This window comes from Ceratosolen solmsi, unplaced genomic scaffold (genome assembly GCF_000503995.2).
Source record: "Ceratosolen solmsi marchali unplaced genomic scaffold, CerSol_1.0 scaffold10, whole genome shotgun sequence".
Lineage (NCBI taxonomy): Eukaryota > Metazoa > Arthropoda > Insecta > Hymenoptera > Agaonidae > Ceratosolen > Ceratosolen solmsi.
The window spans coordinates 15,286,439-15,347,386 of NW_011948412.1; the positions used below are offsets into that span (position 1 = coordinate 15,286,439).

The following is a 60,948-nucleotide window of genomic DNA, read 5'->3' on the forward strand; positions in this document are numbered from 1 at the left end:
TAAAAACTAATTATATATAGAAAGTAATTATAGTTCAATGTCTAAAATACAAGACAGAATAATTTTCATTTTATATTGACATAAAATGATTATAAATTTATCTTATTGAAAAAAATTATACTTTTTATAAGATATATTTTATTATTTCGTTGCAATTAAATACTTGAATTTTTGATAATTAAAACAATTGTCTCTAAAATATATTATTTCTGTAATACATTATTCATATGATTTATACGCTTTAATTTTTATGAATCTTTTCTTACCCTTAACTAATGAAATTTACTGAAAAATTTTTTATAAACTTTAAAAAATATATTGAAGATTCTTTGATTTCATATAAATCTTCCATAACTATACAATATTATAATATGAAGAGTCAGAGTATTATATTGAAGTGAAAAACAAGTACAAAAATTTTATAAATATAAAACCATTTAAATTTATTATACTTTATTATTCTTCACTATTAAATTATACAATGAACGTCTAATTTCTTTTGCTAATATTATCTCATATTATTATAATCTAATAATATTATAATATTAACTAACTAATATTATTATAATCTTCTTCTAATAAATTTGTAATGAATCACAATTCAAAGAATTAATTAAGAATACACACAATAATATAGAAAAATTTTAAACACATTGCTACTAAATGTAATATATAAATATATTTTGTATATTATATCAGTTTAATTTTCTAACAAATTTAAATAAAATATTGAGTTATCTTATTGAGAAACACAATCATGAAATTTTTATAAATGGATAATTCTGTATTATTCAACTGAATTAAATATGCTACATAAATATTTAATATTCTACACGTATTCATATATAATATATATCAATTATTTTTTATTGATCACAATTTTTCTATTTTTAGCAATTAAAATATTAATGATTAATTCTTTTAGTTTTTTTTTAAATTTTATATTTCATAAAACTATGTTCATATATATATATATATATATATATATATATATATATATATATATGATAGCAATAAAATATATATTTTTCCAAAATAGGAAATTCATATAATAAAAAAAGTAAAAATGTATTTTACACGATGTATGTATATGCAAAAGCATACAATTGCACAAATACATACTATTTGATATTTAACAATGTTTCACATTTTGTTGATAATTTAACGTTGTATAAATATATTATTTAAATTTTTTATTATTTTAGTATTTATTTTAAGCATTTGTAAACAAATATTCACTTTCAATATTCAATCGGATTATACAATTTCATATAAATTGAAAAAGTCATTTCTTTCAACAGGAAATTAAAGTGGCTCCGTAATTTCTTATCTATATATATATATGTGTGTAATTTTCCCTCGAATGAGATTCAAAATGTATAGATGATATTAACTTGAAAAATAGAAAATTAAGTTCTTCAAAATTAATAATAAATTAAAAATATATCGATACACAGATGGAATTTCAGTTAAAAGTAAAAACAGATTTCCTTTTTCGTTGTCTTATTATACTTTTCCTTCATATTGTTACAACAAACATAACCAAAAACCATTTCATAATCAGTATGATATTGTTGAAATAAAAATACTTTTCTTGGCGCCTATAGAAACTATTATAATACAGTTCCCGATTTTCTTACTACTCCCTTTCCAATTGGCTATGTTATTACTTTTCATATAGATATAGAATAAAACAATATTAAACAATAATTTATTTTTCATTAATCAATAGTATATACCTTGATTTATTATATTTAGCAAATTATTTATGATTGATATTCCTTATTTGAATACTAATAATATAAATATAGAAAATATATTAATATTAATTTTTGTTTCCAATAATCACTAATTCAAGAAGAAATTGAATTAAATTTATATAGTTTATTTTTAATAGGTAATAGGTAATACAATATGTCTGTTCTAATATTTTATTTCCTAATTAGTGTAATAAAAACTAATATAATAATTTGATCAATAAAGAATTTTCAACTATATTTTGCAAAATATACTTCAAATGTTGAATTATTTCAATCGAATGTATTAATTTTAAAGTATTAGGTATAATCAATTTTTTACTTAGTACATTATTTATTATAGAAAATTAGATTAGATTATTATAGATTTATTAGATAAAAATTGAATTTATAACTAAGGAGAACGTCGAATATCAGAAAAATAAATTATACTTCACATAGAGACACAATTAAAATAGCAAAAGCACAAATTAATTTTGGATGTCTTGTAAAAGATTGCGTTTATATGCTTATGAAATATGTGATATTAGAAGAAAGTGTATTTGTTTCAAGTAAGTATGGATAAATATAATATTTTCTTAAAAACTTTTCAAATACCATTGCTCTATGGACATGAATCTATTCTATATTCACATTCGTATTACTGCAAAATAATTGATTTATGAAGCAATGATTTGATAAATTATGTATCATAACATAAATTTACATAAAATTATGTAAAGTTAAAGGACTTTCATTATTGTAATTAATTACCATGAATCATTGATAAAATGATATATTTATATATCCATAAGAAAAATATAAAATATTTGAGAATTGATTTATATAAATCTACAAAAACAGAGCGAGAGAGAGAGAGAGAGAGAGAAAAATTAAAACGATAGACAGGTAGGTTGGAAGGTAGGTAGGGAGAGAGGGAGAGACAGACAGACAGACAGACACAGAGAGAGAGAGAGAGAGAGAGAGAGAGAGAGAGAGAGAGAGAGAGTGGAGATAGTTGGAGGGCATGCGAAGTCAACAAAGCGTCGGCGCCGAGACGTCGTTCTCAAGAGAATCAAGCATTAGTCGTGAGAAAGACACAGTCAAGAAAAGATATTCCTATAGCTATCTCTTTTAAGCTTTAACAAATGTGTAATTTAATGGAAAATATTATTTGTCTATTCAAACAATAATATTTATGTCTTTTTAATTCAAGCTTAATTAGTTTTGCATTGCAAGTGTTTATGATTTGAATAGTAAAGTGATTATATACACGTGTCAGTATTTATTATTTGGCACAGATTTGTTATTCAATTCGTGTATTTCTTTGCATTTCAAAGACTTAATTTATCCCAAGTGCATTAATTATATTCTACGGGACATTTCAATAGATAATATTTGAAAATATTAAAAATATTTTATTTTTAAAAATTAATAAATAGTATTGTATCTTAATTTGATAATTCTCCAAGTTATTACTAAAAGTGCGAAATAGAAATAAAAAATTTGAAAATACAAATATTAGTTATAATATTATACATATTCATATTTACAAAGTTAGCGTTTGTCTCGTGTTGCGTAAAATATTTTTAATTTAAGTTTTTGTAAATCAACTACTATTATCTAATATATAAAATGTAAAAAAAAGTTTATATATTTTATTTTATAATAAATTATTACAACTATTTTGAATAAAATTGTCTGTAAATATTTGTACATTTATGATTAATTAAAAATGTTTATTATCTGATTAGATTTAATCATAGACGTTTATATCTGAATATATATTTAATTATTTATCTTAATAGGTTCCAACTAATTAGATCGTCAATATTTATTTAAATAGTTTTAGCTTCTTAGTTTTGAAAATAAACATAATACATTGTAATAACAATGTAATAATGTGAATTTATATCTAGTACAAAAATGAATTTATAGTGAAAAATTAATTACAAAATTTTTCGCTATAAAATTTTAGTATTTTATAAATCCTTTTATATCACGATATTAAAAGTTATATTGTAAAATTGTAAATATACGATAAGGACTGTCGGATACATGGAAGAATATCAAGAAGAGCATGAAAGTAGGTTGAAAACAATGTAAGTCATAATAAACGGCAAACTGTTAGTAAGAAACCCCACTATCGTGAGCCGAGCTTAAAATGGTGGACAAGCTGCATGAGTATCAGGGCCTGACCGGACGGGTTCATGAAATCAGAGACAACGCACGTGAAAAATGGAAATACTGGAAAGAATGGAAGGAGCTTATACCGACAGACCGTGGACTAGAGGGTGTCCTTGGCTACTTGCATGGACCCCCAAAAACAGAGCGCACTCTCGAAGATTATGCCCATATCTATAAGTATGCTTGTCGTTTATTTAATGCTTTATATTTTGTTGACAAATGTAGCTAACTTCGTCATTCATTTTCATCTCAGAATAAGCTCCATAAGAATGCAGTTACTTATTTCATTTATTTATTGAAAAATTATAAATCATAAGAGATATTGGATAAAAGGGTAAAATCCAGTCTTTGTATTTTTTATTATAAAACACAATTTTTTTAAATAAACGTATTTAAAAATATGTTAATAATTTAATTATTTACAAAAATAGTTATAAATTAGAAAAATATATGTAATCATAAAATTGAAATACTAAGAGAAATTTTTTGAATTTGTACGCATAAAGCATATGCATTGTTAACTAATACAAGACGTTGACTGAAGTATAAAAAATGTGATTGCGACTTAATGTAATATAAAATTGTAAGTAAACAAGTTACTTTTGTTTTTAGTATTAAAGTTTAAAATTCTATATTGTTCTCAAAAACTGCTTTTAAAAAAAGAAATAATTATAATTACTCACATTCAATTCTATTAAACTAATATTTTTCGTTTCGGCAAAAATTTAACTTTCATTTTCTTTACATAATCTAGTACTTAAATAATGAATATTATACTTTCAATTATATTTTATCTTTTAACGAAAATATAAGTATATTTTAAAATATGCTATTACCTCCTTCTGCCTACACATTAATCATTAATCATTTTTACTATGTAATTCACTTTCTTTAAAATACGTTTTTATAAAAGAATATATTTAATTACGATTCATTGAATATCGATTACCGTCTCGTATACAGTTTATGCGGTCATAAAATGAAGGATAGATACGGCTATAAAAATGAACTATCGTTGACAATCAATGGATTTCGATTTAATTAATATGAGTAGAAAGTTTAACAATTTGAATAATAAAGATACCTTGAAAAGAAAATCAATGGTGTAGGATAGTATATTATAGATATATTTATCTGCATTATATTTCGTAAATAATTATTCATTCTTTATTTAATAATCATAAGGGCATAAAAATATTATGTTACTCATAAGATAAATTCATAATTTATTTAATGTCGATACATTTCTAAATATCATAAATATGTTATAGAAAAATATAATATTGGAATTTTAGAAAAATCAGGTAATTAGAATCAGAAACATTGAATTTGAAAAAACAAAATTCCAATTATGAGTTACAATTATTAATTTTTATTAGTAAACCATTTATTATTATGAATATAAAGTAATGTAATTACATTCTTTGTATACATTAATGCAACTTAAAAAATTAATAAAATATAAAAATAGACAACACATGATTCATATAATATAATTCAATTATATTAATTATATGTAATTAAAAAAAAAAAATTTATAGCAAAAAGTGTTGAATATTAAGAATATAGATACTAATGAATCAAAACAGTACTTCTTTAAATTATAATAGAGTCAGTATATTGAAAATGAAAATTCGATTTTAAGAATAATAAAGTAGTATTAGTTATTAATTCAAAAGGTAAAAGTTCTTAAAACAAGATACTAAAGTATCATTACATTTTTATAACTTAAAAAAATCATATTGTTTCAGTTATGAAGAAAGGAAAATTGAAATTTTATTAAAATATAAATGATTTTATTTAGTAAATTTCTTGAATTTATTTCCGATTCGAAAAAGAAGTAACATTAAAACTAAGTAGTTAAAAAGAAGAAAATAAGTAATAATAATAAAATATTTGGGATCTTGAGAATTTACAAAAGAGTAGAAAAAATAATAGACATAGAAGATTAATTTTAACATTAAAATTGCATAATATAAAATCGAAAAAATAGCAATAAAATACAACAAGGAAAAATAAAAAATATAAATCCTTTCCATCTAAAATGTGTACATGTCATCTTTCAAAAGCTTCATTAAAGTAGTTTCAAATTGAAGCTTTACATCATTTTTAAGATTGTCCCTCCATCCCTTGTACTTTCTATTCCGCTTCCTCATTTCCTTATCACTATAAATTGCGATTCAGAAAGAATTCGTTGTATACTTAAAGCTTCACTCATTATTTACCATTAAATATTGATTGAAAAGATAATTTAAAAAAATCTAATTAAGTTAGTTTTTAAGAAGAACAATAGACATTTTCTAACGGTTTAAAAATTAATTAAATATATTATTTTCAAAATCATAATAATTATGCACTTTAGAAATAACCAACTAATGAAAATTTGTTTATATACCTAATTTATTTTATTAATGATGAAATTATAATGTTGTAAAATTGCCAGCACTCAACATTTTTCAAGATTTGGCTATTAAACTCTCACAATATTTATAGATTTTTTCAAAAAAATATTTTTAAAATAGCTACGTTTAATTAAATTACAGAAAAATAAAGCGATACCTTTTATTTCCAATTATTTTATTATATTTTTATTAAATTTTATAAAGCATTTATATGATATAAATATTCGCAAATGATACTAATAAATAAACGGTTTAATAAAGAATTACAATATGAATTTAGATCATATTTAAAATAATAGATGTACTACAGCATGGAAATTATGAATCAATATATTAATATATTATACACATAACATATAGAACATATAAAATCGATTCATATAAAAAATGTAAAAAAATTTAAACTTCAATAAAATTGGCTTTGCTACTTTGTTCTTTCATCCACGTCACTTACTGCACAACAATCACTCTCAATTTGTATTAAAATATTAATTTTGGTTAACATATTGTCTATTACAAAGTATAATTCAAATTAAAATAATATATATCGAAAAATAATATTAATAATATTAATGCATGAATTACGCTATATAATCAGTATATTGGCAATGAAATCTTTTAATTTCTATTGTCAACAATTAATACAAAATTAAATGCGAAAGCTTATAAATGCAGTTATGCCAATGCAAATATTTTATGTTTTTACTTCTTTGTTCACAATAATATTGTTCACAAAGATATATAATTTGCTTGACAGTCGAGTGCACATTCTTAAAAGATTAATGTAGCAATTAAATGGCTCTTTTAGTTAATTGAATTTTATTTTGTGTCCTTGCTCTCTCCATTTTCAAAACTATTATTACACTGTCATCTGTATTAAAAAATTTATCTTCAATTGTCATTGTCTTTTGGCTTATAAGCGATATATCTTTTATTATAAAATTATTATAACTGTATTGCCCTTTAATGTATAGACATACGTTTGTCAATTTTTTCTGAAATTTACTGAAAGGCTGCAATGAAATACTCGGCTATATAATGACCTATAAACATTATATTAAGTTCGATATACATTGATAAGATTCGATGATTGCAAGTAATAAAACTTAAATTTATATTTTATTTTATATTTAGAATAAAGTTTTTATCATAGAACGTCTAATTTATAATGGGATAAAACATCTCAGACTAATAAAATACTTTACGGATACCAAATTTGTTATATACTAATAGAATGAATATTTAAAATACATATTTATTACGATAATATTTTCTTTTTATATGTTAATTAAAATAATATTGGCAATGGTAATTAATTATTATGGTTAATGTGCTTACATATTGTAAATTAAATATTGCGTCGTATTAAATATAACAAGATTCTATTCTATTACATTCTATGTAATATTGAAATGAGCTTAAGTCGAATCAATATTAGCCTGTGTTAATTAATTATAATAACAAATTTTTAATTAATAAAGAGATTTTATAAAGAGAAATGAGAAAATATATATTTATTAAATATATTGTGTTAGAAAATGATTATAATGTATACAATTCTGAATGTGATAGTACTGTTTTTTAATTGCTCGAATACATATTCATATCCCCCAATTATTCATAGTATATGTATGAAAACAATAAGCCCCAACAAAACGGCTTCCCCTTACACATAATTATTGAAAAGAATTGAGTAATCGAGCCGTTAAAAAACGTTCACACCAAATAAACATACGTGCGATAAAGAAAAATTTGAATATGCCCAAAATTCAAAATAGGCCCAAGTCGCGGCTGGAGCTGGTGCGCATCTCGGCCGCAGTAATGGGTATCGAGTTCTCCTATGCGGCAGAGACAGCCTTCGTTTCGCCGACGTTGTTGAAGATCGGCGTTGACCATCAGCATATGACGCTTGTCTGGGCGCTGAGCCCTCTGGTAGGCTTCTTCGTGACCCCGATCCTGGGCAGCGTGAGTGACCGGTGTCGACTGAAGCAAGGCCGTCGTCGGCCCTTTATTCTTCTCCTCGCCATTGGCGTCCTCGTGGGTAAGCCCTCAGACGAGATTAATCGGCCATTAATTTTGCAGTATATATATATATATATATATATATATATATATATATATATATATCTCCAATGTTTAATAGTGGATGACGGCATTAAAATTCTTTAATTTACACGCAATCTATTAGAGTTTATCATATTATTTTATGGTAATAACCTATTTTTTGGAAACTAATATATTTATTTTATTGATTCTTGATTCTATGAAAGTGCATTATATCTGTTAATTTATATTCTCTTAAGTATTTAATTTTTTTTATTATTTATTTAATCAATTTAATATTACTTTATTGTATTTATTATATTTAATATTTAATATTTATTATATTATAATTATCATAATATTGTTTAATTTAATTTAATTATATTTGAATATGTTAAACTAAAAATACAATATAAAGTAATGTGAATAGTGAAAATTTAATTTTATATCAAGAATCTAAAAATATCTTTTAAAAGAATAATCCATCTAAAGGTTTGATTCTTGTACCTAATGGCGAGAGTATTGGCTATGCATTTGGTGATACCTCATCGAATTTCACGATGGGAATGCTGCATCGAACGACCGCGAAAACAATGGGAAATGACTCTCTTCCACCGATTCCACCATCCTCCCACTCATGGGGTATAATCTTCACTATTCTCGGTACCGTCCTTTTAGATTTTGATGCTGACGCTTGTCAAAGCCCAGCCAGGGCTTATCTTCTCGACGTGACTTTACCAGGTACTTTACATAATTTGATTTTTCATAATAAGATATTGTTTAAAAAATTAATATAATAGATAATTGAAAAAGTGATAGAAATACTTGGTTTTCTGAAACATAAAATTTTCAAATTTATTCATCGCAGAAATTTATCAATTATTTAATTTAAAAAAAAAAATGTATTGTAAAGACTTGTAATGTGAATTTTTCAATTCGCATTATTTATTTGTTTTATGTATATGATTTTTTCTAAAACAAAAGTACTATCTACTACGTACGTGACAATATTTAATCAGCTAATGCTTTGTTAATATTTGGTAAACGAATAAAAAATATGTGTTTCAACTCAACAATTAAGTTTTTATCTTATCTATTAAAAAAAATTGCTTTTCTCAATATGATTTTTAAATTGATGAAATATAAGAATGTCCTAGAGGATAATATTATTGATTATGGTGTTAACAAGCATTTGTTCAGATACAAGATGCTTATTTTGTAAAAATTTGTAACTCTAAATATTCCTAGCACTTCTGATGTATTATAAAATTAATAAAAAGCTTTTTTCTTATGGAATTAAATTAATATTTATTTTTAAGCTTTTAATTGATTATTTAAATATTAGAGTTCTTTATTAATAAATATATATGTTTTTAACACAAATGAATTTAGTGAGTTAATATTTTACATTTTTCAAGAATTATTGAAATGCTGTAGTAATATTTGTATTAATATTTCCTATCTGCTTATCAAATACACAATTTAAAAACTCTCGCTGCTTTTTGATTAATTTTTAGTATATGTTTTAATAGATTTATAGAAGATATTTTATTATATACTGAAAATTTTTATTTTATCAGATTCTAAAATAGAAATACAGTAATTGTTACATTACTTAAAATCATTAAATTTCCATTAATGGCATAAGAATGTATTAATAATGTTTATAGATCGATGAATCAATGGAATTTTAAAGCATATTGTTTAAATTGTTATAAATTGATATTTATTAGAGGATCACGCAAGAGGATTAAGTACCTTCACCATAATGGCGGGATTAGGAGGTTTTATGGGTTATGGCCTCGGTGGCATAAATTGGGACGCAACAAGTATTGGCATTGCACTTGGTGGCCATCTTCATGCCACTTTTACACTTATCACTTTTATCTTTATTATTTGCGTGGCAAGTACGTTAACAAGTTTTAAAGAAATACCTTTGGATTTCATTGAAAGTAACGAATATAAGCAACAACTTCAGCAAAAGGTATATTTTTAGTTCCATATATCTAGATTTCACAGATAATCTGGATTTTCTTGATATAAAAAATTATATCAATTTTTAATTGATATAATTTTTCATGTCTATAGTCACGCTAACTTAATATTCCTTTTAATTTGAATATTATTAATTCTATTATACTATAATATTGGTAATTTTTGTTCTAATATGAAAAATATACCGCAATTTATATATTTATTTATTAATTAAATCAAATTGCGAAATTTTGAATTAAAATTAGTCTTTTATATTGTCAATTACCTATAATAAGTTAAATAATAAACCAACGAAATTATTAATAAATATATTATTTTATGATGAAATTGATAGTTTTTATTTATTTTCATTAATGAATTAATAAATTATTTACCAATTTAAATAATATAAAGAAAGTACTGTTATAAAAATGTATTATTAAAAAAATGTATGAATGCCTGTTTCAAATTTATAAATACTATTTTTATTGTTTTATTAATTTGTTGTCACTATAAAAATCCTTAATTTCATATCGAATTGATAATAATTTATTTGTAACATTAATATATTAAATTTAATATACGATTTCGATTATTAGTTGGAAAATGAACAACGAGATAATGAGCAAGAAAAAATAACCGAAGAAGACTCTATTACTTATGAAACCGGCGGAAATGAATCGGAAATTAATATTGAAAAAGCCAATGTAAGTGAATAGCTCATTATAATTATTTTTATTTCATAAACTATCTATAAATTCGTAACTATATACATATAATTATAAAAATGTGTCAAAATCTGTATCGTTTTTATTATAAAATTAATGAATAATTTTAATTTATTTATAGGCCTATTTCTTATATATATTTTTAGATGCCTTTAATAATGAAAAATCATTCATTTTAAAATGAAATAATAATTTACAAAAAATAATTTACTAATTTACTACCAAACAAGTAACAAAGTCAACCATAAACGAATAAATGACAAAAAATATTCGAATTTGATGAATAATTTATTATTCTAATGTGAATAATGAATAGCTTGAGATTAAAATTAAGATTAAAAATATTTTTATTTTACAAATACTTATTTATAATCAATCATCCACAATACTTAATAACGCTAAAATTAATTTTACCGAATTGTTATTAACATAGCATTGATAATACTCAGGAATTCCAAATGAAAGAACTATCGAATGAGCCGTGCAAGCTCGGAACGGCTCCAATATTTCCTGATGTACAATCATCCGTAAACTTGGATAGCCGTATCATCGAGTCAATAGATGATGCGAATGTCGATCCTAAAGCAACAATCCGAGAGTATCTTTTATCAATCCTCTACATGCCGCACAGCATGAGGATGGTGTGTTTGACGAATCTTTGTTGCTGGATGGCCCACGTGTGTTACTCATTGTACTTCACCGATTTTGTCGGTGAGGCCGTTTACGGCGGCGATCCCACAGTACATTCATTTTTCATTTTTAGAACATTATGTATTAATTTATAAAATGTTTTACTAATACTAATTTATATTTAACAAAAAGATAGTAAGAACAAATTAGCGCTTTATGTAACAGCAAAGAACTGTATAAAATACTTAAAAAAATGAAAACTAGTTTTATTTAAAAATGAAAGAGTATGATATCTTAATGTCTGATAATTACAATATTCTTAAAATTTTTAGGCTCCTGAAGGATCGGAGAAACGTGAATTATACGAATCTGGTGTAAGATTCGGTTGTTGGGGAATGTCGATGTATTCGCTATCGTGCGCATGCTACTCACTAATTATTGAGAAATTAATTAAGCGTTACAAGTAAGCCTCACGCTTCTTTTTAATAAAATGTAATGTACTTTTATAATTACTGTTTTTCTTTTTAGAGCGCGCAAAGTTTATATTTATGGCTTACTTTTCTATAGCTGTGGAATGATGATGATGGCATTAACAAAGCATGCCGTCGGTGTTATAATTTTTTCGTGGACAGCTGGAGTAATGTATTCCACTCTTTTTACTATGCCTTATTTATTGATCGCACATTATCATGCTTCTGATACGGTAAGTTATTTTTTATAAATAAATATTTTTATCTGTCACATATTACTTTGATTTACACGTTTATATAATTTGCAAAGTGACTTCAATAGTTCAATCTATGATTTAAATATATAAGAAAACATGTAAACGATATGATATATCATTTCTTAATAACTAAAGACTTTTAATGATTATTAATATTTAAGAAGAGAATTTCTTTAAATAATTACTTTTACATATATTTTTAATTAATTAGAATTATACACTAATTTTGCCAATGCTTCTTAAAAATACTAGAAAATACTAGAGTTCCTTAAATATTTAAAAAAATATTTAGACATAATTATTACCAATATTATCATGTTATTGCAGTTAATATTAAAATGATATTGTTTATTAATTAAGAAACAAGATTCTAAAATAAGATTAAAATTCAGTTTGCAGTGGCACCGAATGGAGAAGTAATACAGGATGGTGGTCTACGCGGCCTCGGGACCGATGTAGCAATTGTCTCCTCCATGGTATTCCTCGCACAGTTCCTCCTTTCGTGCTGCCTTGGTACCATTGTCAGCCTCTCCGGTACGACCACCGCCGTCGTCTGTGTCGCTAGCACACTTGCAGCTTGTGGCGCCCTCTCGGCCACCCAAATCATGTATCTCGATCTGTGAAGATAGCTTTACTCTTCTGCAGAATAGTTTATCCATAATTTTTATATCATATTATTGACAAAAGGAAAAAGAGACAATTATTCAATAAGATTAGTGAAATTCTGAAAATTATATTGAAGGATATATTTTCTGCGTGAAAATATTTGAAATAAATCAAATAATGTCTTTGACTTCTGCTGACTTAAAAGTGTTTATTCATATTCATAATTATATTATATATTAAAACATAACGTTATTTTTTCAATATGAGAAATTAAAATTTCAAGTTCCAGAAAGTATTTTTAAGGGAAAATAAACACGTATAAAAATCTTAAAAATTTAGAAATATTATGATGTAAAGGAAAATATAATCTAATTTCATTCCTTATAAATCTCATAATGAAATTATATTATTCATATATAAATGTTCTGCGAAATAATAAATTCGCGCAAAACTTATAAATAAACAATGTATTTATACTTCATGTTAATATAATAATGTATTTTAAAAGCGTAATAAGACTTTATGCACACATACATAGTCCCTTTTTCTCCAATTTCCTCTCTACACGCATATATGCCTCCACGCATGCACGCACGTACGCAAAACAACACAAACAGGCGCGCGCGTGCACCCACGCTTATATCTATATACATACACAGAAGTAAATGAGAGAGAAAGGGAAAAAAATATTTTTGGGGTTATATTTTATTTTATTGTATAGTTATAATTGAATATTTGAAAAGTTATACATCTGTATTGCAAATAAAACTGTCTACCTACAGTTTATTACTTAAAAATTTCCTAAAAACAAAAATAAATCTATGAAAAATATATTAGTTTTAATTTATGTTTATATTTAAATTGTCTTATGATTATCTTTTGTAATATAATAAGAAATTTGAGTGCGCAAGCAATTTTTGGAAACATTTTAATTATGTCCTAGATTCCTGATTGTGAAAGTCTTAATATATTAAATAAAATATTTAACATAATCTGTTAAAAAGATTTTATTGTTTTGTAATTTTATAAATCATACAATTTTAGTTTACATAATTTTTATAGATACAATTTATTTATTTCGTTAAATAAAAAAAATTTTATTTTTATTACTTTATAAAAATATTATTTGACGTTTATTATAAGAGATAATCAGCTGAAGTAGTTAACATTTGTATTGAAAAATTTAGATTAAAAAAAATATAAAATATTAAAACTTCCAACAAATTGGAAATATATTATTATATTAAATTACTTAATAGCCAAGTATCTGTATTTGATAAATTGATTGCATATTAAATAATTAACGATCATAACTTTCAATTGAATTTTGTATATAATGATATTCAATAAATAAAAAAAGATAAAATAATTGATTATGTTACGATTAAAATTGAATTTCAATTAAAATTAAATTGAATTTCATACTGAGTACTATATAATAAAGTCTTAATTTACCTACTATACAGTACTTAATGATAAAATTTTATTATTAATAAATAAAGCATTTATTGAAAAATTAAAAAGTACAAGAATCAATCTACGTTCATAAAGTAGGATTGTTTAAAAAACTATAATTATAATAAAGTAATTAAAATATGAATATTAAAAAATTTAATACTGAATACAGTGAATAATTGCGGTAAATAAAATATTAAACTCGGTTATTTATAATTTTTTGAATATTTATAATAATGTATAATCTTTTTACCTGCGTAATTTGTTACATTAATGGAATTAAATAATTTTATGAATGTGATATTAAATAATATATTGTTGTAGCTTTAGTTTGCATATATTTTTGACGTAATAACTCCAATTTTATTTTAATACATTTTATTCTAGAAATTAAATAAATATATAAATAAATCAATCTTTCAATTTTTATTTACCATGAAAATATCCCGAATAACATAATATTATAGATAAAAGATTATTTTATTTATAATAATTTATTTATAATTTTGACATTTTTTAAATTTTATATTATTACGCGATAAATTGTCATTAAGAACTCATATCATTATTCTTGCACTTAGATCTTAATAAATGAAATAGATTGTCGTCTCTATAATATTACGCTTTAGGACAAAAACTTGTCATTTAATCAGATGTAAATATTTTTCGTACAAAATTTTTATTTAACTTTTTTCTGAAATATAATTTTAAGTATTTGTGGAATTATTTCATATTTTTTACAAAATGATCATTCAGCGAATTTAAATAATCATTCCAATAATATTTATCATAATTGAAACAAAAGATATAATATTAATTTGATTACTTATTAACGGATATTTTTTTATACCGAAACAATATATAATAAATAATAGTGTTGATATGAACAAATAATATTAATAAAATATATTGTGATAACAAAGTATTTATAAGTATAAATATAATATTATGAATTATGAAAAAAAATCACCTTGTAATTGTTGATTACTTCATTTTTAAGAATTGTTCCATTAACACAATATGTATCCTAATAATATCTATATTTTAATGAGTTAATACTTATTATTTATATCTTCACTTATTTTTTCTTTTTATAAATTCAAAAAATAGTACAGGATGTATTATTTAAAAAATATTCAAATATAGTAGTTGCACTGTCATCGTGGCGATCTCTAATGGAAGTAACTTCATTTTTTTATTGTATCTATAGTTCTCAACCATCTCAGATACTAAATGTACTTTTTTTGTCAGTTGACGTAAACATCCGTATGTTTTTTAAATCAATTTCTAATTGTAATATACGAGGAAGGAAATTACATTTTATCGATTACAATCAATTATAATTTTATCAATTACTTCTCATTAATGAAGTAAATATCTGGATTTTTTCCAACGTATTATAAATGATCGTTATCTTATATGTGTTGCTTTCATCAGCTTATACATAATTAAGTAAAATTTGTTTCCAAAGTGTATATTCTATATTTATTTTTTTCTTTAAATACGATGATATATATACATATATACAATATAAACATTGCACATAAATAGTAATAAAAAAAAATCTTTAAATTTTATTCAACTTTTAAACATTAAATATTAACATTTTATAGCACATTTTATTTAGATACAATATACAAAAACTATAATAAGTGCTTAAAGATTTATATTATTACATATAAAATAACCTATCATTCATATATTAAATAGGATTGGAATATATATAATCAAATAAAAGTATTTAGGAATGGACACATTTGAAGAAAATAGCAAAGTGCAAGCATGGGGAACACATCCACGTAGTACCAAGAATAAGTAGAGTAAACCGTAAAAATACCAGACAAGAGAATAAATGCCAATCTGTTCTATTAAATTATCAATCAATCAATATCTTTTAAAAAGGATACATAAATAGTTATAGTTAATAGATATAAATAGTAGACAGAAATAGTTGGTAATAATGGTTTTCCAGTATAAGTATTATAAATTTCCTTGAATTTAATATGAATGAAATTAATGGAAAAACCACCACTAAATGACTGACTATTGTATTATAATTATTGCACTAAATAAATTACACATATATATTAGCAAATATTTTTCAATTATATATATATATATATATATAGATTTTGGATCCTACTATTATCTACTATTATCCTACTATATCTAGGTATGTATGAAGCTGCAATAACATATATTTCTACTTGTAATTTTATACAAATTTATTCGTCGTTTCTATGAATGACACTTATTATCCTTTTAATATTAATAATATTACTATTACAAGTACGTTAATAATTGTAGAAACTATAAATGTAAGTTATTAATACTAAATATAAATTGTGGACTATAGTTAATTAAACATTAACAAATGAGGTCTCATATAACTCCTTTTATTGTGTTTAACTTATGTAAAAAAATGTTTGATTAATTAAATGAAAGTTTATTCATAAGGAAAAAGAGTAAAATTAAATAAATAGTTACAGTTGATTTCATAGTTATGTCTATTATCTACAATCCTTTAAGTAATATATTTTTATCTTATCCAATTATTTATAGCTACATTTATACATAAAAATATTTAGTTCAGGCTTTTCGTGAGATTAGAGCAATTAAATAAGTTTCTTTGAATTTATAAATTAAATTATGTTTTTATTATTATTTTATTATTATATTTTATTATTATATATTACTATTTTATTATTAAATAATTTATTAGTTTACATGAATAATTTTAAGAATCATAATTTCTGCAATCATTAAATTAACAGTAATTAATATTTTTCGTAACAATTTTTTTTAAGAATTTATTGTATAAACAGTTTGAATAGACCTAAATATATTAATGAGATTACAAAAAGACTAATAATGTAGGAATAATCGTAAATTTTATTTTTTTATTAAAAAAGTGAATGAGAACGTGAGTTTTATCAATGTAATGTTTATTTGTTAATGAGGCTCAGATTCAATAATCATCTTTCAAAATTCTAATATAATAATGAATTATATTAGAAACAGAAACTCATAAAAATTGAACAAGATGAATGATCACATTAAAAATTGAGAGGAGGTGCCATAATAGCACACTAAGTGAGAAAATGAATAAAAAAAGGATAAAATAGATGATCATTATTCCTTCTCTCCTGCTGCTACGATATTATATGTTTTATTCGCAGGTGTTTGATTAAGCATAATAATATCGTCATGCAAGACTAAGCATCAATTTTTCTTACAGGCTTACGATTTATTATTACTTTTATTAAGTGATGATACCTACCTAATATTATTCATGCTCCTATTAAATCAACAAATATCAATCGCGATATTCTTTGATTATTTATAATGTCAAATTTATATTTGACACACACACACACACATATATATATATATATATATATATATATATATATATATATTATAATAACTGAGTTTTACGTGTTTCATACATAAGTAGTTCATTATGCAACAGTATTTTAAGATTCTATATTAAATTTATTATTTTGAATTGAATTACTTATATCGACATACTTTATATTACGATTCATAATAAAAATAAATATTTTGTTTCATTTATAATTTAGTGTATCAATTAACTAAATTTCAGTGCATAATTAAATTATCGAATATTTATAAAACTAATAGATACAAAACTAATAAAAAAAGAAGGATAGTTGAAAAATATTGCTCTGAATCTAATATATTGTATATTATATACAACAAAGGAATAAACACAAAGTAAAAGTAAAAAGACCTGAATCATTGCTTCTTACCGAGCTTAATGCGCGTATTCCAGTTGATAACGAAACTACAATAAAGGAACAAAAGGAAAATAATACGTGCGTATATGTATACATGTACACAAATATTTTTTTTTAGAAAAAATATTCTTTATCTTAACTAATATTATACCTACTCTTTTTTATATTATACATACGTGCATATAAGTATAAATATATAAAATGTAAAAGCTGAAGAGAAATCAAACGCAATTTTATAAGACCGTTACTTGTGTGCATGGCTAAAGGTGCTTAGGGGCTATTTTGCAGTTCCATCGTTCGTATGTTATTCTACAAGATTGGTAGAAGATAAATCATGTGAGGAGCTTTCAGTTGCCGAAACGAGAAAATTCGTGTATCGTACACACGTGCACGGGAATCGATTTATTAAATAGCTCGGCGATTATGTTATTTTTATTAAAAGTGAAAAGTTCTTAATCGATACGAAAGTTTCCATTATACACGTTAATATTATTTAATATTTTAAAAAGAGCAAATAATATATGATATTGAAGCTTGAAAACATATAAATAACTATAAAATATTTATTTATTTTTAGAATTCAAATTTTATACTCTTTGAAAAATGATATTCGCATATTCTATATTAAAAGTGTAGAACCATCCAATATTGTAATTTAGATTGTTCATTTGCTAAATCAATTATATTAGTTGGAAGCTTTATTGAAAATGAAAACTATATAATACGATTGTTGACAACTTATAAAATGAAAAAGTATTAATTATGTTCTTATAATATATAATATATAATAGCTCACGAATTTATTGATTAAATTTGATAAGTAACTTATAAAGTTAGTCTTGAAATTATAGAATATTCATACACAATAACATAATCAAAATTTTTATAATAAATTATGTAACACGTATTTGTTTGTACATTTTGTAACGAAATATATAGATAAAATAATATAGAAGAAAGAAGAAAATGCAGTCGCTATTAATTAGCCTTAAATTTCAGCTGCTTATTATCACTTAGAAACTCATCAATACCCATCTCCATAAATGCATATTACAAATATTGTCTGAAATATAAAATTTTTTATTAATAAGATCATAAATTTAGAATCAATATACTTTAGTTTCACTTGTTTTATTATAATTATATATAATTTAATCAAGTATTGATTAATTAACTTAAATTTATGTTTTAAAATGAAAATAAGTTACATAATATTAAATATTTATATTCATAATATAAACCAGGATTAATATATTTATATTATGCAGGAATATGCAGTTTTTGCTGTTCGAATCTTATTACTTTATTTGTCATGAAAAATAATAAAAATATTTATGAATTAAAATTTGTTGCAATCATTTATTTGTTTATTTTTTTCATAATCTTTCTTTCAATTTCTATTATCTTTGTATTATAATTTTAAATATTTTTCTTTGGATCAAAATTATTTGGATTTTAAATAATTAGAATTATTTGCAAATTAAAATTTTTAATATATACGATTAAAATTCTTAAATTGACGTATAATTTATATTTAAATTAATTGTAGATAATTACAATATTTTAGCAAAACTATTATTTATATAATGAATAGACTTTACAAATTTGTATTTACATTGAAAATATAAATGAAGTTATTTTTAAAATATTATTAATTTTGTACGTGTATAGTAATATATAGATATTTATAAATATTTATTTTTATAGATCAATCATCTGAAAGAGTTAAAAATAGAAAATATTATCAATATATTATACTGTAGTTTTTTATGAAAATTTTATGTAATTATTGGATGTATTTTAATTATTAAAAATAGTTATTCTAATCTTAACATATGGGGAAACAGTTTATTGCGTATTAATATTGTAACACTGTATATTACTAGGCATCGTTTATATATAGAGTAAAAATTTTCTACAGGTAAGAAATAATCACCTACAATACTATGAATAATAATGTTTTTTTCTATAATTTAAGGTATATGATTATTTATAGTTAATTTAAATAAAGGAGTAACTTAGAAGGATATAGTAACATGCATTTGTACAAAGTGTAATTTCTAAAAATATAATATTTAATATTTCATTATAAATTGTTTAGCTAAAAATAAAATATTCATTATTAATATTTACAAATATATATATACATTTTTTTCTAAACTTCCATCTTTCAAATAATGTTTCGTACCGATTATATAATGCATGATTTGAAAAATTTTTCATTCATTATAAAGCTAATCTAAAATCTGATAGTTCCAAACATTTATTGTAAATATTTGAAATATTTTTTTGTTCTTTCAAAATAATTGTTAAACACAAATTTTATTTAATTACAATCTTAATTATTTAAACTTTTTATTTTCTTTTATAAATTTTAATTTATTATTTTTATATTCTTCTTTAATATCTGATAATATGATTTTCAAATGTTTACATTAATTTGGATTATTCGCTCATTCATCATCACATCCCGTTCTCCTCCTCTTGGCCCAACAATGGGCGTGGCTTAACTAGGTTGCCGAAGAAAATGTAGCCAATCGGTACTGAGTGCGAGAAAATGGCGATGTTAGATTATTAATCATCTAGTGGGCCGATCTTACGAATTCAGGCTCTATTAGACAATATCAAATAGCAGTTATATGAATATGAAAAATTAGCGTTTCATTTATTGGTATCTTACATAGGTATTTAAATGTTTTATGTTTTAGAAATTTAATTTTTTTTAAATATTTAATACTTTTTATTTATGTTATATTAAATTTTCATTTAATTTCAAATAATATATTATGTAAGATTTTTAGTAAATTTATCATATAATGTTATAACTGTAAATATTTTTTATAAAACTTTAAATTAAATAGATACTTTGTTCTTATTTTTATAAATTATTATTTTATATAGCTTGTATTTAATTATCTGCTACAAACTAAGTAATAATAAATATTGAATTAATCACATATGCAATATTTATTCATTCCTTTTTTCAGTTTGTTTTTTAATATTTATTTGCCATTTAGGTTCATGAATAATAAAATATATTATTTTCAATAATAAAAAGGAAATAAATAATACAAAGTCTGTTTAACATTTGTGTTTAAAATAATTGTTAATTTTTATGATTTATTTTACATGTACTCCAGTTTGATTTATAATTGGTTACAAATAGTTATTTAAATATCTTTCAGTTGCATGAATAGTTCCTTACTTATTAATTATTAATTCTCAAATTAAATAAAAAAAAAGCATATTTAAAAAATATTGACAAATTTAAAAGCAACGAACAAGCCTGCTTTTAAAATAATTTTATATATATTACTAATTAAAAAGATATAATCTAAAGAACCAGTATAAAATATTTTTTTATTTAAATATCTTTCTAATTTTTTGTAAAAGAGTGTAAAAATTAAAAGAGAGTTTTCATAAATATCTACATTTATTTGATATTGAGAAAGTGACTTGTGTAAAAGTAATGATAATTTATTATGTATGACAAATGCCAATGAAATATAGTTTGGATCAAGAGAGAGAGAATGACATATAATGAGATCGGTGATGGGGAGATGCAGACAGAGGGAAAATTTAAACAGGTAGATAATTGTGATATCGATTTTAATAAAATATTACTAGGAAATTTTTGTATAATAAATAGTTTGTTTAATACCTTCAAACTTAATAACTTTCTTTTTGTAATTAAAAGTTTATGGACGGAATAATTATATATAATAAATGATTTTAACAAGTTTTCAATAGAAATTAATAAAGAATAAAAATATTCATTTTTATAAAATATTAAATATTTGTTAGAGTATTATGATAAAATTTAAATGACAAAAGTATTAGAGCTTTATATATTAATACATTTTTTAATAAAATAAAGTTGTGATAATGGTTTTTTTTCGTTCAGAAATAAAAGTTTCTTCTTTTCATACAATTGAGAATAAAAAATCACAATGGTCGAGAAAAATGAAAATAACTTAAAAAGAAAACCATAGAAGACGGGAAACTGGAATGTTATCGTTTGGTGATTTATCATTGACAGACAAGAATAGTAGGGTAGATGGATATAAAGAGCTTCTTTGAAAATTGTTTCACAAGTCCTAAATGTCGATCCACACAATTCTTTCTCCGGAAGTCGTTTCTTTGAATTAACGAATCTAATAAAAATGATGTTTTGCACATAAGATGCAATAATATCGCTATGAATTGTGAATTTAAAAATGTAAAAGAAATTGATTATACAATATCGAAAATAGATTAATAAAGTAAAAATGTATTTTAAAAAATTTAGAGATTGATGACTATTGAAGAGAAAGCAAGCTAAGATTTTGAAATATTAAAAACTTTTTATATTGGATTAATAATTAAATATTGATGATTGAACTAACAGATTGACTAACAGATTTTTTAATCATAATAAGTATATATCGTGTATAATTCAAAAGCAAAATATATATGAATTATAGTATAAATTATTATTATTCCTTATTATAATCTTTGTACAATCAAATTAATGTTATACATAAGTATTCTTTAATTCTTTAAGATTACAATTAAAAGTGCACCTACGAAAAGTTGTTTAAGCTATTTCTACAATAATGAATCGTAAACATCGTATGAAATTTATTATTTGATTAATATTGTTCTATATAATATAATACTGTTTATATAATATAATTGATTTCAGATAGTTTTTGTTTTATGCTAATTCTAAAGTGAAATATTATGCAATAGTAATTAATACATCAAATATTATTGTTAAATCTGTAAAAATTTAGTAAAAAAAATAAAAATCATTCAATATCAAACTTGTATTCATATTGAATAAAAGAGTCATCGATATAAAAAGCAACTCTGTTTGGATAAACTCTAAAGCGCCAGAAAATTGATTTCAATTACATTTCAATAGGACAGGGGGTACAATATTCTTAAGTAATGCATGTAGAGGCGCTCAACGGCCCCGTAACCAATAAGAATTTTTAAATCCCACTTGCTATATTGAACGTCGACAAGAAGCCGCGCCCCCTAATGGTGGGAGAGCCACGGATGATAGCTGGACCCGTTTGAAGACGGTAGATACTACCATCGAGTTGGTACTTCGCCCGTGATGACAGCAAATTCGTAAATCACAAACGCGCTCAAGTATTTTGTTACCAGTGGAAATTCGGAGTGTCGTTGAAAACTCTACATGCACAACTAGACGTTATTATTTTCTTTAAAAGCTGCATTAAACAATGCACTTTATATTTACAAAACAAACGGCCGAAAGGAAAAAAGGGTTGTTTAAATAAGGTGAGTTATCGTTTTTATAATCGCAATATTATAGTAAAAATAACATAATAATAAAAGTTAAATAATTTCTAGTTATTTTTCATCATACAATTCATAAGTAAATGTACATTGTTTTTTATAACATTAGCTAATATTTACTAATTGCTGCTGTATATTATTGCATACAAAATAAAAATTGTACAAAATCTTATAATATTATAGTAAGATTTAATTAAATATTTTTCAAAATAATAATTTTAAAAAATTTATGAATTATCAGAATTATTTGTCAATTCTAATCCATTTTAATATTACTTATTATAAATTTAAACATTTTTTATGGAAACAAAAATTCTATTTATTATATGTCCAAATTTACTTAATGCATAAAAGATTAATTGTTAATATTATTAGTATCTTTTGAATAAACGTTTTAGGATGAAATATTTTGAAAATATAATGCCTTGTTACGCGAGAAATATAATCTATTTAGACACCAATAGTTAATGAATTTTTACCATTTATTATATTATTTCTTAAAAATATTTACATATTTCATTATAGTGTATCAGTTTATCAAATATCGATATTTTCAGAACAGAACCAATGCATATATAAAAAGACATTCGCTCCTCTTGATTTCAAATTAAAACCATTGGAATAGTTTTTTTATTTTATCTATGTTGTTAACGGCTAAAACGATAATTTATAAATTATGGTTTATTTGTTAACAATTATTGTCTGGGAACGTAGAGCAGAAGCTATCGAGAACCGCTTCATTTCATATCAAATACAGTAATGACGAGCTAAAGGAACCAAAGAAACAGCGTCACCGCTATGACTTCAGAGGAGGTAGATTCCTCGTGGCCGTCTAGCCCAGCGAGCTCACGACCCGACGGTGGTGATGACAATTTCTCCTCGGAATCGAGTTCGGAAACTCCATGTCTAGGCACGGCCGTGGTCTCGGGTAAGGGCGTTACCTTTTCTATCGACAATATTCTTGGGCGCACGAGTGAGCGTCAAAGTGAAGCCCTAAGAGACTGCGGTAAACGATCTGTCGAAACCGACGGCAACGTTATCGGTGAGTTTTAGTTGTCGTAGCTCATCATTCTCACTTTTTACTTAAAATATTCTTAGGTATCATTCAATATTATTCAATAATAAATTCAATATAAAAACAGCATTTGTGCAATACTAAGTGAAATGAGCAATTTTTCATTCATTGTCATCGGTAACTTTATTGATAAATTTGATTGATTAATTGATTGATTAATAATAATAATTATTATTATTATTATAATTAATAATAACACTGATAATAATGATAAACTATAAATCATTGATAAATATATAGAATTATCATATTGGCAACTTAAGTATTCGATACAAAATATCTCATTTTTAATAGATCTAAATTTTTATTTTAATTTATGTATTTATTTCTATTTTTACATTACATTTTTAACTAAAACATATTTTATTTGTTGAATTGCATTCGACGAATTATTCATTGTCGAGAATTCAAAAGAATAGAAGCGACAAAGTAAAATTTTGCTCAATGAATTCAAACATTAGTGAATAATTTTATTGTTAAGTAAAAATTACTTTATTTATCATAAGATAAGCAAATAATATATAATAATGAATACTATGGATTACGCAGGTATCAAGGATCATGTATTTATAATTGTAATCTTAAATTTTCATATATATGTCTAAAGAAATTTAAAAAATGGTTAACAAATTTACCGTACTTTAGACTGGCTGATATTTACTTATGGATTAACTTTGTTTGCTAAATACTTAACGCTTCCACATTTATTCATTTAGAAAAGTTTCAAGGAAATGGTTATTAGTTTAAAAAATTATATTACTTAAATATAAAAATATATTTACTAAATATCTTGAATTATTTAAAATATCAAAATGACAAATTTTTATTTATTCTAATTTCATTCTAGACTTATAAAAGTCTACATACAGAACCAACTTTTCAAGTGTCGTTAAATTATCATTTTTTTTACAATAAATAAATATATTTTTGTTAAATTATGTTCATTTTTTATATTAGTTTCTCTTAAAAATTTTTAATAATAAAGATACTGATAGAATATTTCTTAAGTATAAGGCAAGGAAACGATATAGTAGAAAGGTTCTATATTTTAAATGTAATTAGGTCCTATATTCTAAATATCTATTATGCCATCAAATGTATGAATATGTTATAATATTTTTAATTATTAACGCAGCTGACACTGAAATATAGTATATTTTTGTATTTATGATAACCATTTAGTTTTTTTTTTACTATTATAATACGTTATACAGATTCTAAATTTTGAAAAAAAAAAAATTATGAAAAAAAAAGAAAATTTCCATTGCTTTATTTTTATTACGTATCAAGGCGATTACACATTATAGAACATTTTTTACTTCTTAAAGATTTCAAGTTAAATCGAAATTTATAGAAAACAAAAATTATATTAATAATATTGCAATACTATAATATCGTAAAATAATTAATATAAGAACGATGATTTTATATTATTCGATTAAAATAATTGGTAAAGATAATATTTACTTAATAATTGTTTGTGTTTGTTTTTCTCTTAGATAGAAATAGCGGATTGTATCCCATGACGAATTTACAATTTTCCGAAGCTAATTTGGTAGATCCCTCAAATTACTCAGCAACTTCCTTTGCTTCTGCATCATTCTTATACAACAGTTGGTTCATTCAGTCAAAACCTAATCAAATATTCGGATTGCAAGGTAAAGAATAATTTTAATTTTATCAATCATAAAATTTAATAGTACTGTTTGTTTCATCCAAATTATTTAAAAATAGATCGCTAATTTACCGAACCACATAATTAATTTTCTTATTTAATTTAGTTGTCTGCAAAAAAAAAAAAAAATAAATATATTTCGTAATATAGATAACGTAAATAATTTAAAAGAATATAAAAGTATATTGAAAAGGTGAAATGTGACCGTAAATTTAAGAACAGTAAAATTGACTATGAACAAGGAAACTTGGGGCTAATGGGTCTTTCTCGTGCTACGTAACATTTACGGGTTTATGTAGTCCCGACTCTATTGTCCGTTAAAATGATCTATACTGAAGCAAAAATCCATTAGTACACTTAATATGGAACTTAATATTTTCTCACTATTCTTTTCCCCACTCTCATCTATCAAACTCGAATTTTCAATCAACGTGTAATAAACATCTGCTTCTTCAGCATTTCGAATCAAATTAGAATGAAATCTTGAATTACGTATAGTACAAGGCAATTATATTAGAGAGGAATAAAGATACATTTTTAACAGAGATACTGTCAATATAATTTATATATGTCTATATATAAATAAGGATAAATTTAAAATAACTATTTTATATATTTAATGTTAAAAAAAAAAGTTTCTTTTCTATATTTAAGTGGTATTAAAGTACGTTGAGTATATTTGACTAAATGGAAATGGAAAGTATTAATAACAACAAAATTATTCAATTCTAATATAGTAAAATTGAATTTGTAGTATAAAATTATAAAATTCTATTTGATTAGGGAACGACTGCTCTTGATCTTTATCTTTATTATATAAATTATTTTTATATATCATTCATAAAAATTTACACATATTATAAGTGTTACATTAGAAAAGAATAAAAAATTCAGATAGTAAAATTTTTATTAAATCATATTGTATATAAACTGTATTGAATTTGATGAATAAAAAGAGTAAAAATTTTGTATTTTGAATGATGTATAAAAATCATATTTTCCTCTTACTATGTAGTGACAAATGTATATTACAAATTCATTTATCAACGTGTCAACTATAACGCACAGGAAACATGTTAAATGTTTAAGTACATTTGGAATCATATTGACACTTTTTTGTTTCTTCTAGTCAATTAGTAGACATATATGGAATCTCTAATGATTCATATTACAAGAGCCTGAAAATTGCTTAAATTAAAAAATTTTGCATTACATTTTATTTACACTTAAACATTTTTAACTTTGTAAAATACATTTTTCTATTGATATTATGTAGTAACGATGATAGAATAATTTTGAAACCGTTGATACTAATAAAACATAATGTTCAATAGTTAATTATAAAAAAAAAAGATTTAATAATGCAAAGTTAAATATTTTGCAATAAATAAAATGAACTTAATTTGTGAAGTCTATCATTTATAAAGGATTTAAAAAGTTTTTCGTATACTCTTTAGTGATAAAAAAATGCTACCGATACATATTTAAAAAAATTTATAAAAATTTATTATTTTACTCATATTATAATTCTAATATTGTGTTTACAAATTATGTTACTTTTCAGCTAGTAAATAAAACGTGCATATATTTTATTGAAAATAAATATGAATTTTCCCCTTTAGTTAAGTAACTTTTTTTTTCAAGCGTTCAAATATTGAATCACAATTAGATTGTTCTCCACTTTCTCTGAAATTACCATACACACCTCAAACGAAAGCGTTTCAAAAAAAATAAACAGTATCTATGATCATCATTAGGTGCTAATACTTTTAGCAATCCGTAAAAGATACTAATGACCCAACAAACCGCCGTGTTAGCACCTCCGTAGGGATGCGTTTGGCGACGTTTTTCTGTCCTGTCCGTCCTTTAACTGTTTAGAAGAATATACGTATATTTGTATGTTTTTTATGTATTTCTATAGACGTATGCAATGTTATTTGTACTTGGTTTTTTTTTTGTTTTTTATTTTGTTTGTACACGTTTGTTCGTTCATTTGTAATTTTATATTGCCGATGTCAACATTCGATGCAATATTAATAAGTAAAAAAATATTAAATTACAGAAAAACAATTATTAAATATAAATCTGGCAAACGTAAAATTGTACATATTATCTTCATCAGCAAGTAACTTAGTGTTACACTCTGCATGTAGATTTAACACCGAAGTGTCGTCTCGTAGGTGTTAAATAGACCGTCAGAACCGTTTAGTCAGGTTTGTTATTCTTGCAGGTTGTTTTTGCTAGATGTCGCTGGATGAACAAAACGATCTGTTTGTTTTACTACATATCTTTTTCTCCATAAACGAGTAATACGCACATATACCGGTGTATACGATCAACGGTTAGAAGTTTCATTATTTTCAATCTCGACTCTCCCATTAGCATGACTGTAAATCTTGAGGTTTAAGATGTCAACGACAAATTTGACACTTAGCAATAAGTTTTCTTAGCCATATTTTTCATTTTTTTAGTATGTGTAAATACATTTTTTCAAAGTGTTTGTTTAGTCAAATACGCTAGCTCAATTTGTCAATATGAATGTTATCTTTATAATAATTATAGCAAATAGTATTTAATGCAATTAACTCGTAATAAGAATATTAAATGCTTATAATTAATAATGATAAATTTTAAGTTATATATGCATAAATTTGTATTACCATTTAAAAACTGCTCTGCCGAGAAAATCTGAATACTGTTCAAAGTAAGATAATTTAAGTACAATATATAACAAGTACATTATTTTATGGTTTCAACTTAAAAGTATTTGAATAATGAAGTCTCTCTTATTTAGAATATTCGATACTATCCATTTTATTTCGAAAATTTAACCAATATTAACTGCAGTATTATTTTTAAAAATACAATACAAACTTCTTAAAACCCCAGTTACTTGCTCATGCTATTTATTTTACGTATAGAAAAATCTAAAAAAAAATGTAATTTTAAGTATTATAATTAAAACTATTTTATATAATTGCACGCTTAAAATAATTTATTAAATTATTATTTTTAAAAAGAATATAATAATGTAATTTAATTGTATTTTGTATAATAGTATTAGAAATATATATATAATAATATATAATATAATAATGTTCCATATATATATATATATATATATATATATATATTTATATTTATTTAACATAATTTAAAAGCATTAGTAATTTTCTTTTAATTTGTTTGATATTTTAATACATAATTATATAATCTTTTTAAAAAAATTATATTCTATTATAATTATATTATATTATAATTATATCTAATTAAATTACAAATAGAATTATATAATTTCAGTGGCATTTGTATTTATTTTGAGTTTAATTAATTGGTAATGTATGAAAGTAATAAAGCTGCCCAACGTTTCTAACGTTTATATATGTCTTACTTAAATTATTTTATTCATGAATAGTATTATTATATATTTAAATCTCGAAATTAATTAATATGAGATTTTTCAGCTCCTAAACCAGGTGGTAGACGATCACGTAAACCTGGAATTGATAGAAAACCAAGACAAGCTTATAGTGCAAAGCAGCTCGAGAGGCTTGAGGCTGAATTTAAAGTATGTTTGTGAAACTAATTTTTGAGTACTTAATTTTAATAATATTAATTATTGATTGGTAAAAAAATATCTGTTTCATTTATTGATAAGTTGTAGATTCTTTTATTGTTTTATATAAGAAAACAATCAATTTTTTCAAATGTATATAATTGTGAATAAGCTGCTGCATATATTAAAATCGTATTGAATATCCCAATCTACATATTTATTATAATGAAATATACTATTATGACATCTAAAGTCCACTGAAAAAACACAGTAAAAATTTACTGTATTATATTATTGTAACGAATTATTCTTATTAAAACTTCAGTATAATGTTATCTCATTCTAACAGATTATGGACTGAGACTTTAATACATAAAATAAAATAGAAATATAATGTTAAAGAGCGTAGGTAGAAAAAATACAAAAGAACAATGCATAAAAATAGTGATAATGAAAAATGTTTAAGAATTACAAAAACGATTTAAAGTAAAACTGCAAATATTTATAAATAGCAATGCAATATTTTGATGGATATAATTACTAGATTTCTAATTGAAGTGATAAATGCTACTAACTCATTTATCAAGTAAGTTAGAATATATTATCGCTCCTGACTGTAAAGACTAAATCGTTTTACGGATAATCAGTTTATAAAGAGTAAATATAATTTACTACAATTACTTAGTCTTAAATAACTATTACAATTTAATTAAAAAATAAGACTAATACGGAATATTTGGGGTCTTATTGTTTCACAACTAATATTTAAAAAAAATCTTCGTAGTAATAAAAAGAAATATTTACAAGAATTATTTTTACATATGTATTACAGATACTAGGACACAAAATATTTGAATACGCTTTAAATTCTAACTACAAAAAGGCCGACGTTCAGTATCATTTTCAAGAACTACAACTGAAAAGTATTTCCTGCGAATTCTTTTACTTTGTATTTTATTTGTCATTTTTATTTTATAGATACTTAAATTTGTATTTATTATATGTATCTACATAAATTTAGAAATTTTTACTGCAGATACAGTTTTATAAATGCATAATTATATATGCATATACATACACATAAGGTATCTTCCTCTTTTTTTAATTTCCCCGTTCCATATACATATGCATGTGCTTATATGCGCATGTGAAAAGGAATTTTAATAAATTTCAAAAGAGTTGTTTGGAAGAATGATAGCGTTATAATTACGTTATAAAAAATAAGTCGTAATTTCACTTTCCTGTATAAAACAAATATCTTTGTTTAATCAATTATAGATTTTAATAATTAGTGAGTTTCAAAGTTTCTTCTATTAAATAAAACTATTCTGTAAGTAAAAGGAATTCGTTTCAGGTGGACAAATACCTGAGTGTGAGCAAGCGGATGGAGCTCTCAAAATGCTTGAGTCTGACGGAAGTGCAAATAAAGACTTGGTTTCAAAATCGACGGACCAAGTGGAAGAAACAGCTGACCTCGAGATTGAAGATGGCCCATCGCCAGGGTTTCTTTCCACCAGCGTATTTTCCGCCGACGCAGTATCCTTTGCTACCCTACTATTCAGCGGCGCCACTTATTTTCGATGATCCGTCGATGAGTACCGACACTGTTACACAACAATTACAACAGCAAGTTCAACGGCAGCAACAAGCACAAGGCATGGACAACTTGTAATTCAATTGTCAAATCGTGAAAAATGATTTAAAAGAATTATCTATGATTATTGAAAAGTTATTTATTGGCTTATATTATTGAAGAAAATATTTCGATTTAACCAGTTTCAAAATAGGTTTATTTAATAAATGCTTGAAAAATTAATCATAATATAAATTTGCTATATCGTATAGCTCTGTTTTCTTTTATCTTTATTGTATACATAAAAATAAGCTATTATATACATACAAATAATGTATATTCAAAAACCAAAAAACATTATTTCAAACATTTTAAAACTTACCTCAATTGAAATATGTAACGAACGGGGGTAAACAAATAATAATTTAATGATTTAATTTAAATATAAAAAAAATGTATAAAAAGACATGTGAATGTAAAACAAGCATTTGAAACAATAAATATGTCAATTTTATTATTTTGTTATATTAATTTGTTAATTATAACAGTAGTGTTAATTTTGAATTGTAAATTTAAAACTTTCATTAGACTTACTTTAAAAATTTATAATGATTCATTCAAGTATTGCTTTTCATCAAAAATTAAAAAAAATTAAAGACATTCTAAGAACTACTTACAAATACGACAACTCTACATTAAATATTATAATATTATTCTTTTTACTCAAAATACCTGTCATATTAATGTCTAAAATCTATTTTTAAAGCATTTAACGTATAGCTAAAAAACATAAGTACTTTGAATAATTAATTTTATTAAAATTTTAATAGAATAAAATGTTGAAAAATTGAAAATAAATAAATAAAATTCATATTAGTAAGCAATATTAAAATTAATCTCAGAAATAATAGATTTTTACATTATAATTAAATTTATCCATGTAATAATAAATTATAACAATTTTCTAAGAAGATATTTTTGTTTAAATTCTATACTTACAGTCTATGAAATGTAATGTTACATTTATTTAAATCAACTATGGACTATCTATAGTACTATGGTTATTATACTAATTCAATCCCGCAATATACTGGCAGTAAAATGTCAAAAATTAAACAAAGAAATTCTTTTCTATTATATTCTTTTATTTCATTAAATGATTATCAGAATATATTTAACTCGCAATTAGAAGTTCAAAGAAAATATATTTATAAAAATATTTTTTAAATTTGATTATGAAAAAACATTATATAGATAAGTTTAGAATAACAGATGAATGTCAATGTTGAAAAAAAAAGTTAATTCAATCATTTTTCTAAATACTAACAATGAAATTTATTATTATTTATTTATTATATATATTATAATCAATGTATTAGTTATTGATTATTAAGCAATTAAAACACAAATAATAATACGTAAGTAATCACACATGAATTATTTTCTGTTTACATTTGAATATTAGTATTTCTTATATTTCTGTAATGCATTACAATAACATAAGGTTTCTATTTACCAGAGTAGAAGTTCATTAGTACATTAATTTGCTAAAAACATTTTTTTTTTATTTTGTATAAATGTTTGTGTAGTGTATAAATTAATACATATTAATAATAATAGGAAATATAATAAAATTGTAAACCTATGAAATGAAATATTATGTTTTAAGATCCATATCAGTGGCTCTATTAATTAATACGAACGATAAAAAGATTATTTCGCTGTGTATTAGAGAAACTAATTTCGATAAGATAGATTGATTTAAATAATAAAAGTTTGACAGATGTATTTTATATTTACATAATTACAATGTTAGTGACAATCAATGACATTGACTGAAATTTCCTCAAAAAAGAAAAAAACCAACAACGAGAAAATTAATAATTATTCTTTATTACAGCAGATTATATACTATATTATATACATTAGATTCCACTGTATGATCTATTTCTCATATTCCTTTTTTCTTCTATTATTATATCCGACATTTTTATGTTATTTTTATTTTACCCATTTTCACTATCACTCAATTGTTAATGATTAAAAGTTAAAAAACAAGAAGTTTAGAATATAATAACTGTAAATTTATGCAAAATAAAAATGTCATTGGAATATCCAATCAAATAATAGGCATATACGTATAGCAATAAAACTATTGTGATTCTACAAACAGGCAAAACAGATATATATGTATATGTGTAGTAGCTATACGCGTGTGTAGAATCTATAAATAACCCATAAATCAATACACTTTTTTTCTTGCAAACTGTTGTAAATTTTTCTTTCATTATCAAAATGCCCAATACAAATTGTTCGCTATTGTGAAGAATTTTATTATTATTTTAATTTACAAGTAATGGTAGTTACAATTTTCTCAATGCTTTTGCTATTTAAATTAGACTTGTGCTGTTTTGTACGACGTATTTCTGTACCAAAAAAATATTATGATAATGCCACTATCATGTATTTTGTCAATTCATAAAATTTTACTAATGGTATATCAAGATAATTATTATATTATTCATATTAATTCAATTTATGACCGAAGCATTAGTTTACTTGAAGACTCAATTACTTGTTATTACTTACTATTTTGCGATTGACGTTGTATTGATCTTATTTTTTTATTAATATTATATTGGTTAATTTTATTAAGTAATATTTGTTTTACATGTATTATATATTTTTGTCGTAAATAGTCGCCTATCATATCTTCAGTTATTTACTTTACTTTTCTATTTGTGACTTTTAATTTTTTGAATTCTTTTATTTACTTCTTTTCTTATTCTTCTATTTGTCTCTTATTTCTTCTAAAACAAAAATTTTACATTTAACATTATTAGTGAATAAATTATATTCTATATATATTATTTTATATAATTCAATTAGTGTATATTATTAATACTAATTCTAATACGTTAAACATTTCAATGAATCTTTTCAATAGGAAATAATTTATAATAAAAAATCCAAACTTATTGTACTCCTGATCGTGAAATTATTTTTTAGCAAATTAATGATTTTATTTCCATTCAATTTTTCTTCATTAAAAATATCCCGAATAAAAATACCTTGAATGTTTCAAATTGTTAAACTAAATTTAATCTACTTTTATTAATAAAATAAAAATGATAAATTGATATAAAGGATGAATATGTATAACTAAATATTATTTTATCAATTCTGTGGTAATTAATTGTCACACAATTTGTTATATCTTAAGCTTTTCTAGAAAATTTAATTCAAATCCTTGAAATGTGTATGTCTAACTGTGAAATATTATGATATTAGAAATGATCTGCATTTTTTAGTTAATTAAAATAATTAATAGTTGCCATCAATCAATTAATACCATTAAAAATGAAAATATTACTCAGTTAATTAAAGTAGTATCTAGTATATAATAAATGATATAATTATTTTCATTAAATGAATTGCTTATGTAGATGATATTCAGAAAATTGTAATTAACAATGACAATACTTTATTCTTTCTGTTCCTCGAGAAAAAGAGCAGTCGATAAAAATTATTAGTAATATTAGTCCGGCTAAATGATATAAAATAAATTATATTCTGGACCTAAAATATTTGAATTTGTGAAATAAAAAATTGTTGAAACTAATATTAATTATTTCACTAGAATTTATTTTATCCGAAATATAAAATTATCTTGAATATTAAAAAAAAAACAAAATTAATTAATATAAGAAAACATTGAACAGTTGATAAATATAAAAGATAAACTGCGTAAATTTTTAAGCTTCTCGTTTAAGTTGTATTATCTGTGAAGTAGCTAAAATTATAAAATACTAAAATTTTATACTTGTAATATTTTGGTAAGTAACTTTGAGCCAAGTAAAATGTATTTAAAAATTCTTAAATAGTTTAAGTCAATAATATTAAATGTATTATTATGTAATTAATTACCATCTAATGTGCTTGTGAATGTATTATATTTCCTTTAATCGGAATATTATTTAATATGTTTATGTAAATTTAATTGAATTTTAAAAAAATTTCAATTATAATATAAATCGTTTATTATAATTTTTTTTGATTTGCAGATTTCCAAACATACTAAATATCTTACAATTATAAAAAGTGAATTAGATTTCTATAGTCGAGAATGTAATCTTTCAATTCCTGGATTTATAATATTTTAAAAGATGTGTATATAATAATGGATAGCTAATAATTTAATTTTTACTGATTAATAAGCGAAAATGCATTTATTACATGATAAAAAAAAATTAAAACAACTGACTATTATTGTAATATATTTATTTGTAAATTTGGACTATGAAAAATGTAATGCTATAAATGTGCAACAATCTGCTTATATTAGTAATATGATAAAATGTGTTTTAAATGAAGTAAAACCCTATCAAGTGTCAATAATAATACGAAATTATGAATATGAATGTTTAAGTAAAAATTATCATATAGATGTTAATTTTATAGTTAAACAAATATCAATTAGAAGACCAGTTCTAATAATTAAATCATCGATATTTAAAGATTTTCGTTTATATACAAATCCTGAACGTCCACTGCTACAAAATCCAAGATATACCACATTATTTCTTTCATTACTTCATGTCAATTTCGAATATAAAGATTCAGTCGAATCAATGAAGATTGATTTTAAACAAAATATAAAATTTATTATGAACCTATCACATAATATAAGACCTATTTGTTTATTTATTTTAAATATTCGCAAGCAGATTTCAACAAAATCAATTAACGCGATATTAAAATATGCATGGACAAAAAAATTTCTTGAAATTACAATTATTCAATTAGTGACAGATGACAGCATTTGCAAAAGTAATATTCTAGTGAGTACTTATAATCCATTTACAAATGTTTATTCGGTTACTTGCTTTTGCTCCGGGATCACCATATTTTTAAACAAATTGAAGCAAATGAATGGCTATCCATTTAATGTAGCTTTAATAGTTCAACCACCTGCAGTTAATTTTGATAGAGATTTAGCCGGTAATCCGATAAATATAAATGGCTCAGATTATGGCTCCTTATTAATTACATCAGAATATCTAAACTTCTCAATGAATTTAATAACTCCTAACATCACAAATTATTTCGAGCCGTTTGGAAATGCTTGCGTTAATTTAATAGATTTAATTATAGAGGGACAGATCAACTATGGAGCCAATCAAGTATTTATGTATTTTAATATACAGAATAGAAGTGAAAAGTTATACAATGAGCATAGTGATGTAATATGGTTAGACGAAGTAATTGCTCTAGTCCCAATATTTCAATCTTCCTTATGGGTACAATTCAATATCTCACTTATAATAGCAAGTATCATCGCTCACGTTGGTTTGATGTACCTAATTATTAAGATTTGCAAATTTAATGGGCAATATTGGTCATCGTATTACATTTTTCAAATTCTCCTAGGTAATCCTATACCAAAGCTACCACGACGATCTATAGAGCGATTATTTTTTGTACTTCTATTTCTTATGTCTTATAAATATTCCACTAATTGGTACGCAAAATTAGCTGACAAGAATCTAAATGAAGTCAACATGGGTCCCTATGAATCTATCAATGACTTAATAAATGCTGATATTACTTTAGAAACACACAATAATTATGCAAAAATAATATTTTATGAGGAAAATGAATTAACAGGACGCTTAAAAAAAAAGGTCAAACTGGTCACGGACTTATTGAACTGTCCAAGCAGAGTATTGGAAAATCCTAAAATAGGTTGTTTGATAGATAAATCGGTAGCGGCAGCCAGTATAGTGCGCAGCACTCATAATGAAGCGCCTAGAATGAAGATTCTCAATAATTATGTTTTTTGGACCGGTCCAAAAGGATATATTTTATCTGAAGCTTCACCATATGTTATCGAATTTGACAAAATATTTCAACGTATAACTGATACTGGTCTATGGATGAAGTGGAGAATCGATAATAATAAAAAAAACAATAAAAAATACACCTTACTTACTAATGAAAATAGTACTATGGTATTTGATCAATTCTTGAAACAAAAATTAGTAACAGTGTTAATTCTAGGATTTATTATTTCCTGTGTTACCTTACTTTGTGAATTAATAGTCAACCATGTACAAATATATATCCAAAATACTAAAAGGAATCGTGTTTCATTGGAATAATTATGCTCCGTTAATTTCTTATATAATAGGCGAAAATTCAAGTTGTTTTAATAATATAAATTCAATACCTGTCTTTTTTTTTTAATGTTTCTCAAATCAAGGCTATTTCGTCAAGAAATTTCCAAAAAGCAACTAATATCTATAATTATATAAAACATTCATTGAATAGAGAGTATATTAAATATGTCATGAAATCTGTAATCTAAATAAACAAAATGAATCTATATAAATATCTATATAAATAAACTATATTTATAGCGTATTATTAGAAAATATTTTAATACTAAGATAACAGGCAATGAAGATCGTAATAAAAACAAGTTATTATGTCATCATCAAAAAATATACCAAAAAATAGTTTTATAATGATTAAATAATAATTTAATTTTTTTTAACAATTGTATTTAACGAATGAAAAGTTATTCGGAGTAGTAAATTCCATGATTTACTTCGCTTCACCTAATCATATTTTAAAATATAAATATACTATAAATCAAATAAAAATATAAATAAAAAATAAAATATACTGTATTTAATATTATTTGATATGCAAAGAATCTTGTTCATTATTATTCAACTAACTAGTATTAAAACATATTGCACAATTTACTGATAATAAATAAAACTTACGTTATAAATTAATTTATTGATATTATAACTAATATTATATTCCGATTTAATCTTTATTATTTTTCAATATATGTAAAATAGTAAAAGTGTAACGTTTTCTAGTTCTTATACCTTGGCCAATATGAATGTTCTTAATTGTGCGAACATTGGGTATGCATTATTGTTCCCTAATGATTGTTCTCATGCTGTTCTTGTTTGGTCGTCTATGTGCACTAATGCAATGTGTACCATTAAAGCGTCCCATGCATCTGGGATATCATATTGTTTTATTGCTTCTAATAAATTAGTCAATCTGCTCATTAATTTTTCTAATTATGTAGCAGATTTCGTGGTCCTCGATTGGATTCCCCCAGTCTGGGAGAATTATATTTCTCTAACAGTTTGTTCCATGCGGTATGCAGACATGTGTTTTGCAGGGATATGCCTGATATTATCCTTGCTGCGGATCCTTCTAGACAGTTGCACAGGTAGTGTAATTTTTTGCACATCACTTAATTTTTTACTTTTGAGAAATAATGATTGAAATAAATCCGTAAACATAGGCCATTCCAAATAATCTCCGGTAAATTTTGGAATAGGAATGTCGGGAAGGCACGTGATTGCTTGTGAGTCTTCATGAACTGTCTTTTCCTCTTTATTGTTAGTTTGCCCTTGTTGTGTCGAATCGCCCAGTTGTTGGCATAATTTCATGATCACCGTTGTTGCCTTTGCATGACAAATTGCTTCCTTTAATAAGGCATTTTCTGTAACGTATTCATGAGTGATGCCTGATTGTGGCCAGGTAGCTTCTACGCAGTCATGTTCTATCATGAATTTGCTGTGTAAATCATCAATGGTATTTTTTATTACTCGTACTGTACAGAGGTCACTGTCTGTGTACTCTGCGTTGAGATTGTCAATTAGTGTATTAATAGTGGTAATCCGTGTCCACTGTGATTTGGCCTTTAATATTTTCTCGTTTGTTAGCTTATCCTTAGTTGAATTACGTGTAGTGGGTTCGTGAACGATGGAATTATTTGCACTCACTGATTCGTTTATTTCTTTTTTGTTTTGAGTTGACATTTTGTTATAATGAGTACAATAATGGTGTATTTACAGTAATGAAAAAAATTTCTTTATTTAATGATTGTCTGCGTGCAATAATATATTATGACTATTTTTCTTTCGATATAATAGTCCTGGACAAATACACTGAATTCCACTTATCCGGATCGAAGGACCAAATTATCTGAGATCAGACTGAAGACCTTCTTTAGATGTTGGGTGGAGATATTGCTGGCAAGTGGAAGGGACAGTATTTATTTTTCTTTCCCTTTATTAAATATAATAATATAATGAATAATTAATGATCATGAAGTATATGAATTATGGTATGATTGCATTAAATATGTGAAGTTTCTTCTCTATTGATACGTGTTGATGAGTGTATATACTTTTTGTTGTAATATGCGTTGGTTTAATCCGTGAGCATATAATAATAATAATATGCATTGTCCCGTCACCTGTATATGCGTCGGTCTTATCCATGAGCATATATAATAGTATGCGTTGGTCCCGTCACCTGTGTATGTGTCGGCCTTATCCGTGAGCATATATAATAATGAATTTTATGTTTTTACTGTTGTTTTATATTAGCACAAGTGCGTTATTAATTTATGATTAGTTTAATGAATTCTAGAATATAGCGTCACTATTTCTTTCTTAGATTAATTACTTGATTAATGATTACGTATTTATATCGCTACAGTGAGTGATAACTATAGAGAAAAGCTTGAAGGTGAATAATGCGCATGCTATAATGACTTTATAATTGTTACTAGACTGAGGCTAACTGAGTTGCAGCCCTTAAATATTATCGCACTATTCCTTAAACGCCGGTGTTTGTTACCATGACGATATTGGTCGTGACGTGTCAACAGGGTATAGCCTGGAACGTTCGTTGCTGGTGTTTAGTTTAAATAACTGAATTGCGCGTTCATACCTCTTCCACTTTCGACTTTCAACTTTTCTGATTCTCCCACTTTCGATTTTCAACTTTTTTGATTCTCCCACTTTCGATTTTCAACTTTTTAATCCGTAACAAAATGTAATATACTTTTTGTAATATTGTTTATTTGTTTATTTCTGTGTTTATTTGAAATAATGTTCATTAAAACTATTTTATAATAGATCATTTTTAATAAAATTGTTGATACATTTTTAATTGAAATCATATAAAAGTATATAAAAATATATATTACAAATTAGGAAAATTATTATATAACTATTATATGAATATAACATAGGTATTTTTTAATGAAAATATATTCTGAGTTAAAGACTAATTAATCAATTTTGACATTACATTTTTCTAATGATAATGCTTAAAAAAAGTCAATTTCATAAAAATACATAATTGCGTATTATACATTAATACATATAATTAATAATACATATAATCTAATATATTATAAACATAAATTTACACAGTTTCATAGAAAAAGATCATAAAGAATTACGATTTAAATAAAAACAATTTTAAACAAATTTAAATAAAATAATTTATGACTTAATTTAAATAAGCAATAAGTAAATAAACAGCTAAATGTTAATATGGCTTTAATTTCTAACTTACTTGTAATAAAAATGTTTAATTTATATTTTAATTAAAGGAGGTATGGAAAATATATTTAATTATTTCTTGTCTACAAATAACTTTGAACTATTAAGATATTATTGAGAAAGAAAATATTAATAATACACAGTGGGGACAGGTTAGTCTGTAATTATAATAACAAAATTGTTTCTCAAGAGATATTGATTGTTGCATTACGGTTCAGAACAATTGCCCTGACGTTTGTAGGTGATGAGGAACGTGTGACTTTCCAGTTTCATGAGCATGGCTTACAGTTATGCCAATTATTTTACGCGACGAGCATTGGGAGCGTGTCGCCCAAGACTTTCATACCCATTCGGTCCTCGAACGAGCGACTTTGTAACAGTCTTCTCTGTTTTTTCACAAATTTGCTCGTGATATGAATTTGGTAGTGTTGTCTATATTAATCGGTGGAGTGGCTTGTACACACGAATGTTACGACGATGGTAATGAATTTTGTATTGACCGCAATGACATTCTATCCGTGGATCTGCTCCCCGGCTCTGTTTTTCTCATGGGCCAACATTACAGCGATAATATATCGAAATCGACCGATAATATTTTAACTGATGGCTCGTTCGTATCAGCATTAGACGAAATGGAATATCACAGGTATATGCAAATTTCTTTACTCTTGTAAATGTATGAAACTCAAATAATTGTTAGGAGTACTTAAAATTTACTTAAAATAAGTAAATTATTATTACTATTATTATTATTATTATACAGTTAATTAATATACAGAGTTTCGTTGAATAAAATTTAAGTTAATATTTTTTATAGTATCCTTTATATATTTGCAGAAAGCAAATGAATCAGTATCTTTGTCATGGATATATTGCTGAGGAGATATTCAAGGAAATCGGAACAGTTCGAGTGAAGCGTCGAAATGAATTTTCATCAGGGAATTCTATACCCGATTTTTTGGGAGAACAAAATATCACCGTTCATGACAAACTTTTATCCGATGAAGGCAGTTTAAAATATAAAGATTGGTTGCATAGGTTGATTTTATTTTTATAGTATATATATATATATATATATATAAATAAACTGTCAAATTTTAATGACGAATAAACAGATTCAGAATATTTTAGAATACTTGTTCAAATAGGTTATATGTATGCTTAAATTACAACTTTTGAATACTTTCATTATTAGTTTTCATCAGAATTAAGATTCAAATTAAAAAATATATTCGATATCGAAGAAAAATTTTATTCAAACAAATTTCGAGTTAATGATTTTAATTTTTTAATTTTTTTATGAAATATAATTTTTCTGTTAATAATTTTATTATGTTATTACTATTTATAATAAAAAAATATATAATGACTCTAAAGCGTATAAAAATGTAACAGAACAACGACTCTGGATGATATATATCGTCATTATTCTCCGAGTAATACTTTCAATAAAAAACACGAAGTCTATGAAGATTCTGAATCTGAGGGGGATATCGAAGAATTTGAAGGAGAAATAAGTGGATACTCTGTACCAAGTCCTATCTCTACAGGAAAAATTGGAAAGCCTGGAGGTTTGTCTTATTTTGCTTATGAATTTAAAATTATTTTATAATGAAAACATGATACCTTATCCTCTCATATTCATAAGTATACACACATCTACAGAAATAAAAAAGTTAAAAATTATGATATATTAAAAGAACAAAGCTATTATTAGTTTTTTTTATATATTATTAATACAATTCTTATTAATTATAAAATAGCGATTATTATGCTTTTAATAATATTTAGTTCAACATAGTAAAATTATATTTTTTATTTCAATATGTATAATCATTTTTATTCAAGAAATTAAAAAATTTTCCAGATTTTTATTATATTTAATCTTTTTTTATATTTGTAATAGATATAATGTTAATCTTTATTTAAATTTTATACTATAGATATATTTTTATTAACAAATTCAACAGTATAAATATCATAGCCAAGTAATTTGTGCAACAAATAATTTTAATGTTATAAATGTTAAATGAACATTTTTTAAATGAATTCAAGTAAAGATAATCATAGATCTTTAATTGGGGTAATCCTAAAATTTGCAGCTCGACTTATTCTCGTATTTTTCACGAAGTAATCACAAAATGTAAAGAACTCTATAAAAAGTAATTGTTGCGAGTATAAAAATTTAAAAATTTCGATTAAAAATACAGTAACAAAACTATTGAATTGATACAAAATCTCCATTTTTATGACAATAATAAAAGATTATTCCTATTGAATCACACTTGGAACAATGAAAGTGTTATTTATTTAGATCCTTTATTATTTTATTTATATATATATATATTATATATTTATTATATATTTATATATATATTATTTTATTTATTTATTTAGATCAATTTTATTTACATATAAATAAAAAATTAACTGTTGCATAAAAATATAAATTCTTTACAATAATTAGCGTTATATTATTATAACTTAGTTATTATAATTTATTGTCACGTGTGCTAGTCCACATTGAAAATAGAACGTAATTATGAAAACATAATTCGATAATTTATAAATCGCAATCTTATATATGTAATTATTAGAAATATATTAATACCAAAAGAATAGAAGTTTTATTCTTTTCGGGCTATTAAAAACAAAAATATATAGAATATGTAAAAAAGGTGATCACATGATGTCAGCGCCAACAGGCTATAGTTATCCAAGCTACGGCATCCCTTTGAATGGTGCACCACCTCTCTCGCATAATCACAGATTTGTACCAGCGATACATGAGCAGCATATCTACTTGCCAAGTCAGCATAATAACGAAGACGAACATCCGATATACCATGAGAAGGATAAAGGTCATGATCTGTCGATTAAGGATTTCTTCGAAATCGCCCTCACGGCACTTGCTTTCCTTTCTTTTGGACTCTTCGTCATTCAACTTCTCATGAATATAACGGTGTGTTACCCCGTAAAATAAATAAAAGTTTATATCCTTTTACAGCACCTTCTTACATTGCTGTATATAGTCTATTAGCTGCACATTATATTTATCTCATTGTTCGTCACTCGCCAATGTATAACATGACTTTCTTAGAGTATTTTTCAATTATATTTATTCAATTATATAATATCGAGTAATAAAATAGTTTGGCTAATTAAAATATATGAGCTTAAATAAGAATCTTAAATGTGTAAAAAATTCATAATTACTGCTAATACTCAATTTCTTCTTATTTGGAAAGATTATGCCGTTATAAATTATGAATTTATATTAGTTGGAATGTATTTCCAGCAAATTATTATTTTAAAACAAATTTACACTTTTAGTCGTATAAAATGAGGGGGAAAATACATTATACGAATGAAATACAAATTTATTAAAATAGCATATTAACGATAAGCGACTGACTGCAGTAATCATAATATTAAAACAAGACGATGAAGTCAAATAAAAGCAAATGTTGTTGGATGCAGGCACCGATGATGACCACAACGACAACAGCATCGACGGTTGTCGCGAGTATCGATCAGCGCTTCCGTAGACATGTCCTTGACGCACCGTCACTTGCCTACGCAGAAGGTAACGCGGAAATTGATGAACTAGCCCATAGAGTCCTAAGATCTATCGAAGCCGCGCTGGTGGCCCCTGCCGACTCTGGTAACTGCCTACGACGTATACTTTGTGAGGACAACCGATACTCTAGAAACACTCAAGGTGGACAACGTATCTGGATTCCTGCCTGGAGGTGCATATTATATTCAAATCGCTTCTTCAAATAATGGAGTACAATATAAGGGCAATTAGAACTAAATTAAAATTTTCAATAATATTAACTTTATAATTATAATTATACTATATACATATATATATATATATAATAAACTGTTATTTTGTTCTTATTAATATAAATAATTTTTTTAATAGTATATGTCAATTTTTATAAAGTTATAGATAGAAATGTCGAATTCGGTATTCCTTTACAAACTAATTAAATTTATTACATTACTTTTATATAAATATTATATTAATTAAAATATTAATTTTATAATATCAATGACGAATATTTACATACAAAATAAATATCAAGTAATTACATAAAATAGAATAAAACCAACACTTAAAATTCATCAATTATAAGATAATATTTACAATTAAATTGTATCCCTATTGATATAAATCATCTGGGCTAATTTTATTCTTTTACGTGTAATGATTTCGAGGAGAAATTAACTTTAATTAAATGTACTCCCTTCCTACGAAATATAAACAAATAAAAACAATGAAATAAAACGGTTAATATTTCATGGCAGTATGAGCATGAGTTGGACAGCGGGTCGAATGCTGAACCAGAATCCATGGTCGGCAATGCTGGACTCTGTTAAGGCATCGGTACTAGGACTTGGTCGTGCTAAGTGCGAGACTCTCTATCCCGACTGCGACTTGCGGAGGGAACGAGTGAAGAGGCGACGACGGCGAAGGAAGTAACGACGCTAGTCGGCAATTAGAGAATTTAATGGCACGATAGTGCATACTATCTGCCTGTGGACAGGTTTTCATGTTATTAATTTAATGCTTAAAAACTGTATTGTTATTTAAGGGACTACGCCCTTCGCGCTACTGCCTACACTTTATTCACACTTAATTGTATTTTATTTAAAATATATTATTTCTTCAATAATTGATTTATAAATGCAATTTAATAAAATAATATTTTACTACATGTTGGATAAATTAATAAAATTGTTTTCATAATTTATAAGCACAATAATTTGATATTTATATAATTAACTTGTGTCCGTAAATAAATGCTAATTAGCAAATGTAGTTAATTAATTAATTACATTTGAAAACTATTGTAATTAAATAAGATTTAATTTATTATTGTTATATTATTGAAATAAATATTTATAAACTAATAACATGTAATTTATCTGTACATACTGTGTCGTTTTTAAACAAATATTTATATGTAATAATGTATTGCTTGAATTACCAAAAGTCGGAAAACGACAAAAATTAGACAAGTATTTTTTTCTATTTTCAGTTGTTATTAACCATTTATGCGCAATGTGTTTTAGGAATGTTTTTTAAAAAGTGTTGTTGAAACTGTATGTTGATGTTTAGGGTAGAATTTGTGGATCATACTAATTTAATGTAATAAAATTAATAAAATTTATTATTTCTATAATTTTCTTCATGTAAATTATTATATATTTTTTACTTGCTTATATGATGAGATAGTATAAAGCAAAGTACTAACAAAAGTTAAATAAATTAATTCTTATACTTTTTATATAAGACTATCTCACTTTGTATATTAATTTTGATGAAAAATTCTTTCATCTTGTTAAATATTCTCCAATAATTATATTTTATTTAAAGTAAATTAAATTTAATCTTATTAATTGTCAAAAATCCTTAATTTGTAATACTACGACAATAAATATTGAATCAATTTCATTTAAAAAATATAAAAAGAGTTGGCGATGAATGTTATAATAAAATAAGTTAACGAAGTTTATTATAATACAAGACAAAATTTATATACTGTAACTATGACATAAACTTTTATGTAAAGGGCATATATTTTATTAAATAAAATCATTTATCATTTGTGTAATAGGCCATATAAATTTATATAAGTATGCTTATATAAATCATGAAATAGATTTTGATGATGAACATAATTTTCATTTTAAAAGATTAGTTTTAAAAATAAAAAAATCTGAAAATACGTTGAAAAATATATTTAAATAATCCGTTATTAATAATAATAATATATATGATTATACTTTCCTTTACATTTGTTAATTTAATAATAAAATCCAATAATAATTATATAAGTTTATAAGTAAAAAAGAAAATTATTATTATTATATAAATTAGTTTGTATCGCAATTTGCATCGAGATCATTTTAAAACAATGTTTAACCGTTCGCTGTAATTTTCAAAATAAATGTCTGTAAGCAACTTCAGAGAATTAAGCTTTTCTCTTATTCCAAGTATTTTAAAAAGTCTTTTAAATAAAAAAGTCTTATAATAGATATATATAATCAGATCTTGAAATGAGGAAGTCCAAAAAATATAAGTATGTATATCCATTATGAATGAACTATATTGAAAAATAACCTCAAATCCACAAGTATGTAGGCTCAATATCGAGTAATGTAATGGATAAACTTTATAAGAGCCCAAGTCGGAATAAGCCCTTGAAGTTACTGGATAATGTGCCGCTAATTCCATGTAATCCTCATCTAGAACAACCTGCGGAAGAGGATCGTAGACTGGCGAATTGGCATCGCAGGCAGCTGGAGCACCATCGCTATCAAAAGCACCTTGGCGCCAAACTAAAACGCAAGCCCTCTGAGCTTGCCCTTAATGCTCATGAATACTCACGCTCTAAAAAAGAAATACAGTCCCTTATATACGAAGCTACAAAGTCCGATACTCCACGCCCGAATAATTACTGCGGCAATTCCATATTTTCGCAGCTTGTCCAAAAATCATCCAATACTGGTGAGGAAAGCAAACTAGAGGGACAAGACATTTATGGCACCATTAATAGTAAAGACTCGAGGAAGCGGTCCCAGAATGTCACAAGAGTCGCCCTGCCAAACTTAATACGTAAAGAAAAAATGCTGGTGGAATCGTTTCAGGACATTGAAAAAATCCAATGTAATATAATAATCTTTGATATTATTTTCATATAAATACGATTTATATGCATTTTTTAATCATGTAAATCTTGTCTAAACATAATATATAATTGTATTTTCAATTTATAATTTTCATTGATCATGTTTTGAATTTGAAATTTTTCCCAATAAAAATTCATAACATATTTCTATTTGTCTATTTGATGTTTAGTAAAACTTAATAGGCTACAATAATTTGTTTACAATAATTTCAGTTCATTCAAAATGGGAAGAAGGTGATTATTTACGGCACAGAACAACAGAGCTTAAGGCTGCAATACAGGTTTTAGAGCCTAAAAAGCCAGAAACAGATAATCTAATAATTATCGGAAAGAATTTTCAAGATAAGCCTAAAGAAAAGTTCATTAGACTACCTGTAATAACAATCACATCTCACGATGACGGAATTCAGTTACTGAACTATCCAGATGAGAGAATAGCCCTAAAGATTCAAGACAGAGAATTTGTTTTTGAAAGAGGATATTATTTTGAGAAATTGAATTGCGAGGAAACAAGAGAATTACGCCGATCTAAGGAAGACTTAAATTCTCAAAAATATGCATACTCGGTTTTTGACACCAAGCAAGTCTATAGAATTTTTTCACAAAAAATGCCACCCATAGTGTGGGCAGTGAATTTTACAGCACAAGGTGATGAAATATGCGAAAGAAAATTTAAACTAGAGAACAAAGGAATACAAATTGTCACGATAGATTGGCGAAAAGTAGTTCCAAAATTAACATCAATGCCCATTTCTAATCGCATAAAAAGTCTCTTCTTCTTTAATAAAAATCCTGTTTCAATTCTTCCTGGTCAAATAGTGGAAGTGGCAATTTGGTTTCGTTCACGGCGTCCAATTGTAGCAACAGAAACGTGGAATCTTATAATTGAACCAAATATTTATCCTGGAACAATAAGTATCCGACTGTGGGCGACATCTAAAGGCAGCGACTGGAAACTCCACGAGGATAAAAAGAACGCTCGTATTAAGGAACATTTGAAAACAAGTGTACGTTGGAACATTATTCGGGATGTTGTTGAAACAGTGTTACAGGTAGCAACAAGTGAACGCGCACAAAAGGAGGTAGCCTATAGCAAACTCTTCCTGGAGATGAATTTATTTTGTGCTCGAAATCCCACATATTTCTACAACTCGACCCTCATTGCTGAGCTCAAGTGTATATATAAAAATGCTACAAATCAAAACGATTGGAGTCTAATGTTGAAGGAATTACATATGATACTGTTAAGGCTCGGGCATGATAAGAAACAAAATCAACTTACTAAACGCTTTAATGATATTTGCATCCAAAGCCTACAGCCTATTTCTCTCTATCAACATCCACTTAACCCGAAGCGACATTTAGTATATTGGCTTCTGTGTACATTGATTAATAAATTTGAGGATGAAAGTAATTTTGTTTTCAATAAATGCTGCCAACATATTGATAATGATGAAGTATACGAGATGGAGAATGCTTATGAAAGCGAAGAAATCGAGAGTGAAAATTATGAACATTTTAATACCAATATCGACCATTCCCTCTATTATGAAATATTTTACGTCAGGATTTATTCTTTAATGTGCGAAACCATCGATAGAATTAGTGCTGCTGTTGATTCACAAATTTGTTGCGATTAAAAAAATAGGTTATAATTATTTAATTAAAAATTATTTTTACTTAAATTTTTATTAAATTCTTTAAGTTAATTATGTTCCCTTTTTACATGGGCAAATTGCCTTATAAATTTTTCTGTCGCCAAGATGTTGTATTTTACGCACATTTGACTTTATTGTCCTGCCTTTTTCATCTTTCAGTTTCCTAAATTCCATTATCTGTAAAATTAAGAAAATTAATTACTTTGGCTCGGTGTATATTAATTTTCATCTTTTCACCTGATCCGATCCGATTTGTATATAATTTGGGAATATAATCCATAGTGCACATTCCGGATAATCGAGCTGGTTAAAGGAACCATTATAAAAATAATAATATTTACAATGGTTCGCTTTACGTATCCAACAAAGACAATCTATAAGAAAGAATTTAATAAATAATATTAATGCCATATCCAACAGAAATTCAATTAATTAATTACTTATTATACAAGTTTTTAAAAAGAATTCTAAGATTGACAATATAATTTCAAATTTATTAATGATATTAATAAATTGGAATGGTTTGTATTGTGCCTTTTTATTTAAATTCAGAAACAAATTAATAATAAATTAGAAAATTAACTTTAATCATATACATATTTCTAATGTTTATATATATTTCTTACTAGCATCAATTTCCACTTTTGAATCTTTATTTATGATATATTTCAAGTTATTTGTAATTTTTTCCAGTTTAACACAGCTAATACAATCGTCTGTATCTTTTACCTAAAAATATACCATAAACATCACACATTCAAATTTTTATTAAACTATCGTCCCAATATAATTTAAATGACTATATAATATATGTAAATTGCTTTCATAAAATTAAAAGGTATAAAAAAAATGTTTAAATGTATATACATTCTTTTTCATTAAAAATATAAAAATTTTGTAAAATGTTCAGCCGGAGAAAGTTACCAAGAACAAAAAAACTAATATACACAGGCCATCTTCATATTTTAAACATTCATCAAATATCTGGTATTTCCGATTCCAATGTACTGCATGCGCTTCCATTGAATACCTATTACAAATGCATATAAGCAAAGCAGAAAATATGTTTTTCACTTTATTATGCAAAGATACTCGAGTACATTAACAAAATTCTACTTAAAATAATATTGCAAGCCCAGCAAATTTTATCAATAAAATGAATCTTATTTGTAAATATATTAATACAAAATAAATAAATTAAAAATTAACAAACAAATAATATAAAATCTTAAACTGTTACTAAAATATTGTAATTATTAAAAAATATATATATACATAATTATATATGCAGAAAAAGTTGTAATATTAAATCATGAATATTATTAAATCATAAAATTGATAAATTATTCCTTATGCTTTGACTTATAACTGATCAATGTTTTTATCTTACCAAGTTCCATTGATAGTATGCTCCGATCCATTACAATTATCTTTACCCCAGTGGAAATGAACTTCACATAATTCATACTCATCATTTAATGGACCTGATTGAATAATGGATGGAATTCTTTCACCACTTAGATTAATTACAGCTAAAAATTATTTAAATTACTGAATAAGTAAAAAAACACGGATACTTAAAATATTGATAAATCGATAGTTGCTGACTAATTATAATGTGATTCATTTATAATTTCTCTAACTTATTTCTGAAAAACTGAAATTATAAATATATAATACCATACAATATTATACGATAAATATTAAATATAGCAATTTTCGTTGTAATTATTTTTATGCTCGTATTTATTGCTATTTATTACTAGATTTATTGTACCTAATGTATTTAAGGAATTACATAGTTATATATATATATATTGTATTTTTTTTATTTTTTATTCAGTACTTTATAAAGTAAAAATTTTAATATAGCTTGTTGCTGAAAGAAATAAAAATAAAAAATATTTATACATCAATACACACACACATACACACACACACACACACACGCGCGCGCACGCACGCACGCACGCACGCACACATATATATGATTTTAAATACATATTTTAAAATAAACTAAAAAATAAAATAAAAAAATTTTTGTTCAATTTGTGTCTTACAATATTTTTAACAAATAGGTTAAGTATTGAAATTCAATTTTTTGTAAATGCTTTATCGATGATTAATTTTAAGACGTCTTATTAATCTGTATTTTATAGTCCTTATTAAAAACGTAGATATAAACTGATTGCATAATTAAGTATATATCATATTATATACATATGTATAATTATGCTTTTAAATTGTTGGAAAATATAATTATATCGATTTGATAATTGGCAGAACCAATAGCTATGAAAAATGAAAAAATTCCAAAAAGTGGTGAATTTATATTGACTTAAAAATAGTAGAGAATATAAAATATAAGAGTAAAGATTTAAAGAAATACCCGTCGTTCCATTATTCGTTAAAAATGCTTTTCCATCATTTAACCAATGTCCATTTAATTGCAATGGTGGTAAATAAATCGGTCGTACAATTATGTCAAGCAGATCGATAGGTGACTGTTTTTTTCTAGTAAGAGCTTATAAATTGGTATCAATATAATTAATGAAATAATGAATATATTTGTACACCTTATATTAATGTCACTATTACTTTTTAATTGATTTTCTGTTGCCATTATCAAAACTGAGCGATTTAAAATATTATCCAAATAATTTAATGATAAAATTTATTTCATTTCAATTTTTAGGTTCTTCAATTTCTATGAAAAAAATAGTTCTGTTAATTAATACTAAACGCCAAAACAAATGACGAAATGTTTATTAATATCTATCAACCAATAGCGTAAAAAATTTTTCTATCATGAATTTTTTGCTGTGATCTAAAGTTGTGAGTAATGAGTTCAGTTTTGTTGTTATAAAGTCTTCTAAATGCATCAGCCTAAAAATATTAAGTTTATAAATTAATATTATTATTGAATTATATATAATATGAAAAACTACTTTTATCATACAATGTATTGACTTGTTTAAAATAAATATTATAATAATATAGTTTTTATAATTGTTATAATAATCATTTTAAATAAGATATAAGAATATTTATAAAAATATTTTGTTGTAATTTTTTTCTTTTACTAACATATGATATTATAAAATACTATGTGTTTAATACATTCAGTGTAAAAATAGAAATTATAAATGACATCGACAGTACAGTTACAATATAATTTAACAAACCTGTCTAGCCGAAATTACAATAGGACAAGGTATAACAATCCAAGTTACACACTCTGAATAGGGATAAGTAGTAAGAGATCCAGTATAAGTATAATATCCAGGTTTTGAAATGGCTTCTGCAATCCATTTTAAACAATCTGCACGATAATATATATTAGAATTATACAAATTATTTATCTCAGATAAAAAATCAGTCGATAAATCAAAAAGCATTATTTTTATTATTATATTTTATTGTCATATTGATGTTTCAAAATTACTTTCAAATTTAATATTTAATACACGAACCTGGACGAAGAATAGTATATTTATTAGCTAATTTAATATAATTTAAATTGTCGGTTATTTGCAAAAAATTTGGATTGTCCGGCATTCCAGGACAACCGATTACCTAGAATAAATTATGTATTAATTGTAATTTCATCTCATATATATTACATGTATATGCTATTATAATTGAAAAAAAAAAAGAATAATCTTTATAGCAATTGTATTTATAGCACTAAATATAATTTTAAATAAAATAATAATGAATAACAAAATTGTCAAAATGTTAGTTTTAATTTATAGAATATAGAAATAATAAACTGACTTGAAATAAAAATGCAATGATGGCAATTCCATCTGGTTTCTCATAACATTTATCAATGGAACCATAACGTTTATTCCAATGTATTGCTTGTGCTTCCATTGAAAACCTACATGAAGAATATATATATTTCAATTGATGTAAGATATTTAACAAAGTATGGCATTTGTAACTTTTTATTCATTGAATTTCAATGATTTCAGTAAAGGTAATACGTAAATATTTTGATTGGAAAAATTTATTAATTGAAGAAAATTATATATATATATATATATATATATATATATATATAACTAACATTATCGTTAATCAAAACTATTTATAATAAATTTTTAGCCTTTAGGGGGATAACTTGTTGTATTTGTAAATTCTTATTTATTTTTAAACTACTATGAAATTCTAAACATTAACCCTATTACTTTCTAAAAGTATTCACTTCAAAAACTATTCAAAATTAGTAAGTTAATTATTGAAATAAAATACATAATATACTGAATTCATATAATTCGTATACATATGGCATAAAATACCAAACACTATTAATGGAATGTTCAGCTCCAAAAGCATTAGTCGAACCCCAACGAAACTGCAAATCCGAAAATTGATATTCATCATTTAACGGTCCGCCTTTTAATGTCGCCACTCGATTACCAATAAATTCAATTTTTACTATAACGTAAATTAATATTTTCGTCGTAATATTACTTATATGATATCTGACAACAAGTTTTCATTTCAATCTATTATAATTGCATCTACCTAAAATGTATAAAGTACTTTGAATAAGCATTATTAACTAACAAAACAACCAGGAATAATTAACCTGTGTTTCCAGTATTTATCATTTTGGCTGGTCCTTTGCAAGCTAAGTGTCCTTGTAGAACTAAAATTGGGAAATTATGATGTATTGTATACATTGAGTTTAAATCAATAGGCGATTGATTCCACTTTGGTATCCCAGTTGTCGACGTCCAAACCTTCTCTTCTTTAAAACAGAAAATGGAATAAAGATATGAATGAATGTACGTAAAAACATAAATATCAAGATATTAAAGAATCTAACTTTTTTTTATTTTTTTTGACATTTTTAAATGGCTATGATATTTTACTTAATTAATTTTAAAACGTTTGTTTCATATTTTACTGGGCTCATTTTCCATATTTTAAAAATTTAGGTTAAATTTGAATAAGCAAGTGTATGTACAATTTTGAAATTATGACATATTTGAATTTATGATCTGAAATTTTTTAATAAAATTTTCAGATCGCTGTTATTATTAATTACTACTAACTTCATTTTCTTAAATAATGGAATTAATCGAATGCGTATTTTCAAATTTTAAAGTATAACTAATAATTTATGTTTAATATATTGTACCGTGATTTGAAAATTTTTCTATCGTCTGAAGATAATAATGAAGGATTTTTCAACAATGGATATCATTATATTTTGCGGCAGTATCCTTCTTTTTGGTAAATTTAATGTAACATAACCTGTACTTACTATTGGCAGAAGCAAAACTATATTATCACGGACGTTATATGCATATATATATATATATATATATATATCGTGTATTGATATTGACATTTTATTTGTAAATGTTAAACCAAATTTTTTTTCTATAAATTAATTTAATTTTTTTCGTATATTTTAATAAGAATAATTATTTAATTTATTTTCTATTATAGATTTTTAAAATTCAAAGAATTTTTTTAAATTAATGAATTTTAATATGTTTTAAAATATGTTACAGGATTAATTTTATTTAGTTATTATAAGTTCGTATCTTATTGTGTGTCATAAGAATTAAAATGATTAAATAGCTTTAACTGCTTTTCAAATCAAAACATGCATTTATATATAAGTTGAAAATTAAATAAATACTTTACATATAATAAAATCGTTTATTTTTACCTGTGCTTTGGACTATTCATTATTCAATAACTATTAATTCTATTTCTGATACTTTAAATTCTGAAAAATAATTGAATAATATATGTTGTACATGATTTTTAAATTTTTAAGTAAAATACAAATATTTATGTGTTGACCAACTTGTTGCAAGAATAAAAAAGTAACATTTAACATTTAATATTAATCTTTTTTTTTAATGTAACTAAATTTAAAATTAACCTAAGATACATAATATTAATTACAATTGTAGTTTAATATTTGTATTTTTGAAAGGGAATCGAAATATTCTTTAAATAAGAACCATTTAAAATTAGCGAGTTTTGAAGTAATTCCTATACCTTACCTAATTTTTGTTTTTAACTAGAATTGAATTTTAATATTTCAAAAAATAATTATTCGACGATACTAAGTATGCAAAGAAATATATTTTTCAGAAATTATATGAAATATGTAAATTGCACATTTCAGTATCTGATTATTAAAAAATACAACAACAGTGAGCTATTGCATTACACTTCTTCATCTAATATACATGAAATTAGATGAATATGATGATTATAGATAATTGTTAACTTTGTATAGAATTATCAAGTTATTAATAGTAATTGCAAAGTAAATTTTGTATAATAATAAAACATTGTAATGTTGCTAATGAGCAGTAACTAATTTAATTCTTTCTTTTAATTTTTTCAATTTTTGTTTTGATCAAAATAAAAAATATAATATATAATATAAATTAAATAATTTGATGATTCTAAAACAAGAATGACAAACATAATTTTTCTCTGAATTACATTTAATTAATGTATGAGGTACATTAGATTACATTCACTTTAAATTGCATATAATATGTATTCAAAATATATAAATTTATTAAAAAATAAAAAAGAGCAATTTTCATTCGTTCATTCGTTCTCGAATTTTGATTCTTTAAATTAACTATAACAGGACTTTGACAAAATCACTTTTGTTTGATATACAGAACATTTTGGAAAATTATCTAAATTTAAAAAATGCGATTGCATATTATTTAAAAATATTAATTTTATATTATTATGTAACAGAAGACATGATTATATTATTTTTCAAATTACTAGTGTATTACTCTATAAGCGATATTATTATGTAATATGAGACTTAATTGTTACTGATGAAACATTCACTTTTTGTGGCTTGAAATTATTAGGCAAAAAAAGTATAAGTAATTATAATTGTAACTTATAATTAATTATAAATATATAATTGATTATAATTTATCATTGGCTTGTGATACTGTTATTCATAAAATAACTACAAGCTATACAACACACGTGTAAAAAGAACAAGCTTTCCTGTCGTAAAAAATCATTATCACCAATAATTCAAATATTAAAAATTCAGGAGTCTTAGGAATGCAGAAAATAATTATTATTTAATTGTTATTTATGGCGTATTCTTAAATTTATGGATCTATTACAAGTATAGCCTTATTGATTGATCAATTGATTCGATGTTTTTTACTTCCTTTTTAAATGGATCAATGATCTATAAAAAGTCTCCCCATTTCTTATATCACACTTAGAGATAATCGTTTCCGCCATTTATACGTCTTTTCTTGAAAGCAAATATTTTTCACATATTTCTATCTTCTGCAATCGCATTTTTAAGTCCTATAACTGCTAAACGTGATCAATGTGCCAAGTGCAATGGGATTGGCAACTATCCAATTTTTAATTTAAAATTCATAATAGAAATATCTATATTAATATAAATCATTTAAATATTATGAAATTATTATTTATAAGTGAAAAGTATTAATTGAAAACATCTATTGCTTATTTATGAAAAAATATTTATAATCGTAATATATGTACATAAAGACAAAGTAATAGTACATAAAACAGTATTTGATAAGTTCTTTGTCTATATTTTTATATTCCATATCGTAGATGTATATATATATATATATATATATATATATATATATAAATATATATGTGTGTGTACATAATAATTAAATTAATTAAATATTAAATTTTACCCAATATAGCAATATTAATCGTTTTATTACAGTTAAAGTGGCATATATAATTTAATAACTGAGTTGTAAGAATATATTAAATTTTTTTGGACCCTTAACAAAGAAAAGAAAAATGTACGGACATTTAAAAATACTTTGACAGCGATGCTATTAATGGAGCTGCTGGATTGGCTGTGCTTAGTGTCGTCATCAAGGTGTTCCGAATCTAGTTGGATCAATCCATTTATCTACGGAGAGAATAATGGCCCGAGAGTATGGCGCCTCCTCTATCCGGAGTCCCGGGGTTGCGAACAGTCGCCGATCAACATCGACGGCCAGTGCGCGACTGTCGTCGCACATTCGGAGCCGCTTCGTTGGCAAGGCTATTGCGATGAGCCCGCGTCTATGGTTATTGTAAACGATGGAAACAAAGGTAGAATATGTTGTCATATAATATTTAATATTGTATATTTAAAGACTACCAAAAACAAAGAATTATGGGAGTTTAGTTAACGATATGCTCTTGATATGTTAGAGTAATAACTACCAACTATAATCATAAAACATCACATATATCTTTTTATATTTTATATTTAGATTATAAAGACCACGGTACCATTAAAATGTATTAATCCTTAAATTATAAATACGTAATACAATAAATATTGTAAAATACAAACGACTAATATCTTTAAAAGTTAGGGTGTCACAAATGTTTCTATGAATCTTATTCATACTAACTATATCTTGTTTATAGAGGAAGAAATACGTTTTATTCCAACTCAGTTTTTCTGAGTATATAAGATATTATTCTGAGTATATATTATATTATATTATATATATATATATATATATATATATACATAAATTAAATTAAATTAAATTATAGAATTTAATAATACATTATAAGATGATTTATTAATCCCATAGCACTTTAGCTGCTGCATAGAATTTCTTCAGTTTTTGTGATTTATTATACAATACCTATGAAATATCATATATTTAGGTATGTAAATTAAAAAAATAAAATAAATATTCTATATATGTGATTAGTCTGAGATAATAGGGTTTTTATTTTTAATGTATGTAGGTATTTAAGGGAAACGATGTTAAATTGGATACTCTTTTTGTAATCAAGAGTCGTATAATTTACTGAACATTTCTTGCAATAGTTTCCTTTTTGCTTAAATAAAATAATTCAATTTTGACACGATTCTATAGTATGAAATTAAATAAGTTTTCTTGAATGTGGAGATCAACAATATATATCTCAGATAGTATTAAAATAAATATTTGATTAAAATAAATAAATATTAAAATAACCTTAGTATTATCGATTATACTAATATGCCTACTCGAAATATCAATTTACACCTTTTCAAGGTCATTAATCTAACGCCCGTAGTGATTCTTCTTGGTGTGTGGAGATCATCAATGCGGCCGTGTCTATCAGGCGGGCCGTTAAAAGGTGTTTATGATTTCTGCTCGATAGAGTTTCGCTGGGGCCCGGCCAATGACGAGGGTAGCGAGCATAGTATTGACTATATGCGTTACCCCATGGAACTTCAAGTAGTCCATACCAAGCGATCCACCTGCACATTACCTGGTGTCACAACAAACGACCGAGACGTAGTCGTCATTCTGTCCTATTTTTTTCAAGTTTGTACATTGAAGTTATTAATATCAATACTTATTTTAAATATTTGATAGCATAAAATAAATTTATTTGTTACAATGTTCCCAGCATGTTAACTGCTTGTCAACCAAAGACACTGTTCATATGCATGCCTACACACATTCGTACGTACATACATTCGTACATATATAAATACATATACGCACACATGCACTCACACGCATATATTTATGTATATAAGAATATCGAAAACGTATTCTTACTCTATCGATTCCTAGATAAATTAAAGCTTTTCCATATGTAATTCTACAATAATTTAATGAATTCTAATGTACAATGTAAGCACGTGTGAATAAATTTTTAATTCAATGTAATTTTAATCTTGGCACAATTTCAAATAATTGAAATTAGGAATAAAACTTCTTGAGTATGTAATAAAATGATGTCATGACAGCTGACAAGTATTGATAACCCCTACCTCGACCACGTCGTAACAAATCTCTGGCGTATCTCAAACCCTGGTTGCCGGTTTACCGTGACTGCTTTTCCACTCGAATGGCTTGTGCCGAGTTTTAATACGAAGTTTTATACCTATAGCGGCTCTATTACGCAACCGCCCTGCACCGAGAATGCCATTTGGATCCTTAACCCCTGTCCCATAGCCATATCTGCTCAACAGGTTAATAGTATTTATTTATTTATTAAATTTTTAATTAATATTTTTCAATCCAAGTATAATTTATAACAGTATTTTATATTAATTTGATAGCATTAATTTAATTTTAATTTATAAATTTAAACATAAATTATACCCTATTTATTTACTAAATTAAAAAATAAATTACTCGTAAATGTATAATATATAATTGAGATAATAAATTATACAAACTGTTTTATCTTTTGCAATGTCTCTTATATTTTTTGTATTATCCATTGTACATTGATAATACCTTATTACAAATAAATATCATTTTTTTTGTGAAACTTCAAACTTATTTTATATTTCAGACTAAAATCTGTTTTTTTTCAAGAAGGTTTGATAAAAAAATATTTATGCTAATTATCACATTTTCAAAAGTTTTTAAATGAATTTTTCGAAAAGGTTATAAAAACTTATAAAAAATTATAAATTAAAAAAACTTTTTTTTCTAATTTTATTAAATTAATTATCATTCACTGATGAAAATACTATTTTTATTAAATTAATTTAAATTATATAAAAATTAATAATTACTTTGGTAGAACCAGCATTATTTTATAATATATATTTCACTCAAAATTTGCATATAAATATATATATTGCGTATATATTTAACTACAAAGTGGCAGCATTTTTTCCAGTTATAATCCATGCAGAATTTAATAATAATGTACTAATGTAAACGTTGTTGCATTAATAAAATATAAAGTTAATAATTAAAATAAAATAAATTGATGGAAAAATAAAAATGTGTTCTTTTGTAAGAATATTAAATATAATATCAAAAAAAGGCATCAAGTATATATAAACAGACTGTAAAGAATATTTATTTATTCTCATGTAGTATTATTATATGATGTATATTATATGATTTATTATATTATTATATGATTTATTATATTATTATATGATTTATTACGAAAATATCATAAATTTTTAAAAAATTGTATACCTGTTAAACATGTAATTTTAATCTCACGATATTTATATATAACAATATTTATATTCAATGGATTTTATTTTTTCTGAATTTCTTTCTCGATAAAATAAATATAATTTTATTTTAATTATAGAAAAGACCTTAAGCTCCGGATGCAATAGATATATATTTTATGTCATTTAAATAATGTGAAATTAAATTACAATAACTTGGATATTCTGCTTCAAATATTTTTAGTTATTTTATATCAATTTTATAATGTTATAAAAATATAAAAATTGCAATAAAAACTTTATTGTGAAAAGAACATGAAAACTTCATTTTATGTACTGCAGATTTCACAATTTCGTAATGTTTGTTCAATTGAAGGACCAATTCTATCGAATTCTAGACCAGTGCAAAAGCTTAATGATCGCCAAATATTTTACTATACATGAAAGTAAGTAAATTTTATAAATACACATTTAAAATTTTGACTGGTGTTGATATTTAAATTAATTTTTCATCTTTTTGTTCATTTTTTCACCTGTTTATTATTTACGTATATTTCTGTTCTACAACATTATTTATATTGAAACAATTTAAATCAATTTTTATAACTAAATATATTCCAGTCTAATAAATTTATATTTTTTATTTTTACACTTTCTTTATTAAATTATTAATGATAAGAAATTTGAGAAAATTATTTTTCTTAAATGAACAAATTATTTTTCAAAGTAGAACATATAAAAATTATAAATTAAAAAATTAAATGAAAGATGCACAATTATATAATAGATAATATATTTA

At 24.2% G+C, this 60,948-nt stretch overlaps 7 protein-coding genes across 8 annotated transcripts; 5 read left to right on the forward strand and 2 right to left on the reverse strand.

Moving 5' to 3' along the window:
- Positions 1-3,765: 3,765 nt before the first annotated feature.
- lovit (loss of visual transmission) lies at positions 3,766-13,050 on the forward strand. 2 transcript variants are annotated; one of them, XM_011497618.1, is made up of 9 exons: positions 3,766-4,100; positions 8,104-8,366; positions 8,861-9,109; positions 10,102-10,352; positions 10,942-11,032; positions 11,500-11,810; positions 12,033-12,163; positions 12,229-12,403; positions 12,820-13,050. In XM_011497618.1, the coding sequence occupies exons 1-9, from the start codon at positions 3,901-3,903 to the stop codon at positions 13,048-13,050; spliced, it is 1,902 nt and encodes a 633-aa protein (XP_011495920.1). In that variant the 5' UTR covers positions 3,766-3,900. The 2 variants fall into 2 exon arrangements, with proteins under 2 accessions (XP_011495920.1, XP_011495911.1); XM_011497609.1 differs by lacking the exons at positions 10,942-11,032; positions 11,500-11,810; positions 12,033-12,163; positions 12,229-12,403; positions 12,820-13,050 and having other exon boundaries at positions 10,039-10,109.
- Positions 13,051-24,354: 11,304 nt separating this feature from the next.
- LOC105365200 (homeobox protein engrailed-1a) lies at positions 24,355-31,534 on the forward strand. Its single transcript, XM_011503306.1, has 4 exons — positions 24,355-24,598; positions 26,131-26,289; positions 29,771-29,874; positions 31,217-31,534. The coding sequence occupies exons 1-4, from the start codon at positions 24,355-24,357 to the stop codon at positions 31,532-31,534; spliced, it is 825 nt and encodes a 274-aa protein (XP_011501608.1).
- A 9,925-nt stretch (positions 31,535-41,459) lies between these two features.
- LOC105365210 (uncharacterized) lies at positions 41,460-45,319 on the forward strand. Its single transcript, XM_011503318.1, has 6 exons — positions 41,460-41,473; positions 41,665-41,865; positions 42,223-42,398; positions 43,533-43,789; positions 44,308-44,579; positions 45,145-45,319. The coding sequence occupies exons 1-6, from the start codon at positions 41,460-41,462 to the stop codon at positions 45,317-45,319; spliced, it is 1,095 nt and encodes a 364-aa protein (XP_011501620.1).
- A 1,685-nt stretch (positions 45,320-47,004) lies between these two features.
- On the forward strand, positions 47,005-49,171 carry LOC105365218 (MYCBP-associated protein). The gene is made up of 2 exons (XM_011503328.1): positions 47,005-47,509; positions 47,745-49,171. The coding sequence occupies exons 1-2, from the start codon at positions 47,005-47,007 to the stop codon at positions 49,169-49,171; spliced, it is 1,932 nt and encodes a 643-aa protein (XP_011501630.1).
- Positions 49,172-49,240: 69 nt separating this feature from the next.
- On the reverse strand, positions 49,241-51,876 carry LOC105365229 (carbonic anhydrase 2-like). Its single transcript, XM_011503338.1, has 7 exons — positions 51,788-51,876; positions 51,579-51,713; positions 50,580-50,721; positions 50,114-50,219; positions 49,816-49,918; positions 49,427-49,563; positions 49,241-49,366 (listed from the first exon to the last, which is right to left on the reverse strand). Exons 1-7 carry the CDS (start codon positions 51,810-51,812, stop codon positions 49,241-49,243), a joined length of 774 nt encoding a protein of 257 aa, XP_011501640.1. The 5' UTR covers positions 51,813-51,876.
- A 91-nt stretch (positions 51,877-51,967) lies between these two features.
- Positions 51,968-53,999, reverse strand: LOC105365239 (carbonic anhydrase 2-like). The gene is made up of 7 exons (XM_011503350.1): positions 53,990-53,999; positions 53,787-53,948; positions 53,494-53,632; positions 52,967-53,072; positions 52,663-52,765; positions 52,375-52,511; positions 51,968-52,075 (listed from the first exon to the last, which is right to left on the reverse strand). The coding sequence occupies exons 1-7, from the start codon at positions 53,997-53,999 to the stop codon at positions 51,968-51,970; spliced, it is 765 nt and encodes a 254-aa protein (XP_011501652.1).
- A 380-nt stretch (positions 54,000-54,379) lies between these two features.
- On the forward strand, positions 54,380-60,593 carry LOC105365247 (carbonic anhydrase 13). Its single transcript, XM_011503362.1, has 5 exons — positions 54,380-54,436; positions 57,044-57,313; positions 58,286-58,539; positions 58,971-59,195; positions 60,492-60,593. Exons 1-5 carry the CDS (start codon positions 54,397-54,399, stop codon positions 60,591-60,593), a joined length of 891 nt encoding a protein of 296 aa, XP_011501664.1. The 5' UTR covers positions 54,380-54,396.
- Positions 60,594-60,948: the final 355 nt, after the last annotated feature.

Excerpts from the sequence above, each read along its gene's own strand:
- LOC105365247 (XM_011503362.1), top strand. The coding sequence starts at position 54,397 with ATGGATATCATTATATTTTGCGGCAGTATCCTTCTTTTTG. Across the intron at positions 57,314-58,285 it reads TGTAAACGATGGAAACAAAG|TGATTCTTCTTGGTGTGTGG; the intron begins GTAGAATATGTT and ends TAACGCCCGTAG. Across the intron at positions 58,540-58,970 it reads TTCTGTCCTATTTTTTTCAA|CTGACAAGTATTGATAACCC; the intron begins GTTTGTACATTG and ends ATGTCATGACAG.
- LOC105365200 (XM_011503306.1), top strand. The coding sequence starts at position 24,355 with ATGACTTCAGAGGAGGTAGATTCCTCGTGGCCGTCTAGCCCAGCGAGC. Across the intron at positions 24,599-26,130 it reads AACCGACGGCAACGTTATCG|ATAGAAATAGCGGATTGTAT; the intron begins GTGAGTTTTAGT and ends TTTTTCTCTTAG. Across the intron at positions 26,290-29,770 it reads TCAAATATTCGGATTGCAAG|CTCCTAAACCAGGTGGTAGA; the intron begins GTAAAGAATAAT and ends GAGATTTTTCAG.
- lovit (XM_011497618.1), top strand. The coding sequence starts at position 3,901 with ATGGTGGACAAGCTGCATGAGTATCAGGGCCTGACCGGACGGGTTCAT. Across the intron at positions 8,367-8,860 it reads CGCCATTGGCGTCCTCGTGG|GTTTGATTCTTGTACCTAAT; the intron begins GTAAGCCCTCAG and ends ATCCATCTAAAG. Across the intron at positions 11,811-12,032 it reads TTTACGGCGGCGATCCCACA|GCTCCTGAAGGATCGGAGAA; the intron begins GTACATTCATTT and ends TAAAATTTTTAG.
- LOC105365239 (XM_011503350.1), bottom strand. Across the intron at positions 53,633-53,786 it reads GATAAATACTGGAAACACAG|TAAAAATTGAATTTATTGGT; the intron begins GTTAATTATTCC and ends TTTACGTTATAG. Across the intron at positions 52,076-52,374 it reads TTGTAATTTCGGCTAGACAG|GCTGATGCATTTAGAAGACT; the intron begins GTTTGTTAAATT and ends TAATATTTTTAG.
- LOC105365229 (XM_011503338.1), bottom strand. The coding sequence starts at position 51,812 with ATGGCAACAGAAAATCAATTAAAAA. Across the intron at positions 51,714-51,787 it reads AACAGAAAATCAATTAAAAA|CTCTTACTAGAAAAAAACAG; the intron begins GTAATAGTGACA and ends CCAATTTATAAG. Across the intron at positions 49,367-49,426 it reads TACAAATCGGATCGGATCAG|ATAATGGAATTTAGGAAACT; the intron begins GTGAAAAGATGA and ends TTAATTTTACAG.
- LOC105365210 (XM_011503318.1), top strand. Across the intron at positions 42,399-43,532 it reads AAAAATTGGAAAGCCTGGAG|GCTATAGTTATCCAAGCTAC; the intron begins GTTTGTCTTATT and ends CAGCGCCAACAG. Across the intron at positions 43,790-44,307 it reads AACTTCTCATGAATATAACG|GCACCGATGATGACCACAAC; the intron begins GTGTGTTACCCC and ends TGTTGGATGCAG.
- LOC105365218 (XM_011503328.1), top strand. The coding sequence starts at position 47,005 with ATGGATAAACTTTATAAGAGCCCAAGTCGGAATAAGCCCTTGAAGTTA. Across the intron at positions 47,510-47,744 it reads GGACATTGAAAAAATCCAAT|TTCATTCAAAATGGGAAGAA; the intron begins GTAATATAATAA and ends CAATAATTTCAG.